The sequence below is a fragment of the Nipponia nippon genome, unplaced genomic scaffold, assembly GCF_047370975.1.
Source record: "Nipponia nippon isolate SJK-2023a ecotype South Korea unplaced genomic scaffold, ASM4737097v1 scaffold_2, whole genome shotgun sequence".
Taxonomy (NCBI): domain Eukaryota; kingdom Metazoa; phylum Chordata; class Aves; order Pelecaniformes; family Threskiornithidae; genus Nipponia; species Nipponia nippon.
The window spans coordinates 4,082,285-4,143,232 of NW_028262336.1; the positions used below are offsets into that span (position 1 = coordinate 4,082,285).

The 60,948-nt window shown below is 49.3% G+C and overlaps 1 protein-coding gene across 1 annotated transcript; it reads left to right on the top strand.

The window, feature by feature from the left end:
• The first annotated feature begins 24,258 nt into the window (after window positions 1-24,258).
• On the top strand, window positions 24,259-59,415 carry CASQ2 (calsequestrin 2). The gene is made up of 11 exons (XM_009460533.2): window positions 24,259-24,693; window positions 38,711-38,795; window positions 40,301-40,401; window positions 42,559-42,670; window positions 44,093-44,166; window positions 44,635-44,765; window positions 49,742-49,787; window positions 52,243-52,297; window positions 52,990-53,090; window positions 53,455-53,529; window positions 57,365-59,415. The coding sequence occupies exons 1-11, from the start codon at window positions 24,460-24,462 to the stop codon at window positions 57,563-57,565; spliced, it is 1,215 nt and encodes a 404-aa protein (XP_009458808.1). The 5' UTR covers window positions 24,259-24,459; the 3' UTR covers window positions 57,566-59,415.
• The last annotated feature ends 1,533 nt before the right edge of the window (window positions 59,416-60,948 follow it).

Sequence of the window (60,948 nt, forward strand, 5' to 3'; positions counted from 1 at the left end):
CACCATAAACCTTAGGCACGGTTGGCACCCAAGACCTCTGATGTCTTGTTTTGGGCATCTCATGGTTATTTGCCTGCCTTCCTTTTGGGATAACACGAAGATCAACGTCACATTCAGCGTGCTATAACCTTGCTGCCATCCTCCTGTTTATCAGAGCCCATATCTGTTGAGGCGATATCTGCGCTGGGACCCCATTGAAGTCCAGGCCTGACATAAACAGCATCTTCCTCAATGTCTACAAGTTTGATTGCTGTCAATCATACCCTTGATGCTCAATACAGATCAGCCTTTCCACCCTTGCTCTGTTTTTTCTCATTGTGGTTTCACACAGACCCATATTTCTCTTCATATTTCATTCGCGGTAATCTTACTATTTCACTCCTGGTAACCATATTATTTCTGTTACTTATTTCTGGATATTTGACAAGCTTCATCAGCTTCCTTGGTGCCACTGGCCTTCTGATGCCAGCATGAAACACCTTTGGCTCTTCTCTTTGATTTTTTTCAGTTCCTGAATACCTTTGATGTATCCCTTTGAACATATTTTTCTTGCCTACCTGCCTGTGTTAACTTCTCTTTCAGGCACATCATTTCCATCATAAGAAATATACAGCTTTGCTTGTGCAGTTGGAAACTCCAGCTTTGTCCAAAGTTGCTCCAAGCCACCTTGCTATTCATCTGTTCTTCCCCATATCCAAATATCACCTCTGCGGACCTAAGTATCTTTATACCACCAGCCTTTGCTGCTGTTTTCCTGGGAGAGGGGTAAGATGAGAAACACAGTCTGAATGACAGTCAAAGGAAGAGATGTTTCCTAGAAAGGGTGTTGAACACACACCAACGAGCACTCTGTTTTGCTAAAGCCTTGTGCCGGAAGCCTGCTGATATATCACGTTCAAGTAATGTATTTGGGGATCACAAAAAATGTCTCTGGTGGCCTGCAGTGAAAAATATTCCCTTTAATTTATTTGTTTCACATCAGGAACTAAAGGAAGATTTTTATCCATTTCACCTATGACAGCAAATATCTACTTAATTGACTTTTCTCCGTGCTCAGTGACTTCTGATGCTGTAAGTCTGTCCAGCTGTACTTTTGGCCATTGGTGAAATGCAAAAGAAACTTTCCTGTGTGCGCCTCTCAGCTGTATTCCCACAATCTGTGCTTCACACTCTCTCTTGTGGTACCCAGCACCAAAGCAGCCCCCCATGGTTAAGCACATTGCAAGGCAAACGCAGCTCAGGGCTGCCCACTCCTTCGCTCCGTAGGGATGGGTCATGCACTGTGGTCGTGCATGCCAAGGATGGACAGACAGTTTGGCTGTTAAACTCTGACAAAACTACTGGGCAAGTGAAAATGAGATTTACTCTAGTTTTCTTTGGAGGCTCACAATCTGGCCAAACTGGGACAGTTTTTCAGGATATGACAGAAATCATATCCCCCGCAGTGGAGGCCCTTTCAAGCCAAATTTCTAGTCTCTGCTCCACAGAAGCTTTAGATCTTCTCAAAGAAAGGCACTGCGAGTCAATTTTAAACTACAGATACATCTGTTTCTTTTTCTTTAGCCTCATTCCGAGAAACTGCTTTTGAACTGCTTCAGATTAAACTCAGCTCCCCCAATCCAAACCACCAGAGACATCCACCACGGTGGATCTCAGCCTCAAGGGCTAGGTTGTAAGACATTGGGAACAGATTCTTATAATGCAACCAGCCTTGTAGAAAGCGTTGTCAAAAGCTGTGTTTTCTTGATTTCTACAAATAGCTGCTGCAGAAAGCAAATAGAGGAGCTGAAACAACTCCCTATTCATCTGTACCTATCTGCAATGCTAAGAGCCTTATTTCTGCCACATTCATTTTTCTGTTTTTTCAGTAAACCAGCTACTACTGTGATCCCTTCTCCTTTCAACCTCTGCATACACCCACCAGCGCATTAAGCCCTCGAAATCACCTCTTGCGGTTGCCTGACGGATGAATCCAGCAGAGGCACGTCCCGCTAATATATCACTATTGCGCCGTCAGGCCAGGCTCAAGGGGTCTGCTTTCGAATGATAGACAAGAGAGTGGCCATAGCGTGCACTCTACGTGTGAGGTGGATCCCCTGTGAGAAGAGGTGTAGAGAGGAGAGGGGCTGTGCTGCTCATGCAAATTGTCTACGTTGGATTAGCCCCTGGCATTGAGGCACAAAAGCAGGTTGCTCCCGATTGCTAGGATTCAAAAGGAAAGGGACACAAGGGAACAGTGCTGACCAGTCCTACGATCCCCACACCTTGTTTAATTCTGCCCTGGAGAAGAATAACCGATGACCGCTGGAACAGAACACCTGCTGTCTGAAAGGAGCACGTACCTGCCTCTCTTGGAGCCGGAGATACCAACCACGGGAGGATTTCATCCATAAGGAAACAGCTCCACCTGTGTGATTGAACCAAGATGTGAGACACTTAGAAAGCTTTCTAAAGCTTACATGAGCATAACCACTGCTGGTACTCATTGTTTTTTAAATGTATTTATTTGCATTTCTATTGGCGTGAACAGGTCAGCTTCAGCTTGTTTGCTGTTTTTGATCTGTTTCATTTTTTCTGGCTCCCTCTCTTTGAGCCAGTGGGAGTCAGGCACCCCGCAGTTAGGCACCCGCACACACGTCAATAAACTTGCTGCATCGGTAGGGGATGATGGACACATTTGGTGGGATCTGTTGTGTGTCACTTCTGAAAACGAGGCAGAGCCACTAACACAGCACTTGAAATCTCACTTGAAATTACTGTTTCTGAAAATTTTGTCCAGGACCAGATTCTGTGTTTTGCAAAACTCTCTCTTCTCCTCCCCAAGACTGATTCTATTACTTTCCTGCATTTATTGCAACTTGGGCACAATCGGTTCTCATGGTGAATATCCCTTTAACAGTCCCACACCGATTACTCGTGCACTACCTGCTCAATGGAAAAGAATCAGTGCATCTCATTTCTTCACTCACCAAAGATTCCCCTGCCTCCCTTTCCATCGTTACATTTCTGGAAGCTCTTTTCCTCCTTTTTATTTTAGTCCTCGGTGTCCCCTGAGCTCCGTGATTGCATTTAAAACAGACACAACGACATTATGAAGCATTAAACTAATGGCATTTGAGACCATTTTTCTCCCGTAAACCATTACGACGTCCCTGGAACGGCTGGCAGAGGGCTGAGCACCAGCGCCGCCATCCAGGGCTGCATCCCTCTCTGCTGCTCGGTACCCGCTTTGGGATTTGAGGTGCCATCTCTCGTGCTGCTCTCGCTGTAACAGTCCCCGAGAAAGCTGTTTTGATCTTCAGATGAGTTGTTTGGCACGACCATAATGACAAATACGTGAATGGGGGGTTAACCATGAATTGCAAAGTACCCATGAAATCCCCAAGGTGGAGAGGAATATATCTTCCTTCACACCCTTTTGATGTATAGTTAATTACACGAATCTGGAACTGTTACCATGTGCAAACACAGTGAAAATTGACTTTCTAAGCCATCCCTGGCCCCTCTGCATATGTCGCTCGCTCCAGCCCAATACTGTTCTCTGTCTGTACACAGGCAAATATATAATCAGTGCTATTTTAGACTATTTTTTGATAATCCAGCTTTATAAAACGTTAGAGGGATAGAATGGAATGTAGCATCTTTCAGGCCTGATGCAGCTTTTTTAAAAAGAAGAAAAAAAACTTATTTTATATTGGTTGTTCTTTCTCTTGCCTGAATAAAAGCTTTAGCACAGCTTGAAAGGGTTGCATGTGCTGAAATGTAGCCCAAGGATATGTGTTATTATCCATCCCCTCTTGACCAGCAGGGTCTCGGCTCTCTCTCCCTTTCAGCCTTTTGTTTGAACAGATGGGATTGGGGAACGAAGGGAAAGAAAGGCAGTCTGTTCTCATTAACTCTCCCAGTACACAAACACAAACCTGAGCACAGGGGACCTACAGAACAGGACTGCTTCCACTCCATACACATCCACTGAGACCATATGTACCCGCACACAAAGGCAGACAGAAGACCCACATCGAGCCAGCTACTAGCCATTTACCAAGGATGACTCCTCACCAACTAATTAAAAAATTCTTTTTTCAAAAGCCCTCATAGGTCATTTCCTTTTTATGCAGCTGCACAATGTAAAAAATAACCTTCAACCAATGTGGCGTTGAGGCTGTTTTAAAAGAAGGATTGTCATCAAATCAACCTAAAACCTGAGCTGGGAGCATTTGTTGTGTCTTGGTCTGACGTGAGCTATGTGAAGAGGTTTCAGGCTGAACCTGCCAGACCAGGGACAAGGTTCATCCCACCCAACCTCCTGGCAAGGGCCAAAGCTGCTGCTTCTGGAAAAGGTGCTCAAAGACCTGTTGTTGGCCATGATGGACTACCTGTCCTTTGAGAACTTCTCCTCACAAACTCTACAGCCAGGGTAGGCTGCAACACTTCAAAGCTGAGTTGTTCTGTTTCCATCATGGCTCTTGCATATTTTTCCGTATTTACTGATGGAGCTCTTGGAAGCACCATTTAATCAAATATTTGATGCTTTTTTTGAATTGTGCATGGTCATTGGCCTCAGTGATCTCCTGTGGCCGTGAATGTCTGCATGGGCAGCATGTGGGGAAACATCTCCTTCCAGCAAAGCTTGACTCCTCACTTTGGAGACGGACAAGCAGCCCCAAGCTCTGCAGCCTGGTGGCTCACCACTCCGCAGCCCATGACAAATGCAAAGCCGCTTGAATTAGCTTGGCTTGCAAAGCCAAGGAGGTAAGGCAGGTTCCTCAACACCCCACTGCAAACCACACATCCATCACGGATGCAGGGCACACACAGATGGCTACCGTGGCGCGGCTGGCACATGGCAACTCATTAAGCCTCCGTACTGCAGCCACGCACTGGGCTCAGACAGCGTTCAGAGTCACGGCAGAGTGGGTCTCTGCCCGAGCACAGCAAGCTCCTCCAGATACAGAGCTTCTCCTTCTTCTCTTCCCAAGTGGCAACCCTCACTGCAGTGCTGGAAGGGTTTTTGGACAACTTGGGTTTTGCCGCCTCTTCCTTCCTCTCCAGGTCAGCTCCTAGCTCCGTTTGTGCTCACCTGCCCTCCTCAGCTCTAACAGGGTCAGGCCTGAAGGGAAGACGTGCCAGACGTGTGAAGCTGCCTAACAAGGATCCCCCAGGTCAGAAGCATGATGGGCACTTGGTGGCTCTGAAACAAGCACCGTCGAAAAAGAGTAAAGTCAGGAACCAATCCCCCAGAAAGGGTCCTTGGTTAAAGCCCCTGACTAATCTTTGTATTTGATCATATTTCCCCAGGAGCCTCGCTATACCCTAACGAATATCATGTCTTTATTGAGCTGTTGGGTAACAAGGTGAGTGAAGCTCGAGAGTGGCTGTCTTCCAGCCACAGTAGGCTGCTGTGAGCTGGAGACATGGCAGGCTCTTTCCTCAAGTGTATAAGGAAACACCCGCGTATTATGTCCAGCATCAGGTAGATCTATATTTCATTACAGCCCCAGGCATTTGACATGTAGTCTCAAGAAAAAAGAGCTGTCATTTTTTCCCCAGGTATTGCGAGCATAGGGAACACAGACCAGAAAATGAAATGGTTCTCCCCGCAGGGCTGTTTGCAGAAAGATCACAGGGGGGCCCAAGGTGGAGGAGCATTAGTGCCTCTGCTCGCAAGCTCTCATGTGCTCTGTGGGCATGCAGAGGCAGGTTTCCATAGCCGCATACATCCTTTGAACATCATCACACTGACACGTGTGCTTCAGGTTATTGCCAGCAGACGAGTGGCTGGCAAGGCACCCTCTGCCGACTTTTTTCCATGCATGCTTGCCCAGTTTCCACAAACAAGAGCAGCAGGGGCAGAGCCCAAATGCAGTCCCCCTGCTACCCAACTTGCACAGAGTGAGCTAAAGGCTTACAGGCAGCTCTGCGGGCAGTGGGTCCAGGTTGCACGTGAGCTACACCATGAAGGTGGAGGCCCCTGTGCTAGCTCCATGGCAAGCCACCTCAGGCCCACCTGCTCTTATTAGCTGAAGCACAGCTTGTGTCCTGAAGCAGCAGAGTCACTTCAGCGTGGTGCAGAGCACAGCTAATAAACCTTGATGGGCCCGAACTGGCAGCAAGCAGGCGTAGCACAGCACTCCTTCACAGTCAGTGAAGGCAGTGCAAGTAGCACCGCGAAAGGAGCCAGGGCCAGGACACATCCCTTGGTACAAAACAGTGTCCAGGAGAAACCCCTGTCTGACTCTGCAGCAAACCTCCCAGTGCTCCCAGCCCAGGACTGGGGCGGCAGTGCACCAATACCTGCAGTTAGCAACGTTGCCACTCAGGTCTGCCCGCACCTCACAAGCAATGAACATCAGTTTTAATCACACAGTGCTTTAGACAGGCAATGGTTAGCAGAAGAGAGCAAACCACCAACCACTGTTTTCAGGAGCCTGTAAGAACAACATCGCTATCACTAGGCTGGCGCTTTGCCTATTAGCACATCTGCATGGCACCAGGAAGAGAAAATAGATCCTGCTCTTAAAACCCCAACCAACCAACCAAGGAACACAGGCCCCCAAGCTTTCTGAAGAAAAACACTTGAAGTTTGGGCTCAGCAAACATGACATGGCTCAGCAGCTTTCACTCTTTCCAGCGAGGAATGGCAATACTTTCAGCCAGACCATTACAACCTGTTTACAAGGGAAGAAAATTTTAAAACCTGAACAATCCAGAAAATCAAACCTTAACAGTCAGAAGGTGACCAACAGTCAGTTGAAGTCTAGGAGTACTGAGGTTCCTTAGTTTTCCTCTGTCTTTTTGGCAGAGGCAGTTCTACCTGTTCAACCTTTGCTTTCACGCCATACCAGAAAAGCAGCCTGGAATTTGAAGTTTCACATCTAACAAAAACCCTTTGCAAAGAAATGAGTTTCAGATCAATGAAAATATTTTGCTTCACCTTAAAAAAAAAAACCCTAAGTGACAAGCTGCTTGAAGATGAAATATTGAATCAGAACATTTCAGTCACTTGGAGATGTTCCACCTTTAAATTACCTGTGAGGGGAACAGTGCCTGTGTAGGATCAAAAGGAGCTCACAGTGCAGCTGCAAAGATGGCAAACAGCTCGGGCTGTGAGTCGTCCTGCTTCAGTTATGCTGTGTCATAGGAAGATTGGTCAAACTCCTCTCTGTGGGTATTTCCAAGATGTCCCAAAGCTATGAAGGTGACCCCAATAAGTACAAAGCTATCCTACTCCTGGTACCTATACCATTTCCCTACGCAGCTGCTACTAGCCAAGCTTGGAAACAGGATGCTGAAGGACAGCTCTTCGGTCCAATAAAGTTGTCACAAAATTGCATATGATGTCTTGCTCCGTCATGTACAAGAGTCTCTTTCAGACCATCTGTGCCTCAGAGCAGAGGGTAGCACTGTGCTACCAGAGCTCGCAATGCCACGGGAGAGATCAGCCTGTGCCAGGCTGTGTCCTGGTGCCACCAGAAAACAACTGCTTGAGCTCCATCCTTTGACACTTGCTTGGGTTGGCAGCTGTCAATGGCTGGATGAGCCCTGCTGTACCCCAGCTCTCATATAATTTCAGATGCCTCGAACAGAAAATGAACAAACACCCAGGGTGCTGCCACCAGTGGGCTCAGGGGGCCAAACCCCAAATGCCAGCCAGCAGTGGCGGGCCCACCAATGCCACCAGGAGCGCTCCTTGGGCCTGTATGATCTGTCAGTGTAGATATACCTGTTTATACCCAGCTGAAAAGGACCAAGGGGTTACACGTGGAGGCCAAGCAGAGTGCCCTCATGGCAAATAATGCCATCCACATTCTGGACTACATTAGGAGGAAGGTGGCCAGCAGATCAAGAGAAGTTATTATCCCAATCTGCTCAGTGCTGGTGAGGCTACACCGAGATATTTTGTCCTGTTTGGAGCCCTCCAGTTCCAGAGTGATGTCGAAAAACTTGGCAGAGTCAACTGAGATGGTGAGGGGCTTGGAGCACATAATCTGTGAGAAAAAGTTATAGGAGATGGGCTTGTACTCTGGTGAAGAGACACTACTAGGCAATATAATAGTAGCCTACACTTATTTCAAAGGAAGCTCCAGAGATGACGGAGACAAACTCTCATACAGCCCTAGTCGCCCACAGGATGGGGAGACGATGCGGAGAGGCTGGAGGGAGAGTTCAATGCCACGGCTCCTAAGAACAGGTGGAGCCATTCAGGAGCCAGAGCTGCAGCAGGCAGAATGCGACTGCTCTCTCTCCTAAGTTTTCCTGGGATCAATAGCCAGAGGTCTCAGTTCAAGTCAAGGGTCAAGTGTTTTCATTGAGCTTCAGAAGTTGAGATAACTCCTCTGTGCAACAGAGGCTGCTCCAGAAATATCTCAGCTGTGCAGGGATGCTTTTAAAGCGGTCCTGGCTCTAGTTTTGTATTATTTCCCTCCATCTCCCTGCATAATTCCTCTCCAAATGAATGTGGCACCAGGACCATCCTAATCCATCTACAGTTTTTAAATTTGGATCACAGGTAATACAAAGGGGCTGGAGACAGCAAGTAAAACACCATATGTTAATTAGCTTTGAAAACTGCACAAGTCCAAAGCCAAAACTTCCCTTCATCTGAACTCTGCAGAACTGCTGATATGGATGGAGATCTGAATCTTGTGTCCGGCTGATCCAAGTGCTCTGAAGTGGCAATTCCCTATTGATGGGGAAGATGGGCTGGCTGCTGGACTGCAACTGCTAGCCGCTGCCAGTTCCCAGTACTTCAACTGTGCCCAGCCTGCCACTCGCTCTGTTGTCACTGAATTAGCTGAAGCTGGGATGTTCAACTTGAATGGACCTTCAGCTTTGCTGCTTGAACCAGTTTCTACCTGACAGCTCACTCTTGCTCCCAGTTACATGGAAAACCAAGGCATCCAGTGTAGCTCTGACACGGGCTGGCACAGATTGGGGCTTAGGTGCCAAGCTGTGAAACAAAGGGGAAACTGGGGTGGGTAAGGAAGACCAGATGAAGATGGGCTCCACCTCGCTCCTTGCTCCGGAGCCCAACCCCATGCCATCAGTAGTCACAAGAGCTCAGCTCCCCAGCAGCTGCCTCTACAGCTGTATGTTCAAGCCTTGCATGTGAATGTGATTTAGGGTCCTCAAGAAAAACTTGGTCCTTTGGTCTCAGGTGCACAGGGAGGACAGCAGAGAGAACAAGGAGCCCATCTTGCAAACCAAAATGAAATAAGAAGGCTCAGCAGTGGCAGCACTGGCAAGAGGAGCAGCAGCCCCTCCGTGCTGTCTGGACTATTTCCCAGAAGGGACAGCAAGGCCTGTGTAATCAGGCTCAGCTGGTAATCAGGCAAAGTCCAAACTAGCATAAAGACTAAATTATCCCTTAGTCCTTCCAGCTCAGGGGAAAGGATATTGATAGGGTAGGAGAGGATGGCTGCTGGACGGCAGCTGCCAGCAGCAGCCCAAGCAGACCGAGAAACATCTTTCCACCTAACCTGCCCCTCGCCCCATTGTCATTCAAATAGCTGGCGCTGGTGAGCAAAGGGCACATGCAAATCCCCAGCACCCTGCTCAGCTGCACACCAGCATAGCTGCAGGCACCCTGCGGCCCTTGGGGGGGAAATAACGCCATCTGCGCCTGCGAGCGCTCACGGAGAGCTGCCTGAAGGCCCTGACTTTCTCCTCTCTCTGGTTCTCTCTCTACAAAAAGGGGGAGTGATGCCAGGCTGCCTGAGTCAGCATGAAATGTCAGCCCAGCAGACTGGGCTAAACCTGAGTCCAACTGGCCGAGTAACCTTGTTTCCATCAGTGCCGGAAGAGTGTGCAATATCCCACCGTGGGAAAGGTAAGGGTCTGCCTCGCTGCTGGATTCAACCTTGGGGGAAGGCTTTAAACCCCACTAGACCCATCCCTACCTGTTCAAAAATCATAGCAATCGAAGTTACATGATCATCTTTAACGCGCAAGATTTAAATTAAAAGAACAGAATTTTGTGTGTGTGTTTGGCTGGGGGTGGGGGGGCGGCGAGCTTTTTTATACTCTGGTTTCTGAGCCTTTAAAGCCCTACCATGGATCTTGACTTCAAGCTGCCCTCTGCAACCGCTGGGGCTGGAGAAAACCCTAGGTTTTAACAACGGAAAGCAGAGATCCGAATTTCACACTGGCAGTCACCTCCAAGGTCCGCTGACTCTCAGCCACTTCTTACATCGCAGCCAATCTGTTGGCTGTGCAAACTCTGTTTGTGGCGACCATGCTGGAGCATGGTTCTGGTTAAAACACCCCCCAACGAACCAAAGAGATGGTCCTTCTTGAACTGGACCCGGTCTCTGATCCGGGCTGTGGTTTAGCCCCACGAAAAGTTGCTGGCACAGCTGAGGGAGCGTTTATGGGTCGGGAGGCTCCGAGCTGGCGAGGCGGGTGAGGAAGATAATGCAATGCCGCATCGCCGCTACCTCTTCCAGGCACGGGTTTACCTGTTGGCCCTCGACGCACCTCCACGGAGGGCGGTGGCGGAGCGGGCAGCGCGCGCGGGCAGCGGGCAGCGCCACGCGCGGGGCGGCAGCGCCACCTGGCGGCCGGCGGCGGCGGCGGCGCCGGTGGCCGGGATGGGGGTCCCGCAACCGCGGTATGGGGGTCCCGCAACCGCGGGCAGGGGCTGCCCCGCAGGCGGGGGGCGGCTGGGGGGACGCAGGGGGCACCGGGGCGGCGGGACAAAGCCCTCACGCTGCCGGAAAGGAGGGAGAAAAAAAATAATTGATGGCGTCGCTTTGTTTAGCAGCGATTTCCTCAGCGAAAGGGAGCTGGGCAGGCTGGAGAGGTGGTCCTGTGTGAACCGAATGAGGTTCAACAAGGACAAGTGCAAGGTCCTGCACCTGGGTCGGGGCAACCCCCAGTATCAGTACAGGCTGGGGGATGAAGGGATCGAGTGCAGCCCTGAGGAGAAGGACTTGGGGGTGCTGACAGACAAAAAGCTGGACATGAGCCGGCAATGTGCTCTCGCAGCCCAGAAGGCCACCCGTATCCTGGGCTGCATCAAAAGCAGCGTGGCCAGCAGGGCGAGGGAGGGGATTCTGCCCCTCTGCTCCGCTCTGGTGAGACCCCACGTGGAGCCCTGCATCCAGCTCTGGGGTCCTCAGCACAGGAAGGACATGGAGCTGTTGGAGAGGGTCCAGAGGAGGCCACAAAAATGATCAGAGGGCTGGAACACCTCTGCTATGAGGAAAGGATGAAAGAGCTGGGGTTGTTCAGCCTGGAGAAGAGAAGGCCGCGGGGAGACCTTATTGCAGCCTTTCAGTACTTAAAGGGCGCTTATAAGAAAGATGGGGACAGACTTTTTAGCAGGGCCAACAGCAATAGGACAGGGTATAATGGTTTTAAACTAAAAGAGGGTAGATTCAGACTAGATACAAGGAAGAAATTTTTCATGATGAGGGTGGTGAAACACTGGAAGGGGTTGCCCAGAGAGGTGGTAGATGCCCCATCCTTGGAAACATTCAAGGCCAGGCTGGATGGGGCTCTGAGCAACCTGATCTGGTTGTAGGTGTCCCTGCCTATGCAGGGGGGATGGACTAGATGGCCTTTAAAGGTCCCTTCCATCCCAAAGCATTCTATGATATGATCCTATGATTCTGTGATTTGTGTTGCTGTCGCTATGTGGATGTCCGAATAACTTTTGAATCATTGGACAATTTTATCTAAAATTGATGAAATGGGGAGGGTCTCAAAAATGTGAAATAATGCCTACAGGCTTTGTGAGGAAAGGTGGCTGGGCAGAGGTAGAAGCTGTGTTATTGCCCGTTACTGAGCCGCTCTGTGAGCTCAGCCCTTATTTGAGGTGATGTCGTCCTCTCCAAAACATGCACCTAGACAGACATCTTCACGAAGCAGGGTTTTGTCTACATTTCCCCGTGAGAAATCAATCTCTATGTCTATGGTGACCAGGAACACCACTTCTGCGTCCTCATGTGTGTCCCTCACCATCTACTGCGGCAACTGAGTAAGGCAGCAACTCTCTCTGTCCTGTGCTTGTGCAACACCCGGTGCCACGGCTGTCTGCTCTCCGACCCAGGCTCCTCTGTGCTCTGGGAATGCAAGTGAGGCTTGTTTGCTGTTTTCCTCTTTAAAGAAGAAAACCCTATGGGTGACTTTAGGAACAGGTCAAGGGCAGAGAAGTCAAGGACAGCAGGCTGCGGGGAGCAAGAGGGCAACCTCGCTTGGAGGAGGTGGTCACCCCATCACCTACTTTGCCTGTGTCGGAGGAGATGGAGAGATCAGTCTCTGTCTCCTGCAGTGGCAGGCATACCACCATGCAGGTGGCACAGGGGGCTTATATCCCACCACCTCGGAGACCGGAGAGCCACCAGCTTCTGACAACTGAAGCAGAGTCACTTTTGAGCTTCAGAGTTTGGGTCCTAATGCAGACCTCTGCGAGTGGGCACTGGCTCTGTGAGAAGGTACAGCCTTGATCAGCTGCAAAAAGGCACCCCAGAAGAGACTTCATTAATTAGAAATCGCCAGTGTGTATATACCTGATAGTTTGTGAAAAACTGTTGATGACTGGATGTATACTTCTGACCAGACCAGCCTACCCATCACAAATCAGCCACTAAAGGAAAACAGAGCAGAATCCCATTATATTAATTGCACTGTATCATTTGACAAGCTCTATCTAGCTAAATCTTGAAGGACCTTCAGGAGTTGGGCTCTGATCCAGGAAAACAGTGACCCACATGCTTAACTTCTAGCACAAGGGCAGACCTAATGGGATGCAAAATTAAGCACAGGCCTAAGTGTTTTCGCTGGGTTCGGGGCTATACAGGCTAACACCTCAGAGAAGGTCAACATCTTGCAGCATGTCAGCATCAGCATGGAGATGGATGGAGTGCTGCTTCCTAATTTTACTGGTGCTAATAAATTCCCCATCTGTGTCCAGTAATTTACAGGCAAAAAAAGCCAACCTACTGTCACTGGGTAGCTATAGATAGTAGCTGGTCATCTTGTTTGGTTCACTAGAGTTCAATAAGCGAAGTCTCTCAGGGCCTGAGGACCATGGGCAGGTTCGCATGCTCCTGCACCCTCTCCCTGGGTACCAGGCTCACCTGGTCTCCTTCACAATATTCCCAGCGGATGGGGGGAGTTTAGGGCCTGATACTCAAGCACTGGTCTCCCAGCTCTCATCTGAGACACAGATTAAGTACAGAAAGGAAATTTTGGATAAAAATAAAAATATTGCAATTAAAAATGTCAAAAGAAATATTTTCACTGTTTTACCTGAACAGTTCTGTCAAATGAAAGCATAATTGTAAAGTCCTTTGTGTTATAGGATCTGTGCTTTCTGCCACTGGAGAGTTTTAGCCGCATATTTTTCAATTGTCACTTCAGTTAATGTCATTGAGGGTCTGCCTGAGATGATTCTTAGGTAGTCTTCCCCTTTTTGGCTTGTGCGGTTCTATGGGTTCACGCTGTCAGCGTGATGCTCCTCAGCCACATACTTCTGTGTACGTTCACAACACATGGAAGTCAAGGGGCCTTACTTAAGTCTTAAGTACTTGGGGTCTTCAGGAGATTTGAAAAATATTAAATGAACCATTGAATCAGACCCTGTCCTGAGTCATTTAGCTGCCTAAATCTCTGCCTTGTGGGTGTAATCTGGACAAACAGTAATCGGAACAAACTGTAGGAGCAACAAAAACATAAAAGTTTCTCATCTTCACAGGACTAGCCTTAAATATCTAATTGTCTGTTTAAGCCCTGAAAGTCTGCTATTTGCAAATGAAATAGTGATCCAGAAATGACTGCAGCATGAAATTGCTCTTTAAAAGGGCACTGTGTTCATAAATCTGCAGGCTGTAACTCAGACAAAATAGTAATATGAGTAGTCCAGAAAATGTCACTTTATGGCAAGATGGGCATTTGTATCTTTGTCAAAAAGTCCCAGATAGCATAAGGAAAGCTCCGTAATCCTCCTGGGAAGGTTTCCCTCTGTACTAGGTTGAAATGGAAAGAAATAAAAAATAAAATAAAAAAAACACACAGAAAAAAAGGAAGAGGAAAAAAAAGACAAGAAAAAGGTCTTGACCAAGGAAGAATGGTTATATTTACTAATTTAAAGCTACCTTTGTTTCCTCCTACTGGCCGGTAAGAACTGAGCGCAAACTGCTGCGCTAGATCATTTCAGATCCTCTTTTCACATATGACATTTGCCTAACTGCGCTAACTACCAGCAGCTCCAGCTCAAATTACTCCATCCCTGCCCCGTATATCCACACCTGCTAATCTGGGGAGCTTTGTAGGAGCTTAGTTGCAGCCTTCAGCGTGCGGATGCTACACACAGCCCTGACGCGCAGCTCCCGAGAGGCGGAAGAGACGGGTTTGCAGTGCTGGTTCCCGACACGGCGCATGTGCTGTGAGACAGAAGAGGACGAAGAACACCATCAACATCCAACCTCGCTTCTTACCTAAAACCTGCCACATCCTCCGAGCTGACCGTCCACCAAAATACCTTCCATTCAGGGGGCTCCAGCCTTCACTAGGGCCACAGCACTCAGTAAGGGACCTGCTGAGAGCAATGTCCTAGTTTGCTCTCCCTGTCAAACCATGAGGAATATCTGAACGTTGGCCACAGGCTGGCATCTGATGGTCTAATCTTCTCTTTGGTACAACTCCGCTTGGAGTGTACCATGTGGTACAGCTGGCAGCTGAACAAGTAAGTCCAAAGGCATCTTTGATGAACTCAGAGGAGAAGGGTCCAAGCCATACCCAGTGCAGGAGCCATGCCCTAGTTTTTGAGATCCTCCTTACCAGCAGTGCCAACTAAAATGCACCTGCAGAAGAAAATTCTTCACCTGCCTGGAGACAGCCTGTCTCCCATGAGGATGTAAGTGGCTCACACTTCCCCTGCACCACTAGAGAAAGCCACACACCTCCCAGAACTTAGACTAGAAACCAGGCACCGTATCTCCTACGCACCCTCTTTGCCCTGTCCCCTTTCCCCCCCAGGACGGTTCTGCCGTGCCCCCACCCGGCCACCCCCGGCTCCCATCTGCCGGTGGGTGGGTGGCCCCTTGGCAGGCAGGGATGGAAACAGGAGCACACCCTGTGGAATGGCTCCCCGTGCCCAGGGGAGAGCTGACCTCTGCAAGCTGGCACGCCGCAGCAGAGGCAAGCGTTATAAATACGAGCGAACCCAGCAGCCCTTTATGGAAGACATGGCCCAGGCTGCAGCCCGGGGGTGCTGCCAGGTGGTGCTTAGCTAGAAATCTCATGTCGGAAAGGAAAGCAAAGCCATGCTCTGGCACAACACCCTGCTGGCCGCAGGCTTGGAGAGACGCAGCTACTGCCTTTTCTCCAGGAAAGTGCTGGCTGCAGGTTTTTGGGTGTGTTGGGTTTTTTTTTGTGAGTGTCCCAGGGCAGGGCTGGTGCAGGAGGCTGCCGCTGGGGTCTCTTCCTTCTAGCAGGGCTCCTCTGAGCATTCAGCCTCAGCAGGTTGAGCCTCAGCCTCCACTTCCCAGCCTCCCACCACGAGGCTCAGAAGTGCTCAGGGATGAGGAGACTCTTCAGCAACGCAGGCCAGTGTCTCTTCAAGCATGGGTGACAATTTCTAAGGAGAGGTGCAAAAAGATTCAAAAGGAGCTGTGAAATGTTTCCTCTGGCCAAAAAGCTGCCAGCCACCCTTAATTGCGGGTAGCAGCTCATTTTCAGTGAGGCAGAGACATGCTTCTTCCCACCACCAGCTGCAACAGCAGTTTTCAGCCATCCCTAAGGAGTGAGGAGAGGTTTCCATCTCTTTGCTAACTTCCACCATATCATCATAGAGTTTGTGGTTTTCAGGTCCTCCTGTGGCTTTTGACAGCAGGTTTCATGCTATTACTCAAGCATTTGAGCTTCCATTTTTAAACAGAGAAGCTTTAATAAAGAAGCTTTTTCCTCTTTTGCGGCTGCAGGTAAAAGCTTGAGCGCAGGCACCCAGAAGCTGCCATGCTGGGGAAAAATATCACAAGCAAGACACTTCTCAGATCTCCCGGTTTCTAGGCTGACCTAACGATCTGAGGGAAGGGGATACCTGAGTCATTACTTCTGAATACTTGGGAACGTTGTGTAACCGTACTCCAACTACATACCGATACCCATGGTGGGTTTGCTGCCAGTAGGGCTTGTTCACATAGAAGAATTTGAATTTAAAAATTACCTGACATTAAAAAAAAAAAAAAAAAAAAAGACATGCCCAAAGCATGCATAAAGGACTGCTTGTAAGGCATTGGTACTGCCTGGAAAGCTATTCACCCTGGAAATGTGTGTGCCTGATGGGTGCCAACAGATTTTTAGATATTCAAGGCCAGCCCAGACTGTACAAATTCCCATTAGAGAAGAGGGAGGTCAAAATGGAGCAGAAATTCAAGAGCAGCAAATCCTTTCTGTCCCTTTACAAAATTAAGGAGTGTGCTAAGCTTGTCCAGCTCATCATCCGAAAGGAATGATGTTCCCAGTGGCACAGTGAGCTCACCCCAGCCCTTCCCGGCCCTGCCAGCTGCACCCCGGCAGGCGTCACGGTCCGGGGCCGCTGCGGGCAGAGGGGGGAAGGTTTTGAGAGGCAGCGCAGGAGGACGGGAGCAAAGGAGAGCTGAGCTGCCACTCCAGTGCAACAGGTGTAAATCTGCTGGGCACAGCTCCGTCAGCAGCAGCCGGCGCCACGCCGCTAAATTAAACACCCCTCCAATCGTCAAGATGTTATTAAATACGCTGGTGCTTTCATGGCTAGGAGAAACCCGAGGTGCAAGGGGCACCCCAGACCTAGGCACCCCAACCCTGCCTGGTGCAGGATCCTTGTTTTAGACCCTGGCCCCGGAGGGCTGGGTGGAAGCAGCGATGGTGGTTAATGACTGCATGGGTGCATGCAGGCAGAGACATAGACATATGCTCGGACATACCGAGCATGGCCAAAGTTAGGGAGGAGTCCAGTGATCCCACCTCCTCCAAGAAAAAGGCAGGGGACCGATGGACATGGCCAGACTGTATATGCCCCAAGGGTTTCCAGAAGGGAATGCACTGTGTCAGACCATGTGGTTTATTTCTTTTACTTTATTATTAGTAATTATATTATTACTATATTATTAGTGATTGCTGGGGTGCCTGGACCAGAGCTCAATCTGCGCCCATTCACATCCTGGCTCTCAGGGGACCAGCACTGAGCCACACCAGCTCAGGGCTTGGCTCTGGATCACCAGGTTTTCATGGAGATTGCCCAGACCTCAGCTCTCAGCATCCCTCAGGGGAACATGCCTGGCCAGGTCTCTGAACCAGCTCTCCTGAAAATTCAGCCAGCAGCAGTGGTGTCCCCTTCTCCAGCTCTTCAGCATGCCAAAACCTTCAGGAGCCCAGACTTGGCCCATGCTCTCTGCCTGCCTAAAACACTAACCCCCGTCAGTCTAGTGTCTAAGCATCTTGCAATGTCATATGTTCCCTGGACCCCACTGTTACGGTTCAGATGGAGAACTGAGACATGGAGGGATTTTTCCGAAGCCCCATGAGAAGCCTGTGGCAGTGGAAAACTCCAATGTCCATCTCCTATCCCCAGCCACCTCCTGTCCCTCCTGAAGCACCTGTCCGCACCTTTCCCCCAGAGTGGAGATTATGACCCCATCTCAGGGGCAACTGTTTTAACGCATCAGTTGTGCCATCACAGCACAGGAAAGGTGACATAGAACGGGGCAAGATGGCAGTGACATGCCATGGGATTTGTCCTAGGGGAGAGTTTTTCAGCGTGTGGCACTGGAGTTTTTCTGAAGTAGGGTGTGTTAGAGGTAGCTGGGAAAAAAGGAACTCTCACCAGTCAGCTTAAAATTGTTATGCAGGGATCTGCACTGACACCAGAATGATTTTAGGAGTTTGTACGTCAAAAAAAGGTTGAAAGCCGCAGCGCCAAATGCATGTCACACCCCCTCCTTGCTCCCAGGTCCTGCAGAAGAGAAGGTGGGCAGCGTCTCCACTCGGGCTGCTTTGTGCAGTGTGATCAGCAGAGCTCTGGGGCACGTCTGTAGGACCCTCGCTCATTGTGATTACTGACAAGGAGAAGATTTTATTAACCAGGCTATGGCTAAGTCACACCTCCCTGTTTTCAGGTTAGATAGAGCCAGATACTTGCTCAAAAGTCTCTTCCAGACACTAATTATTTGCCCAAACAAGGCTGCCTTCCCATGGCTCCGAAAAGGCATTGCTTATCGGACCCAAACAGCCACAAGCAGAGCTCCCCTGTGCCCGGCCCCGCAGAGGCAACGTCCTGCAAACTGCGGGCATGGGCTCCCATTAGAGGCTCAGTGAATAAACCCGGGTCTGGGCTTCTGTAGACAGGGTGCCAGTTACTCCGTCCTAGGAGAGAGGAGTTTTTGCAGGCAAAAGCACAGGGAGCGATGGGACACCTAAGCGTAGCCCTGAATGCTTACCCAATGGGATCGGGGCCTGCAGCTTTGGCTTTTCTGGTCTTTCCTGGAATATTTTCAGGTCAGGGCTTTCTTTACCATCTCTCTGCCCACTCCTTAGTAGAATCCAGGCTTTTTCTAACATGTCTAACACAATGCCAGTATGGCCAGGTGCAAAGCTGTTGCCCCAGCTAGGCTTCATATAATGCCAATTTTAAGGTCGTCTTTCTTTGAAACTCTCTGGGTGTATTAGAGGTAGCATCTGTTTGCTGGCTCCTGTATAAGCAACAGAAATGATACAGAAAAATCCTCCCATCCCAGTGCTACCTGCAGGAATCCCCCCAGGGGAGCCCCTCCACGCTTTCCAGGGTGGGTTGTGTGTGGGTAAGTCATGCCCTGCTGGCAGAGCTCCCAGCCCAGCCGGGAGAGGTAGGCAGGTCGCTGCCTCTGTGTCCTGCTGCAGGCAAGCTGCAGCCTTTTCCAGCCCACCTGATGGGTCCTCCAGCCACCGCAGCAGGTTGCCTTCAGATGTCCCTTGTCAGACTTCTGCATGAAGAAGCAGCCTTGTCTGCTTCCAGCATTTCTCCTTATGCTTTTCATTTTCAGGAGGCTGTAGCGAGGTGGGGGTCGGTCTCTTCTCCCAAGTAACAAGTGACAGGACAAGAGGAAACGACCTCAGGCTGAACCAGGGGAAGTTTAGGTTGGATATTAGGAAAAACTTCTTCACTGAAAAGGTAGTCAGCCACTGGGACAGGCTGCCCAGGGAAGTGGTTGAGTCTCCATCCCTGGAGGTATTTAAAAGCCAGGTAGATGTGGTGCTTGAGGACATGGTTTAGTGGTGGACTTGGCAGTGCTGGGTTAATGGTTGGACTTGATGATCTTAAACGTCTTTTCCAACCTTAAAAATTCTATGATTCTATGATTCACTTTATGGCTCTCCTTCCCACCCATTTCCATCCATGCCAATGGGCCCATTTCCATTTGGCCCCAAGTGATGTCTGAGTTAAATCCTTCCTTGCTCTGTAGGGTTTATAAGCCCATTAGAAGGTAACTATCCCAGTCCTTCTGGGGCAGTCCTGGTTTTGACCTTCTAAAGTACTTTCTGACCTGTATAAGACACAGGTGCCAGACCAGCTCCCAAAGACAGAGATGCAATGATCCCCATAAGGTGGCATAGAGCAACTTTGCTCGGGGGAGGACATGATGTCCAAACCCAAGATTTTTTGAAATGTCCGTGTGGCTGAGAATGAGTCAGGACTCCCGAGTCATCTCATTGACCTTCCCTTTACAACTTCTGTAAAATTTCATGTAAGTGCTTTTGTCTGTGATGTGTTTTATTTTCCTCATGAAAAACAGTGTCTGCGTGTCAGAAAATGGGAGGGTATAAGCATCTTATCACACAGCAGGTCTCAAGACACCTCAGTCAAAATATACAAAGTGTCATCAGGTGCTGCAAAGATCTCGGGCGTTTTAAAATAGGAAAAAAAGGGAGGGAGTGCGAATGATAGAACTTCTCTGCCTCGTACTTGCCATCACTGTACAGGCAATGTAAAGCACCATGAAGGACTTGTCACCTTTCAGGGCTGAAGGGAAGGGAGAAAGGTTTTCTTGCACTGCAGAGCTTTCCTCGAGATGATAGGGATCCCCTCGGTCTCCTTCAGTGCATCTCTGAGGCTCCCATCCTAATGACAGCAGTAGGCTGCAAATTATTATGAGCTGTGACCTTGCTTGGCTAGCTGCTGGCAAAAGGCATATTTTCTGAATACTCCTATCTTGCAAAACATACAAGGTCTTAGAGGCTTGAAAAGAGATTAGCTAAAGCAGAACCTTAAATCCTGAAGCCCTGGAAAAAAGGCTCACTGAAGCATTTGGATCAGTGATGGCTGGGGACCTCTTTTACCACGTGAGATAGAAAGGACAAGGAAGGTGAGAACAGCAGCATGGAGTGAGGCTGCAGCGGCCATGAGGGAGGAGCAGCAAGTGTGTATCCCTAATTTCTAATACAAGTAGGAAGAAAAATCAATGAGAAGGAGATTTTTACTTATCCTACATCCCCACCCTGGGTTTCTGCAAGCCTGAAGTGAAAGGCTGAGATTGTACAGTTCTGAGCACTTGCATGACTGTCTCTGGCTACTTATCCTCACAAAAGTCAAAGAAACAAAGTAAAATCCTACTTCAATGCATGTCAGGGGTGGTTTTGCAACCTAATCCCCTGGAGCCAGGGTTTTGCTCAATGAATATACCCCAAAGGGCCTAGAATGGTGGATAAAACCACAGCAAGCTTTTTCCTTAATTGTCTCTTTCTTCACATGAAGTTTTGGGGCCAATTCTGAAGGTGGTTTGAACAACATGGGCACCTGACCAGGTGGGTTGGCATTGAGCCCTATCACCTCACTTCTCTGAGAGCTTTCAGCTGGACAGCTCTGGGATGATTAGCCAGGTTTCTTGAGGGAGGACTAAGAGATGCAGTAGCAGAATGGCTGAAGGAGTCAATGGTTAAGGAGTCAGAGTTGGAAGGTTGAGCCTTGCAGTCAACTTATATCAGAGACTAACAGATGCCAGCTTTGCCAAGGAATGAGCTATTTGAGCTTGGGGGCAAAAGTCCCAGGGCACAGTGCTGACCATACCATTCCCTTGCATGGCACTGGCCACAGAAAGAGATGTGTTGCAACCACGGGCAGCTAAATGGGACCAGGAAGACCTTGGACTAGGCAGAAAGATAGCACAAAGTATTTGTAGTGAACCTGTGAATGCAAAATCTAAGATTTCATAGAGAAGCTGTCCCCCTCATCCTCCCCTCCTATGGGGAACTGCTGTTGCTTCTACCCTATGGGGGAGGATCTGGCATACAGAGAAACCTTTTGTTGGTGTCCCATAGAAATGGGCCTTCAGCAAAACTCAGGTTCCACAAATCCATGAGGTCTACATGCCAGCTTTCTCTTGCCAGTGAGTCTGCTCCAAAATTCCCAATTTAAAACATCATCTGAGTGTGGATGGACAGCTTTGAACTCTCGAGGAGATTTGCTCCTGGGGCCGAGATGGGCATGGCATTCACACACTGAAACGTGTGCTGCTATAGGGACCCAGAGAGATGATGAAGAAAAAGACAAAATACTTAGGGCCTTTGTCAGGGTGTGGGAGAGTCTGTTTTAGTCCCAGCTCTGCTATTGGCACCCCACAGGCCCCCAGGGAAAAAAGCAACTCTATATCAGACTCAAGTACTTCTGAGCATCCCAAAACATGTGAATCCAGGATTTCAGATCTGTATCAGCAGGGTTACGAGGAGAACATCTGCTTTGACTAAAGTTCATTAGAATTAAGAAATTCAGCTGATTGAGGCAGTTGTTCAGATTTTGAGGAATTCATCCTGACTGTCTCCATGGGTTCATCCCTTTCTAAGTCAAACACACAAATTCTGCCTCCTGGGAAGCATACAGACATTTAAACCACTTCTGACTTAGTGCACAAGGTATCTTGAATTTCAGATAGATGCAACTAGATCTAAAAGACCACAGAAAATGTCTACTGGATTTAGCACTAACGGTCCCACTGAAGTTTTGAGTGGAGAGACAAAGAGATGGACTCCGGTGGCCATGACATCCAGTGTCAGTCTGCCAGAGGAATTCTCTTCAGAGCAGAAGAGAAGCCTAACAGTCACAGATCTTTGCTACGCACGCCACAAGCAGATAAAATAGATGTGTCTGGGGCTAACAAGGCAACACTTTTTGTGAATAAAAAGCCTTTTTACTCCTTTTTGATAGCAAAAAGAGGAGAAAATGAAAATTGGATTGTGTCTATTTTTAGGTGGATTAAAAAGTTATTCAGACTAGAGAGAATGCGCCTCAAAAATAGCTTGAGCGATATGAAAGTGGAGCAATTGCTGAAGATCTACAAGAATAAAAGGAGGGCAGGAGCCTGGGAAGCCAATTTTGAAGTATCTGTGACCATTTCATTTTTACAGCCCTATCTGATGTGTGCCTGCTTTAAAACATACTCTGAGGCCAGTGGAAGCCTGCTCTTGCACACCAAACCCATGGGGTCCTTCAAAGGCAGCCAACCAGACTGATGTATGCCTGGTCATCCTACAGCTCAGTTTGATGTTTTATAGCCTAACATTCAGCAAAGGCCTAGCCAGCCATTGCCACACCAAAGTCTTGCATCTCCCACTAAAAACAATGAGATGTATCCAGGTTTGTCACATCTCCCTCTAGAAATGACCACCCCTGAAGGGTGTCTCAGTAGGGAGTGTATTTCTGAGGCTGTCTTGCTCTGGCTTCTACCCACATTCCTCACACTTCATCATTAGGACTTCAAGTTCCAGGCAAATGTTGAACTTCTGAAAAGGCATGAGCAGAAACTAAGAGGAGGCTTTGGAAATAAGACAGACTTGGAAACTATTGCCCACAGGGTTTCAGTCAGTATGTCGTGGGCTGTTCAGGTTGAAAGTGAAAGCTGACGGGGACATGTGCTCCTAAGTCACCCAGGAGATGGGTATAACTGCTAAGTAATGCTTGCCTTTCGCCCCAAATATTGAAATATCCCAGCCATACAATGGGAACAGCTGGTTGGGGCGAAAGTTGCATGTACCAAGAAGGGACATCATCTCCTCCGCAGTGTGGATGGAGCAAGGCTGTGATGGAGCAGCATGCAAGGAGGAGGCCTGATAAGGCCACTTGTCTGCACATCTTGCCCCCTGTCAATCTCTTCTCTGCCAGCCCCTCAGTGTGCCTTCTCCAGTGGATCCGCATCAGCCCCAGTGCTGGCTTGCGGCCACCTGGCCTGCCTCCGCCTGCCTGTCGCTGCCAGTCATGGGGCAGCGGTGACACCCCGGTCAGAGGAGGGAAAGAGATGAAAGACTGTGCCACGAACTGTTCTCCCCCAGCAGCATGGTGCAGGCGATGCAGCAAAGTGGCAGCTGGCGCTGAGCTCCCGGGGAAGGGGGAACCGGTTGCCGTTCCTGGGAAATGAAGAGGAAGGACTGCTTGCTGGGAAATGCAACAGGGTTATGTGAAAAACCTGCTCTGGGCCAACAGGCAGGTCCCAGGAAGGGAGGCCAGCAGTGGTGGTGGCATCTGTCCATCATCTTGAGAAGAGCCCTGCCTCCTGCCCAAGACACCGGCCTGGGCACATGCCTCCTGCCCTTCATCCCCCTTAGTACGATAAGGTTTTAACCACTCGCCAGCAGTGTATGGGGCTCAGTAACTGCTGTGGACATGGAAGGCTGAGACGTGAGCTGCCCTCTGCTTTGAGATTACAGGTCCAAGGGCCAGCAATTCTCCTGGTACCCCACAAGAAGAGAAGGTGCTTCAGAAAAGTGCTTGAATGTCAGCCGGCAGCTCCAGCCGATGCCCCAGGCAGGAGGAGGAGGAGGAGGGAGTCCCACGAGCGCTCACCTCCTTTGCTGCTGAGGAAACGGGACTTTTCCTCTAGCGGTGCAGAGTCTGAAACTGTTTAATTCAAGATCTGTTATCCAAAGCCTAATCACTGTGAATCCCAAGGGGTTATAAAGAGAGACACCCTTATTAAAAAATGCAGTAAATACCTTCTATTTTTGTTAAGCCCTAGTAGGACAGGCTGTGCCTTGGTTCCCTGTACCAGTGAAGTCTGTCCCTTCACAAACCCTGCCTGCATATTCCCAGCATCGACATCTTCCACTCCCTCCCTCTTGCTCGCTGCCTCTCTCTCAGATGATGCAGAGTGCCAGCAAGTCCCTCAATGGTGTCATATCTGTCCTTTTTATTCATTGCAGGGTTTATTTTTAGCCTGAAACAACTGCTTCCTAAAAATGGAGTTCCTAATGACACGGGAGCTGGACACAGCTATGTAAGGTATCCAGGGCTTGGCCTGACAGCTTCTCCTGTCTGTCTCTGTGTTGTGAGCCCAGGACAGCAGAGTTTGCTGCTCCCCACCAGCCTTGCAGAGTTTGGACTGATCACTAGCAAGGCAGGAGAAAGAGAAACTCGGTTCAAACTTCACCTGGAGCCTTTGGTCTCCCCCTCTTCCCAAATTAAGAAGGAGAGGGACGTTTACTTGCCCTCTGCTGCACTCCAAGGGCTCCCCAATGAAGGTGACTTGCTGGATCCTGGCAGGTTTTTACCTGCTTTTCTGCTGCAAAGCAGAAGAGGGACTGAATTTCCCCACTTACGATGGGAAAGACCGAGTGATCGACCTGAATGAGAAGAACTACAAGCAGGCCCTGAAGAAGTACGACATGCTCTGCCTGCTCTTCCACGAGCCCGTGAGCTCTGACAAGGTCTCCCAGAAGCAGTTCCAGATGACAGAGATGGTCCTGGAGGTAAGCACCGCTGCTTGTCCCAGCAGGGGTCAATACCGCAGCGTTTGGAGCTGCTGAGAGAAGCCACGGGATGGGACAGTCAAAGGGTCTTGTGCAGGCGGGGTTGAGCACTCAAAAGTTTGGGTTTGTTTGCTTGGATTTGAGTAACCCCCCGAGTTCAGTGAAGCCCAGGAAAAAGCTTCTTGTGTGGTTTTCTGAGTTGTTTGCTGAGAAATAGAATTTCTGGATTGTGCGTCGGGAACCCAGGCAATAGCGAGTAACCTTGCAAACCTCAGCAACGTGAACTCAGCTCAGCCGAGCTTTCCCGAATCTCAGCACAGACCTGAGTCTGTAGCTTGAAATTTTTAGACCCTTTCTCATTCTGTGCAAGCCAGTATCCCCCTTGTATTCTGGATTCAGTCCCATTTTCTGTACCACTAGGACCAGTCAGCCAAGAAGCCTTACCAAACTGTGCTGCAAATGGGTGTCCTAGCTCCCCATTTCAAAAGCTCCCCATTGGTGCAGCATTAAATCCCTTTTTGCTTTTCTGACACTAGGTTGCCTGCTTGGAATCAGTCTGTAGCTGCTTGTTAATGCAACAATTCACTTTTGTGCTGGACAAAAGAGTGCTGTTAATTCTTTGGTGAAAGAATGATTAATTAATCCTCAGTAAAATAAATCATGGTAAAAATTACAAAATAGATTCATAGCATTCTTTCTTGTAGTGTAGCTGTAATCTAGGGAATCATACAGCCTGGATTGTTAGGTGCTTGTTTCCTACCAGGGGCTTACAAATATTCCCTCTTAACTAAAAGACACATTTGGAAAGAAAGTGAGAAGTGCACAAGAAACACATAAGCTTTATTTATCAGATCCAGAGAGAAAATGCATTGCACTCCTAGAAGTATAGCAAATGTGAATTAGAAAATATGATTGCTGACGGCTAGGACCTGCAAAAGTCCAATGTCAAATTCAAAGTCTACTGACCTCCTCAGCAAGCCTGACAACAAGAAATATTCAAAAACTAACCAGATTTTACTCACCTGTCAGGAAACAGTTACTTGCTCCAGGTGAGCAATCAAATAACATTTGGCAAAGAAAAGAAAAAATAACGCTGGAACTCCAGTTGAAATGTTTATTGTTAGTAGTATAATTGCATTGTTATTTAATAGGATAGCTATTTCGTGCTCGATAGATGGCAAGCCCTTACTAGATATATATTTATAGAAACCTGACAGAAGCAGGTATCTGTTGGGTACTATCAGTTTTAGTCCCCATGACATCTATACCCACGTTAACAATCAGCCATATCAAGGGTGCGACGGCTACAATACAATCTGGCTTAAAGCAGATTTTTTTGCAGGGTTTGATTCAGCAGTGAGTACATTAGCTTAGGACTTTGGTGATTTGGTTTCCAATTGCCTCTCTGCCATGGACTTCTTATGTGACCTTGGGCAAGAGATTGAGGATTAGATCCGCAGCAGACTTTACATAATTGTAGTGCTCCAGTCCGCTAATGCTACCTGCTAACTGTGTCGTGCAGCAACCGGCTCTTGTGGCTTTGACCTCAAAATTTCCCAAGCACTTGCAATGCTGATTCAGTGCATGTCTCGAAGTTTCACAGTCCCTCCCCTGGACTGGGAACTGCAGCAGCAGCAATCTGACAGCCCAAGCACAAGAGCAGTCTGCAGATTGAGCACTCCTTTGAGGGAGTTACATTCCTGAGGGAATTAAATGGGGAGAAGGTCTTAGAAGGCAAGAGACAGTATCCTGCATAGGACACAGCCCAGCAAGGTGCTGGTGCTCCCAATTTCTGTACTAAATCAACCATGGGAGCACTCGTGAAAGGAAAAAGCAGGTTTTAATCTGCTGCCTCTTGTGACAGCATGCACCTCCCTCACCTCAAGCCATAAGGTGTTGTGGGGGTCACTCTCAATCTCCCCTGCCAGAGCTCATCCAGCTGTGGGACTTCACCACATGTTCACCGGGCCAGGGAGGGGGAAACAAATGGCTGCAGTGCCTCCGTGGCTGAGATGTGGAGCCATTCACCTGGGAGATGAACGGCCTGGGATCGGTCTCCCTGGAGGCAGTCAGCAGCTGAACCCAGCTCTCCTGTAATTTGAGCAAATACTCGGAGGAGCGAGCTGCTGGGTAGGCACAGGAGCAGTAACAGAGCCTCTCCTTCCAGCCAAACCTGGGAAAAGTTCACTCAGGAAGGCTTTATGTATCTAATTTCAGTAGAGGGTTCAAGGCTCTGAGTACTGAAGGTCCTTCATGCCTGAAATAAGGTATATAAGAGGAAAACACTCCAGTACTCGGTTTTGCCTGCCTGCCAGCTTGAGGGGTTCCTGGTGTAGGGTGCTGCCTGTGGTAAGATACCTTCCTGGAGCACCTCATGTTTTTCCATCTTACTGTACTGAGAATTTACCTGCTGACTCACAACAAGACGTGCTGCTCCCACAGCCTGGAAAACATCATGACTTTAGGCCCCCTTCCATAAAATGGCTCTGGTCTCCATCATTAGGAATCATGGGGAGCCTTCATCCAAAACACAGGCAGGTGTGGAGCTAAGCAAAGATCTGAGCTGTGTGGTTATGTCCTATTGCCTGATGAACACGAGTGTGTGTGCACATGGGGGGGAATGGGCTTAATGGATGTTAAGTCTAGAAAACCCCCAAATAGGCCAACCTTTCTGTTTGTCCCACGTGCACCTTATATGAAATTTATCATTCCAAAGACCAAAGACCTGAAGAAATATCTTAGACACCAAGAAAAGAACAGGAGAGATCCAATGCCCAGGTTCCGACAAATTCGCTGGGAGAAAGTCCCAGATATGGCCAGGTAGTAGATGGCATGGCATGTTGCTGAAGCAAACAAAAATCACGGTTCCTTCTTGACTCTAGATCCAGACCCTGCTTTAGGCTTCAGCACGTGAAAAAAAGCCACAGTTACAAAGCGCTCAAGGGCAAGATGAGTGTAGACAAACTCTCCTCTGACCCAGGAATGAATTGTCCTTTGACCATGAGCATGATTTCCTTGAAATATGTAGCTCGTGGTCAGTAACAAGCTCTAACTGGGGCTTCTCCCATTAGTGAGGTGTCCATGAGGCTCCCTCTCACCTGGGTCCTTTGGTGTCTAACGGGGGTTGAGCTCGTGTGGTGACATTTCCTTCTTTCAGGGCACTTCAGTCTCTTTCCTTCCAAGTCCCTGCTCTTCAGGAAGCTTGCAATAGCTTTATTATATCTGAGATCCCTGTCTCTGGAAAATTTGGCTGGAAAGGGCCAATAGCTAGAAAAATTGTTAGGGGAGACAGCTGACAGACAGACCTGGTAGGAGAGAGAGGAGAATCTCAAGGGTCTCATATCCTTAGGAAATCAAGCTGATAACCTGACAGCACGTGAGTATATTTAAGCACGTATTTAAGGACTTTACCAAACATAACTGCAAACAGGAGACTGAGAAGAAAGTGATATGATGGGACAAATTTCCTTCCCAGGACAAGAACCCAGCATCCAGGACTGACTGACAGTGTCAAAAGCTCAGGGTGCACACCAGCCATCATCGTAACGATGCCATCGTTAAGCGGAAATTACAGTGGGACAGCCCACGGGGTCTTCAGCTGCCCGCACCCAGGCGTACTGGGAGCTGTGACCAGATTGCCATGCAGCCCAGGGTCCCTTTCCAGTTTAGAAAGAGAATGAAGGTGAAGACCATCATGAAGCGTTCCTGACAGCTCCTGCCACCTACACTGCTGGGTGCTACGTGGTGAGGACAGGGTCTGGGGACGACCGAGCCCATCTGGGAGCAACAGCAGCTTCTTCGGACCATCCTTTGTGCATGGCAACAGCTCCCAGGATGGCAGTGCCAGCTTCTCAGGTTGGGGTGGGAAAGCTGGGGGCTGTTGGGTTAGTCTGTCAGGAAAACAGTCAAAGCAGTGGTTGGCGATGCAGCTGCCTACTGCTTTCTGGTTAGGGTGGAAAAGGGTTGGGGAAGGATTGTAATAAGACCACCCGGGGCAGAGACAGAATGAGCACAGGCTGCTTCATAGCTCAGGTTAAAGGGCTCTTCTCCTTCGCTTGCCTTTCTCCTGTGACTCCACTCTGCACCACTGACTACTGAAAAGCACCTGCAGCTTGAATGGGGAAAAATCTCCATACAGGGCAATGCCAGAGGTTGAACCAGGCAGTCCGGGAGCTAACAGTAGCTATTCCTACTCAGTGGTGATGTTTACAAGAGCCCTGCATGCCCCGTGAGGTGAGCACAGTGAAGAAGCAGATAAAACAGCCGGACACAAGGCTTCACGATAACTATTTAACAGGCAAGTTAGGAAAAAAGCTACTTGTCTTAAAAGGTCTCAGCTTTAATGAAGAAGGGGCAAAAGAGGACAAGACCAAAGCACTGAAGCTGAGAAATATCTGTTCTGCTTTTCTTCTCCTCCACAGCTCCCCTGCCATATTTTGTCCTGTCTCATACCACCACTTCTCAGACCTTCTCCCCTCTCCCTCTCATCTCTGAATCTCCTAAATATTGGGATAGTTTCACCTTCCAGTGGGCCAGGCCCTGTCTCTAGGCATCACGTAACAAGAATAATGAGCAGTGTGGTTAGGGGCTTTCCTTTTGCACTTGAGCAGCTCTCTCCAGCAACTGGGACTGTCTCACTACCATGGCAGGCTGCCTGCAATGGCAGACCATCATCTCCCTTACCCTCTCCCCTGCTGAAACTCGCTCAGTCCTGGCTCCCCTGTCATTCTTCCCTTGTCATCTGTGTGCATGTGTGATATCCTTAAAAAAAAGGGGTTCGTCAAGCCCAAATATTTTAGGCCCTTCACTGCCGCCGTGTCCCTGGGCTGAAAATTCATGGAGAACTGCCCTAGCACAAACCAGTCTGATTAGGGGAAAGAGAAAGGGATGTGGTACTCCTTTTTCCAAATGAGGTCTAGGATCAGCCCGGCCTCTAGCAATAAATGGCAGAACAAAGTGCAACTCCTTAACATATTTGGCCAATTCTGTAACACAAGGGAAAATTTCTCCTACAAACCTGGGAATTAAGTCCATGAGACTACATTGCATGTGATCCTCCCAGTGCCCAGCCACAGCCAGTAGCTGCCTGTGGTGTGAGAGGAAAAGACAGATTTTGAATCCAGTAAAAGGCAAGGGTTAAACTGGATGTAAGGTCTACCTCCCAGTTCACTCAAGAGCAAGGATTTATTTTCAAGTGTTGAAACTATTGCAGCTTCCAGCTCAGGATGGAAAAACTGGTGCAAGATCAGCTGGTTTTGGGGCAGTTCCACCCACATGGTCTTCAAATCTCTTGAGAGCAGATGTTCCCATGAGAGTTCAGAGCCATGTCATATATAGCAAAAAGTACTTTTCTGCTTCTGATGAAACACAGAAAAAAGGTTTACATGTTTAGGTCTGTGTGGTTTATCCCAGAAATCCATAGGAACAAGGAGAAGAGATTCTAGTTTATTCCCATCTCTAGGTAGAGTATAAATATAAATAATATAAATAAATATAAATATAAACATAAATATAAATATATAAATATAAAAATATAAATATATAAATATAAATAAATATAAATATTATTATTATTATAAATATAAATTTAAAACCAAGCCCTTTCTTTAGGCACCCTTCTCTTTTTGTTTCACAGACTCAGATTTCAGTCTTTTCCTTTGAAAATGGGCATGTTCATGAGACAGTGCCTCAACACAATTTCCTGAGTTGGGTAGACACGTTATACAAGACGTTCCCTGAGTGTCACAGAAACTGTCAGGTCTTTGGGTCCCTACAGAACAAGTCCTCAGGGTGAGAGATGAAGCACACCTGGCTGGGTAGGTACGTGCAGAAGCCTACAGTGCAAGTGCCTTGTACATACCTGTGATAAAAGAGGTGTTCTGGTTTCCATGGCTACTAAAGCAGTGGCTTCCACTGCAGATAAGTTAATGGAAAAATAAGGAAGGAAGGGAAACAAAAAAGGAAAAAGTGTGCGCTGATTACTTTGCCCTGTGAGATCATGTAAGTAGGTCTCAATTCATCGACAGCCAGCGGAGCACTGATGTTTAGCAGTAGCACCTAGGAGGATTTCACTCACTGACATGCCAGTCACAAAAACGAGTTCCAGAGATGGGCACATTGACATCCAGGGACAAGTATGTGATTTGGCCTTTCTGTATAACAGTGGCAGAAACAATTTCCAAGGCTGCTTTACCCGTTATTGCCCTGTTTCTTTCTTTGAAGTCCCTCTGTCTGTTCCCAGCAGTGAGTTCGAACTGGCTGCATGAGCAGCATCTAGCATAAGACCCTGCTTTCAATGCCATAGCACCTTTCTTAGCTGCTAAAGTATGAGCGCAGAAAGGTGTACTGACCGCAGTTCTCAGAGCAGAGACCAGCTGTAATCCCAAGATCTAAACAGAATCAAACTGGTTTCATCCAGAGACCCAGCTTTTATGCAAATGTCACCTGCAGACACGGCAGACCCCTGTGAGCTTGCTGACACAGTGCAAGGCGAAGTCTGCTTAAGCTTTGCAGACTTTCTTGGCCCTGAAGCAAGGAGGTCTTCTCACCGTCCAGCTGTTGCAGACAGCCTCTGTAGGTTGCCTGCAAGACCTTAAGCCGCATGGAGACTCCTTCTGTGTCATTCCTCCTGTGTCACTCCTCCCTTCAGAAATGCAATTGAGCAAAAACGTTGAAAAGCTCATCCTCTTAGGTCTCGGCCATCCTGCCCCACTAGTCAGCTTCCCAAAAAAGTGCCAGCGAGGGTTCCCAGTGCCTTCCTGCTGGGCTGGTTCCCGGGAGGCTGGGTCTCACTCTCACTTAATGAGGTGCCTTTGCCCCATCCTGAGTGGGGGGACATCAAGAGGACTAGCTTGAGCTCACACTCGCCTACTCAGTGGACATGTGTGGTGTTTATCGTTACCATTGCATGTTCTCCACACCAGACCTTGACATTTCTCAGGAGCCTGCCTGCGGGCTGGGGCAGCTGTTGCTCTACGAGGCAGACCGGGTACGGTGGGCCATGCCATGCGCCCCCACTGTGACCTTATTCCAGAGCTTGGTCTGCCAGTGCCCTTCATCTAAAACCAAGCTAATCAAAGCCTGTGACTGCCCTCCCTTCATGCCTGAGCTTCATTTGCGGGGAGAATGGAAAGGGGATACAATAATTCTCTTTAAACACCCAAGAGGGAGAAGAGCTATTTAAGCACAAAGCCTAAGGACAAATGGGCTATGAATAAACCAAGTCTGGAAACTAGGAAGCCCCTAATCACCAGAGGAGGAAGACCTCAGAGGGAGAACAGCCCAGTGAGTTTTAAATGGACATTGACCAGGTTGTGACAAAGCTTGAATGACATGGTCCTGGGTTTGATGACCAAAGATGTCCTTTTGCAGCCTCTGTCCCTAAATAACAGGCACCCAGGCAAGAAATCCATGGCCTGGGAAACAAGTGACTTAACAAGGTCCAAGTTCTCCTTTTTTATTTTACTTTGCACATTGGGATTTACCTACATACATGAGACAAACCCTTGCCCGAGGAAATAGAACGAGCAGCACCAGCGAAGGACTCAGTTCCCGGGGGGCCGCAGAGCAGGCGTTCTCTCCTCCCCTCCTCGGTGCCCCGGGACGGCCAGCGCTCCCTCCTAAGCAGTGCTGATGGTGCTCATTCCTATGCACTTTCTGGCACAGCTTTGGCAAAGGCCAGCTGCTGTACATGATACGTCCTTTTTCTGGGAACCCTGTCTGGCCCTGGCAGGAGACAGACCGCTGTCAGCTCTGACAGCTCAAACCCTGCACAAAGGGGACTGCGTGTTTTTAAAGCTTTCCTCCGTTCTTATTTCTTTCCACTCACTCCTTGGCTAAAAGTCCTTTCTCTTCTCAAGGACCCTTCCATTCCCCCAGGGCCCCCCCTTGCTGATCCTTCCCGTGGACGCAGGGTGGGAGCTCCCGGCTCCCGCCTGCAGCATCCCGGGCTCTCCAGGGTTTCAGAGGCGCTGGCTCACACCCACTCGGTCAGAAACTCGAGGAATCTGGCTTGTTCCTGGGAGCTGGAGGCGTAGGAATGACATGGGCAATGGTCTGCGGAGGTGAAGGGGCTGAATAGCAAGCATGCTTCCCTCCTCCAGCACCTACTGAAAGGAGCCAGCTTGTGCCCTGCGTGCACTTCACGGTGGCATTCAGCCTTCTGCTTCAAAGCAGCCTCTCTGAGGCCAGAAAGACAAGGCAGCAATGGCCTCACTTTTGTTGAGGACCCAAATTGTGCCTCCGGTCTCCGTTTTGTCGAAGGAGAGCTTAGCGGGGTGGTTCCTGGGCACCATCCCAGACCCCACAGCCTGGGTCAGCACATGCATGCATGCACATACACATGCATGCCCCGGGATGTCCTTGGCGTGCAAGCTGCCCAGCTGAGTCAGCAAAACATCTGTGATGCAGAGCCAGCAAGGACTGGCCAGGAGCAGTGGCAGCTGGCCCCTGCACCCGTGGGTGCTCGGTGGCACGGGCATTGGCCCCAGTTAGCTCACGGCTGAGGAGGCTGCACTTTGGCTTACAGCTCGCTAAAATTAGGGATGCCCAGTGCAGATAAAAATACTAACTATGCGAAACCTATAGGGAGGCAGCCAAAGAGCACATCATATGTCTGACTGGGCTGAGTGGCTGCGCGGCAATTAAAGCCCCGGGGCGGCGTTCTTGGAGCATTACCTGTGAAAGCCACCTCCGCGGGAGTGACCTTTGGGTGTTCCATATTTGGGGACTTGCCTTTTAGTCCAAGCAGCAGCGACCCCCTGGGAGGGCAAGTTCAGCAATAAACAGCCTCTCTGGGCAGCTCAGGTGGTGGAAAAGGGCAGGAAGGTGGGACCAATGTGCTCTCCCCCGGTCCCGCTGCCAGAAGAGTGGCTCCGCTAGTGGCAGCTGCTCAGCAGGCTTCTGTCCCTTCCCGTTGACCACCTCTGTGCTTCAGGACCTGTAATTCACCAGCCTGAATTACTCAAGAACCCTGTCATCCCAGCTGAAACCAGGACAAACCCAAAACATTGCTGGTGGGGTATGCAAGGGGATGCTAGAGGAGACAGCACAGCATTAGGAAGGTGAACTATCCCCTCTGCTCCCAAACAAACTGCCCACCAGCTCGAACAACAGAGAAGCCAGATATAGAATGAAGGCAGGAGTCCTGCATAAGGATTCAAAGCTTTTGGGGAATACCTTAGACTTTTGCCATCTCCTCTTGCTGTTTCTGAAAATAAAAACCTAACATTTTGGGATGTAAGATCATCATCATTACATCAACCAGGTTCTGACCATCAACGTAAACTGCAACTTTAAAGAGAGTAGGAGAGAAACAGCAGAGAAGCGTAGATTGCTTGAGGGATGTTCCCTCATCATCTCTTGTTGCTCTCCTCCTTGCATTGCTTGAGTTTTGTTCTTCCACCACTGGCAGCTAGGGAAACAGAAAACTCCCCATGCTTAAGAGAAGTTTACTCATGACGTCTCTCATAGAGACCCAAATGTCCCCAGTCCCTGCCTCCCAGCCTGAGCGGCTGGGGAAGATGAGCCTTACTGTCTGTGGGAGCTCCAGGCAGGTGTTAGAGAAGGGCGAAGAAAATCCAGGCCACAAAGCCATAATGTCACCTCACAATGAAAAACTGACCATGCACCCCTCCCACCCCACATCTGTAACCCACTCTGCTGGATTTTGTCTGCCATTTAGCAGCAAAACTGACACCAAATGCAAGGTTCAGCACAATCACTGTTATTCGCAGCTGGAATAGGATCGTGGCTGGGCTATCGCCTTTATACTGGTGACACTTCTGCTGCTCTATAGCCTAGGATTGCAGAACGACCCTGTGGTACTTCTTAAATCTCCTGAAAGCCTCCCAGCATCACACCTAAGTTCAGATGGGTATGGTAGGTGTGAAACGGAGATGTTCTGGCAGGGAGTTGTTTCTTTCCATCCCCATTATTCAGATTGCTTGTGACTGTTGACACCATCCAAGATGAGGTGGTGCTTGCTTACTTGGTGGTACTCAAGCTTCACTTTGGGCTGGCACCTCTCACACATCCCAGAGAGCCATGCACTCCCTCACGCTTACCCAAATCCAAGCATGGCTATTAGCTGAGGGAAGTGGGAAAAAGGAGGAGTGCTCCCAAATTTGCACCTCGTTTTCCCAAGGTTGCACAGGACACAGCTTGTGATCCTGTGGCTAGAAAGTGTGCATTGCAAAGGCTTCAAGCACATGAGAGGAAGATGGCAAACTATGTGTGGGATTTGAGCTTATAAGCGACGGTGGTCTTTGCTCACAGTCTAAGCCAGCTCTGCCTGTCCAGAGCTCCTGCTGTACCTCAGGGACTGCATGACCAGCTAGGTCCAGTTCTTCCAGGGCAATTTCTCCCCTCCATCTCCCCGTGCAGCTGTTGAAGCTAAATTACTCGCTATAGAGGCTGACACGAAGACAAGGGCTCTGGCTGGCCAAGACTTCAAGCGATATGAATTTAAAAGGAGGAGGAGGAGGAGGAGGAGGGGGAGGAGGAGCGGCTGTGTTCTTCCATTACAGCTGCCTCTGTCCCAAGGTCCCGAGCCAAGAGGATTGTGAAGATTAGAAACATTATCTGCATTCAAATCCCACTAGCATTATGGAATCAGAAAATACTGTAAGGGGATATATAAATGCTTGATACTGTAATGAGCAGGGGGCAACTAGCCAAGCTGCTGTGCTGCTGGCATACTCTATATTTGCTGCCTTATGGGATTCAAATATAGGTGTGGGAATACGTCCTCACCTAAGCACTGGTCAGACTCAACTGCTTCAGTGAAAAGCAGGGAAAGCAAGGGCAGGAGCAATGTCCAACCCCTGCATAGCTGGCACTTGAAAAGGCCACCATAGGTACTGACAGCCTGCAAAGGTCTCCTGCCTCCGGGCACTGCCACAGTGGAAAGAGCTCCCAAGAGTCTCGTGTTGCATGAAGATTCCCCTGGTGCAGGACCCCAGTGCTCTGCAGATGGGCACAGGTTGCAACGCTCACCTCATTACCTCATTAGTGTGACAGTCCCAGTGAAGGAGGCAGGCTGCCCGCATAGGTCTCAGCTCCGTCCCCACAGACACACACACACACGCTGTACACACACGCTCTGCTATATACATGCACTGTTGCACATCTTCTCTTGGGACAAGCCTCTCCAGAGGAACATCTCCAAACACTTGTACCCACGGTACATGCTCCTACTAGAGACAGTCTTGCGAGACACAGCCACACAAGCCCTGCCACACCAACAGGCACACCTCCAGCATTACTGTGACCTTTTTTGCCTCCTGAGCCCTAACAAAGTGCACACTCCCACAACCTCACACAAAGAGGCTTTCATCCCATCACCCACATTTTCTAGGCATGTTTGCTCTTTCCCAGCAAGCTCCCATGCTCACAGCTACACGACTGCACCCACACTCCTCCAAAGAGCTACCTTGCATATGCTGCATGCTCACATACGTTACTCCTGATCAACGCCTCCTCTCTCGCAAACGTCCCCGCTCACACCCAGCTACTAGTCTGTAGCAGGTGTTGCAACCTCACAGGATGAAGGCACATTTCTGAGCTTCTTCAAACACCCCCAAGAAACCCTAACCATCTCCTGTGTGCAGGAGTTAAGAACTATTGGGCTTAAACTGCCTTGACTTCGTCTGGCACATGGCTAACATATCTGTAAGTAAGTAAGTAGCTAGATCAAGTATGGACTGGGTGTGACTGGACAGTCTTCTTCCCTTGGGCTTTCTGTGTTTTACCTCTGGTCACAGTGCAGCCAGAGCCTCAAGTGTTGACTCTGAGGAACCTCTTGCTGGTCTACACAACTGCCAACAAGTGGGGACTTGCTGACAACGTCCCCTAAAGCTGATGGCCCTACAGGCTCCATCCTTTGTCCAGTAAAGGCAGATCCCTGTAATGGGGAACAGAAAACAGCTTCTTCCACCACTGCCCGCTTGCAGATGTCTAGGGAGCCCACAAGAGGTGTCCATCTCTCCCTGTGTTATTGGGTATCAGCTGCTCTCAGGTGCTCTAACGTGGATGGCCGTGGCCTGAGCCGGGAGATGAGATGCCAGATGACTCAGACCACTGCTCAGATGCCTTTTCAATGGTTGTGCAAATACGGCCCAGTGCTCTTCCCCATTCAGGTGGTATCCCTTGTAAGCACTAGCCCTAAATCTGCAGCCTCATCTTTATTTCAAAGCACTGGCAGAGAGCAAGGAAAGAGCAGTGAGACTGTGTGTTTTCTGCATAACGCTGAGCACCCCTTTTGCCTCGCATGGCAGTATTTCTCCCTAAAGACAACAGGCCAGTAGCCGCAGGGGGATCAAGGTTGCAGTGATGCAGTGATGATTAGTGGAGAATACATCCTTCTGGAGGGCTTCAGGACAGGCCTGGGGACGTGTCTTTGGTGGAAGGGAGAAGACAATCATGTTCTCCAACACTCTCCTTTGCCCAAGCAAGGTCCCTGAACCCTGATCCCCAGGGTGGCTGCAGTCTCCCCCAGGATTTTGGGGAAGGGCTGGGCACTGCCAGCATGGGGAGCTGGCTGGCCCTGTGACACCCCGGGGCACAGGCGAGGGGGCTGCCCCACTGCTTTTGCTCCCTGATGCCTTTAATCACCACTTGCTCTTGCAGCAGCCGGGCACAGGCGGAGGTTATTTATAGCGGGGAGCCAAGGGGACGTGCGGCCGTGGGGGCAGTGCTGCTGGGTGACATTCAAACCGGCTTTGAGGCCGGGGGGGGGGGTGCCAAAATGGGTCCTGGGGGAGGACGTTCCTCATAAATCAGCCCGCCATCCCTCTGGCCGTGGCTTTTCTTCTGCCCCCCTCCAGCCTCCCACCGCCAAGTGCAAGCAACTGTGCCCTAATAGGGACATTCCTGTCCCAGAGGCCCCTGACCCGTTGTCCCCATCACCCCCCCTTCTGGCAGGGTTGGGAGGGGGGACAGCAAGAAGACCGTCAGCATCGGAGGCATTTGTGGAGCAGGGAGGGAGAGGGAGGAAGAGGGGGCTCTTACAGCTGCTTGGTGGTCTCAGCGCATCCTACCACCTCGTAGGGTCTCTGGTGTGCTTGTGGTGGGCTCACTCAGTCATCTGGTGAGTAAGCAGACTCATTTCCCAGGATCACTGCATCTCTACAGAGCCCATCTGGAATTCACAGGGTCTCACCCCGGGCAGCTTCCACCATGAGGCACTTGCAGAGCGTCTCTCCTTTCCTCACATATCTATTTTCACAAAACAGGCAGGAACTCGATATCTTCAAGAGGCCCCTTCATCAAAAATGGTGGGAACAGGGGGCAGTGGTTTCCAAAGCTGTGAGGACGCAAGCATGAGCGTGGCTGGGGTTAGACTCATTTCTGTAGGAAAAAGAGGGGACCAGGAACTGGGGCGTGACTGAAGCCTGGACAGGAGACATGACTTAAAGCATTTCATAGGAGAAGGGACCGCTATTGCAAAGCCAGGAGTTCCTCTACCTTATTTTGCTGGGAGCCTGCTTTGGCCATCCCATCACATGTACAAAGGAAACACGATGCTGCAGTGCCCTGCATCCCCTCCAGTTTGCAGCCACTGCTGCCTGGCACCAAGTACTTCCAGAGTTAAAATATCCGCGGTGTCCACACATCATGCTCGCCCCTAGGAGGCCACTGAGGCATGAGGAAGGATACAGCTTTTGCTTTGTGTCAGTGGCACAGGTCTTTCTCCCAGCCATGCCCATTTCTTTGGTGTCCCCAGTTCGGCCGGGAGCCCTCTCCTGATGCCCAAGTGTCAAACAGCAGGTAGCAGCACGTGGCATCACCAGCAAACTCGGTGCTGCGACACAGTGGGAAGAAATCCAACCCTTGTGACCTCCGGGCAGTGTTATCTCAGCGGGGAGGCAGCATGTGATGCATCCCACCCATTGGTGCTGCCTGAAAGTAGAATATGGGTCACTGGTGTCTGTCGTGCCGTGCTAGCAAGGCATGATGCCCTTTAGCTACCCTGTGGTGTTAATGCCGCTAATGTTGGGCTCTCTGGTTCCTCCCACAGCTGGCGGCTCAGGTCCTGGAGCCCAGGAGCATCGGCTTTGGGATGGTGGACTCCAAGAAGGATGCCAAACTTGCCAAAAAGCTAGGTGAGTCCCATGTCTGATATCTCTGGAACAGCCTGGAGAGAGTGTGGGACTGATGGTCAACAGGCAGCCCTGGAGAGAACAGCCAAATCCTTGTCACTAGGATGAGAAGGGTGATGGTGGCAATTGCATACTGACCAGCTGCCCACTCCAACATGGGCAGGATCAAGCTGGGAGGTGAGGATGAGAGGAGTGAGCTGATACCCTTCCAGCAAAAAGCTTCCTGGATGAGAGAGCAAAAATAAAATCAAACCAAGTGAAAAAGAAAGCCAATTCATGCCATAGTGATGACAGGGTGAAAGCTCACAGCTTGCTGAGCAGAAACTGTAAATAGGTGGCATGGAGTAACTCCGTGTTCTTCCTGCACAGAGACAGGTCTGACGCGGTGGTGCAGAACCAAAACCTACAGCAACATCACATAGGCCCCCCAAGGTCACCAGCCCCATGGCAGAGTGACCCTCAGCCACTAATGGGGGAGCCACAGCCTTGCAGTGGTTTGGCAGCCAGGTGCCAACCCTTCCTGACTTGATCCCCAGAGCAGAAGAGGAAACCTACTGTAAAGGTGAAAGGCTGCTGCATTGCCCACCCCTGGAAACAGCTGCCTTCCAGGGACTGGCGATTCCTTCATATTTTAGCCCACAAAGGAATATGGAAATACTATAGCCCATAAATACAACAGCACATAAATATACCACTAGACTTAAGGTCAGACTGTTTAAGCATGCTGGGCTACATGCTGGACTCTAATTTTCTTTCCTAAATTAAAGGCTAAGTGTGCTGGTGGAAGCTAAACTAAAGCTGAGAGCTTCTGCCTCTCCAAGAAGGAACAAACTACCAACCACCTTGACCTGTGGTACCCTGTCATCATGCATTTCAGGACCTTAGTGCTGCTGATTTTGGAGCCTCCACCGAGACGCTGTGGCACCGAGTCCTCGATCCAGTGATATACCATTCAAATATGCCAGCCTGCCATCTGTGGCATCCCTACCATAGGGATTCTAAGGGTTTCTAACCCTTTTGCCAAGGCTAGCTAAGCTGCAGAGAGTTTGAAGCTCGCTTTGGCTTCCAGCTGACTGTTTATGTTCACATAGTTCAGCCTTCTCCGGGCAGAGAGCACAGCCCACATCAAAATCCATTTTCCACCTAGTGTCAGGTTGTTCAAATTTGGGATGTCAGTTAGAGCCCAGAACTATTTACTGCAACACAGATAGCCAAGCTAAAACAAGTTCCTGGTACAGAATTTTTCCAAGTGAGGCCAAACTGTGACCTGAATGAAGAAGTTCAACATTTGGGAAGAAGCTAGCACAAGTTCTGGCTGAGGTCTGACCCTCGTGCCATGAAACATCAGTCAGGAGATTGCTCGGGTTGTTTCTAATTGGACCAACTCAGTGAATTGGCAATTGCGTTTTCCCAGGAGGTGTTGTTAGAATAACAAGCAAGATACTCTGTAGTAAAAATGCTTTTAGTGATTCGTTGACCACATTATGTTTCCTGTCTCCTTCTTTCAGGCTTGGTTGAAGAGGGAAGTCTCTATGTCTTTAAGGAGGAGCGGTTGATTGAATTTGACGGAGAACTGGCCACGGATGTCTTGGTGGAATTCCTCTTGGATGTAAGCACAGATAAGCTCAGAGCTAGATAAAGCCTCTCAGAGAAGACCTTACAAATACTCACTTTGCTAAAAAAAACCCCCACGTTTATCTTTACTTGAAATTCCATCCCTGTTTGCTACACACTGGTAGAGATGACATTTGCCAGCTTCCCAAATACTTGCCTGACCATGAGTTCCCAGGAAAACTGGTACCTTTATGTGCCACCAACCACTTATATCTTAAAGCTGTTCTGCTCTTTCCTGGTTATGGAGTATTTGATTGGAAGCAAGCAACAATCCCACATAACTAACTGCTAGTCACCCACCTCAGTTAGCAAGCTGGTGTGCAAACACTTTGCCATTTGTAAAATCTTTCACTCTTTTTTTTTAAAAAAAGAAGAGTTATTAAAAAAAAAAATCCTAGTAGCATTCCCATAGAGCAACTAAAAACAGCTCAATTCATTGAAAAAGGTATATGCTACAAACTATTTGCCCATTTCTAGACACAACCGCACAAACAACGTAGTGTACTACTGTCTCTTCAGTGGACTTACCAAATTGCACTGCCATGAATTAGAGAAGAGCCTAGGACTTCGTGCTCTCAGGTCATTTTGTGCACGGGCACACAAATATACTCACCCTTGCACCTAAATGCAAATGAGACACTGACTCCCTCATCAACGTGCTACACTTTTCTTTGCATTTTATTGCGATGGCCTAGAAACATGGTCTTTGCTTTGTAGTGAAAACATTTTGCAGTCGCTTGGCTTTCCTTTGAAATGAGGCTCCCTTTATGAGCAGCCATGCAATAATGCAGATAAGGGAGGTAAGGCGAACAGTGGAGCCGGCAGGGTTTATTTCCCAGGGTGGCAGGTTGCCTAAATGGTGACCTGTGGTGCAGGAGTGCCAGTAGCGAAAAGCACGTCTGGGGAAGAGCTCCTTAGGACCTCAGCTCTCCTACAGCAATGTGGCTGCATGCATCAGGTACTGTGGCCAAAACACATGTAAGTGGCTTCAGGGACAGAAGCGGGCGTCTTGCCCACCCAGGAGGGCCAGAGGCAGGGCAGGGCTTTGCTGTCACCCCAGCAGTGGTGGGATGCCCGGTTCTTGTGGCTCAGGACACTACGGCAGCAGGGAGCTGCCCACACTGCTCTGGACGCAGCAGAGGCACAGCCACACACCGGAGCATCACTCGTGAGGCACTTTGTGAGGTTTAGTTTGCTGTGGTACGCTGCTGAAAAAAATCACGTTCTGTGAACAAAGGAAGAGAGCAAGGATTTCTGTTTGTGTGTTTTCCACTCAAGAGGGAAAATACCCAGCAAAGCAGGGAAATAAAAACAAACACATCTGTGGTGCCTCGGCAGCCTGCTCTCAAAGGAAAACAAACCCAGAGGTCCTCTACTACTCTGTAGACTGTACAGTTGCCTGCCTGCATTTTTTTTTCTAGTGAAACCACAGCTGATTTACCCCAGTATTGCTGGGCAGAACGATCAGACCAAATCTTTTCACCAGCAGTGGCTAGTTAAGAAAGCAGAAACAAAGTTTAGGCTAATGACAGACTGAAGCGGCAGATAGGTCTTCCAACTTCCTCATCAACACTGATGTGTCTGGGGCCAAAGCATGGGTTTAACCCACTCTGCATAGGAGGATCAGCCAGGAAAAATCACATCCAGACTTTCCACTGCTCCGAAACATTGTTTGGCTTCACTTGAGCGTGCTGGTTTTAATGTTTTCCGAAAGCAAGTTCTTTGCAGTAACCTCTTCCAGCAAATTACAGTGAAAAACAAATATAGGCATCATTCACAGACGCTCACAGTCTCCATACCAGCCCCTTTCAACTGCTCTACCTTTTTCTCAGCCACTCCAAAGCCAGTTGCAATTGCTACCGCTTATATCACATCACAGCAGATCCCTCAGCATCTATTTGGGTTACTCAGACCTCTCTTAGCTTCCCTCTTGATGCTTCAACCTGTGCAGTGAACCTACTAATGGCTCCCTCTGAAGGTGACCTGCATCTCTTAGTTCCTCGCATTAAGGCAGAGAGCACGAAGTAAGGTTTCCAGCAGCAGAGAAATTGGGTGACCTCTTTCTCCCCACTCAGGCTACTAGTGACACACCCTGACAGGCACAGGTTGGTGCTGCAAATCGTTGTGTTATCAATTGCATTTGTCATGGCAGCTGCTAGAAGACCCTGTGGAGATCATAAACAGCAAGCTGGAGCTTCAGGCCTTTGACCAAATCGATGAGGAAATCAAACTCATTGGCTACTTCAAAGGAGAAGACTCTGAACGTAAGATGAATGTGTTCCTTGTGGGGCTTGGAGCCTGGCTGGGGGTGCTGAGGTCAGGCATTTGTTCTTCTGCATGAACATTAAGGGTGTTAGGTGTTAAGGCAGGCTGTGACAGTGCCAAAATTGCTGGAGGATGAGGTGGGGTTGCAGGCCAGTTTCTGCTGTTGCTATGCACGAGCTCATTCCTACACTAACAGCGGTGACCCTTCTGCAAGGTGTTGATAATCTGGGGACTCCTGAAGTGAAGTAAGTCTACCTCACCCAAAATCAGCTGAGGTTACAGTTACACTGGGTGAGCATCTAAAGGGAGCAAAGCTCCCCTTCTTATGAGCAGTGAGCCCAAAAGGTCAAACAAAGAGCGAGGGAGGCAAAGGGAAAGAGAGGGACACACATTAAGTACTAACTTGGCAAACATACAGCAGCAGTAAGCAGGACACAGTAGGGCAGCCTGGCAGAGGCACTGACCTGTTTCTCCTCGCTGGACCCCAGGACTGAGAAGAGGCTGGTCCCATGCCCTGAGGGATGTGCAACTCAGGGACCATTCTAGGCAAAACCATCAGCTTTCAGGAGTCTTGAGAAGCCCTCACCCAAGACTCGCCCCAGCAGTCTCCTCTGCCAGCCCCGAGTGCTCCCCCTGCTCTCCGTGCGGTGCTGGCAGCGCGCACCCCATGCTTGAAAGGCTTGCCTTTTGTAAAAAGACAGGTGTTCTGACCTGAACGAGCAATGTATCACCAGGTGTGCTGCACCACAACAGCCCATCCTCCTCTCCCTTCAGCTTTCTCACCTGCTCCAAATGGGCTGCAGGGCAGCTCGGACAGGGCTGTGCCCCTAATGCTGTTCAGTAATAAGTGTTTTGAAGAAAGGTGGGAAATACCTGCTATAAAGAGCTCCTGCCAGGCTGAGAGCATCCTTCCTGACCCCAGCTGAGGACCTGATACCAGTAACAGTAAAACCGTACCTTGTTCCTGCCCCCTCCTCCTGCAGCAGGAGGAGCGTGCCTAATCACGCTTGGTGACTGTTTAGGGATGGCAGCAATCATTAATGCTGGAGCAACTCCATGCATTTCCCAGGCTGAAGTACTGCTTGTGCAAGAGGGCAGCTGCAAACACCCTTATCAACAGGCTGGAATTGTAACTCCCGGACCTTCTTGACAGGGCTGCTGATTTCAGCCCCAGTTAAGCAAAGCATGGCATGCCAGGATCTGTAGTTTTCCTGAGCACTGTGGGGTTACACAACATGTCCTATTTGTTCCACATGAAGTGGTCCTTGTTTGTAAACCCTGGAAGGGTGGAAGAAACGGTGCCATCATCGGATGTATTTTGCAGTAATTTATATTTGTTCTTCCCTAGTGCCTTCTGTGCTGATCAGAGCGTGGACAGCTGCCTGTGAAATCTCTTCTTCATTCCCCTTTTCTCCTTCCAGATTACAAGGCATTTGAAGAAGCCGCCGAACACTTCCAGCCATACATCAAGTTCTTTGCCACCTTCGACAAAGGGGTAAGCATCCACGGACCTCACCGTGGGATCTCACAGCCTCCACCACCTGTTTTCCAGAAGCTCAGGATGCTCCCAGATTTAATATCTGGCTCCAGCTTCTCATTTTCAGCATTCCTGTAATTTGTGGTATTGGTGTCCGTGTTTGGATTTGGCCCTGTCACAAGATACAAGGCCGTTGCTGCAGCATGGAGGCAGGTCCTGGTCTGGGTTTGGAAACCATCCCATCAGGTTTGCGGGACCTTGACTCTGGCCTTGCTCTGCCCCGGTGCTTGAGACCAGTAGTGTAGAGAGCATCGGTGTTTTTTTTAACCAAGGAAAGATCCATTCATATTTTGTTGGCCACCGCTAAGAGTGCATGCTCTGAAAAAGAGCAAGCACCTTGACCTCAGCTCTGCCACCGGGAGAGACTCTGGGTAGGCAAAGAGGCACATCAGGCTCACTCACCTCTGACCATCTGCACTGCAACAGGTTGCCAAGAAGCTAGGTCTGAAGATGAACGAGGTGGACTTCTATGAACCGTTTATGGATGAGCCTGTTCACATCCCCGACAAGCCTTACACAGAAGAGGAGCTGGTTGAATTTGTGAAGGAGCACAAAAGGTATGTAGCGTACAGGACACTCCTGGCGATGGGAAGCGGGTAAAGGTATCTGCCATCACAGGCTTGCCCCTCTAAGGCATCCCTCTCAGTAAAAATTAGGATAACGGCCACTTTTTGGCAATTTTCTGATCCAGGTTTGAGATTTTGAATGGTCTTTTCCTTCTCCCAGAGGTGCAAGTATCTGTGCCACAATCAGAGCCCACCACCATGGGGCTGTAACAACACAGCTTCCCTCCTCCTCCTCCCTGGATAGTCCTCCCTCAAAGAACAGGGAGGCTTGCAAGCAGTGGAGAGCAGAAAGCTTGCCCTACTTGCCCGTGCTTTTAATTTAGGTCTGTACAGAAGATGATCTTCTCCAAGGCCTCTCAAGCTAAAACCAAATTCTGTCCAGTCCCCTCCTTCCTCAAAACACTTCACTAATAGGTATATCCCTCTTCTGATGTCAGATATGTCTGTAGGCAGATTGTGAGCTCAGACCAAGCTCGGACAAACTGTGATAGACTAAGAGGCTCCTGCTGACCACAGGCACAGAGGAAAAGCCACTGCTGTTATGGCTGTCTTTTAGTCCTCACCTGCAAAGGGGCTGAGCACCTACAACGTTTGATCAGGTCAGCGGGAGCTGTGGATGCTCCTTGCTTTCTGCGATCAGGTTTATTGCACAGTTGTTTAGGGACTTGGCCACCAACGGTCTGAAAGCAACTGGAAAGGCTGATCCCATGTAAAAACACAGGGTTAAATATAAGGGCACAACTACCTATGAGGTGCTGTATTTTTACACTCTTAAAAATACAGCGCAGGATAGTCACGCAGGCTATCTGCTGCTCCTGCAACTGCATTTCCCAGCAGACATTCAAGGGACCAGAAAAGAGTTCAAGAAAAGCAGGGCCATTGATATAGTTGGGAGAACCCAAATCGGGCTGAGCTGGAGGTTTGTGCTCACACACAGAGGGTTCAGAGACAGGAGATCATCTCCAGAGTCTGCAAGTCACCGGACACAGAAACAAATCTCTGCTTTTTCTGAAATATGAAGGGGTCCTCTATCTCACATGTACTCGCAGGTCACTTTGCTGACCTCCCAGACTTCCTGACCTCAGTCCTTCCCATTTTTCTTTCCAAGCTCTTTCTGACAGGCAGCTGCCTCAGGAGGCTGATTAAACACAGTCAGCTAAGTGCTAGCCTAATAAGGCAAGCTCTCCATCAGCAGAAAATTGCAGTTGGAACCCCTGAAGTCTTTCATATTTTAAGATGCTATGTTGTGCTTGGTAGGAACAAGAAGTTAGACCATATATTTTGCAAGTGCCAAGGCTTAGAAGGGAATTAGAAGGAATCTCATGAAATCAGATGCCTGAAATCCCAAACCTGCCAAGGTGCTGCCATGGCAGGGGAAAAACCCTGGGGTGGCAGTGATATGTTCCCAGCAGTTAATACTAAGTCGCTCGGAGCAGAAGTGCCTTGCCACCAGCGAAGGACCTAAAGCCAAAGGCTGGAAGTAGAATTCACCAGGCACACCGATGATCAGGCCTGTAGAGAAAAACAAAGCGACCTCAGCAGCTGCCACGTGCTGGTTCCCTGTAGACAACTTGGCAGGATCTTCTGCTCTTCAAGAAAGTGTAAAGGACCACTTGCCTCCTCCCCATCACATAGCAGACTCTCTCAGTTCACTGCAGCTGGCAGGCATGGGCTATCCCTCTGCTGAGGTGCAAAGCCTCGCTGCCACCTCTCCATCCTGCAGAAGGAGCCCCATCGTCACATCACTGGGGAAAGCTCCCAGTGCTCAGCAGTCTGCAGGCTCTTTAGCATGCTTTACACAGCTCTTCCAAAAAGGCCTCCCTGCTGCTGTGCCCAGGTGGGCTTCACCTCCTCTTCCTCCAACCCTGTGTGGAAACGGCCTCAAGCTGCTCCAGGGGAGGTTTATGTTGGATATTAGGAAAAACTACCCGAAAGGGTAGTCAGGCACTGGAACAGGCTGCCCAGGGAAGTGGTTGAGTCTCCATCCCTGGAGGTATTTAAAAGACGGGTAGACGTGGTGCTCAAGGACATGGTTTAGGGGTGGACTTGGCAGTGCTGGGTTAATGGTTGGACTCGATGATCTTAAGGGTCTTTTCCAACGTTAACGATTCTATGATTCTATGAAATCAGGATTTGCTGAGCTCTCACTGCAGCTTCAAGACAGGAGCTGAAGTGGGTGCCCAGGAGGAGCCCATACGCAGCCTCCCAGCCGATGCTTCCCTGGGCAGCTGTGGGCAGTAGTGGGAAAGTCCATCCTCTCCGGAGCAGGTCAGGAAATTGCTGTTCTGCATAGTGGGGTGACTCATCCAAGGTGTCCGGCTGGGGATGGTGGCTGGGCACCACAACTCCGAGGTCTCAGCCCAGATTTTGCTCTCAGTTGCACAAATACAAATTACGTGGTAGTTTCTCTGCCTGCAGCAAGAGGCCTCTGGGTTTATGCCTGTTTCGCATGCAAAATGCTGGGGGTGGACCTCCCCCCCGCCCTGTTCTCTGTAATTGTGGTGTGGGGGCTGAATTCTGCTCCCTCTTATTCACCTAAACCCCACTTACCTCGCTCCCTCCAACACTGGGGATTAACCAGAGAAAATCTTGAGTAACTCTGCAACAATCGGTACACGTGGGCGTGATCAAATCTTTCCCACCGAGTTTCCTTTCTCCAAGAGCTGCCCCCAGAAAACAGCTAGGTAAAGCATCTTGAAAGCCAGGTACAAGTACGTAATATGCATTCACCTGATACAGTCTCCATTTTCTGACAATCAGCAGTGAGGAGACTTGCTGGGTCAAAAAATCTATCCCTGATCTTGTGCTTAGTGGCTATTTCTTCAATTTCTATAGTCATTTTTTACCTCATTTCTATTTTGATGATGAAAGTATCCAATTGTAATGAGTTCAGTGGCTGAATGATGCATTCCATCAAAAGAACATTCGTATTTGTTCAGCTTGTACCTGCTACCTAATAATTTCACTGTGTGCCTACTAGTTCTTGTGTTATGAGGAAGAATGACTAGCCATTCCCTGTTTCACTTTTTTTTTTTAGACCCCCTGCCAATATCGTCTTTGTTCAACTCTTCTACAAGATAAAGAGTTCTTATATATTTAATGTCCCCCAAACAGAGGTCTTTCCATATCTTCATTCACCACAGCCATGTTTCCATGTCCTTTTTTCAGTTGTCCTGTACCATTTCTGTGATGAGATGACCAGAACCACAAATACATTCACTGTGGAGGTGCATAGTGTATTTGTCCATTGCTGTAATGGCATGATGTGTTTTCCCACCTGTTTGTAACCTTCTTTTTGCCTTTTGCCTTTGGAGCTGGTGCTTTCTCAATTTGTGACACCTGGGACCCTTTCCTGAGAGACAATAATTAATTGTGACTAATTTAGAACCCATTGTTGCACCTGTGTAATCAGGGCTGGTTTTCTGCAAGTGCATTACTTCCTATGTCTATCATGCAGACACTCAAGTCGCAGGAAATCCCTCTGTATCTCCTCATAGTGAGGCCTGTGTTGGGCATCTGAAGAACTGGATACGATAAGGAAATGCTGCCATATTCCTATTTGCCATCTTTTTCAGATTATGTGAGAATATGTTATGCATATGATCATGCTAAAGCATCTGCTATGAATCTTAATTGGTTAATTACCTCTGTCGTGAAAACTGACCATTCATCTTGACCCTTCGTCTTCCAATGTCATTAATCCACAGGAGGATGTCTCCTCTGATCTAACTCAGCTTAGTTTCTCTGAGACCCTTTAGTAAGAGCCCTTGTCCAATGGTCCTCTGAAGGAAGTTCACTGCATTGACCAGCATACCTTTGCCCACTCGTTGACTTGCTCTGGGAACTCCACCAGATCCATGGCCATCATTTTCTTCTTAAAGACCATACAGCTCTTGTCCTATCACATCATATTCCTTCAAATGTCTGTTAACTCTGCTTTTGCTGGTAGCATCATGCCCATAAGGGAGTCACTCTTCCAGATCTGTGGCTCCTCAGGTCCTGTAGGAACTTCTAAAAAATGCTCCTTGTTTCCACCGCTCTGGTAGCAATGCAAACCCGAAGCAACAGGTTACACATCTCATTGATGCCACCTGGTCCTGGCAACATGCTGCTACTCCCTTTGCCAATTTATTCTAGGACCTCATTGACCAACGCTTCTCTTCACAACAGCTCCTAGGGCTGGTCTTCCAGGGAGAACCTCTCTGCTGGGGGAACCTCCCTGAACACCTGATGCCAGAGCAAACGAAGGTGCATAGGATTACTTGTGCTTGTCTGCTACGGCCTTGTGTTCCTTGGGTGCCCTTTTAACACCCCAGTCACCTCTCAGCCTGCCAGGCTCTCTGACAGGCTTCCTGCTATGGATGTGTCTGAAAACATTTATTATTCTTTTTTTTTTTTTTTGTCCTTTATGAACTACTTCTCAAAAAAAATTTGTTTGGCCAGTCTTACGGTTTAAATTTTCTTGCCAGCAGTTATTATGATCTAAATTTTCTTGCCAGAGGTTATTCTGTCTTCTTTGCTTCAGCAGAGTTTGGAAGGATTTTTATGGTGGAATTATGCTGGGGTAAAACCAGGAGAAAAGGGGAACAAAGCCCAGTAGGAATGTCGCAGGGACTGCAATACATAAGTGAATGGGTCACCTCGTGCTCTCAGCACGGACAGAACAATCTGCCATGTGTGGGACTAATTCACCAGTATACCCCAGCACAGAGAGGCATCTCATCTTCCCATGTACAAATAGCGTCTGCAGTGACTCCAGCTGGGGCAAGGGCAGGGTTTTATCACCATAAATAAAAGCATAAGTTGACCTACTGTGCCCCCAAGCTTGCATTCAAAACGTGGTGGCCAACGGCGCTGACTCCAGCAACCAACCAAATGTGCCATGTTGACCTTTTCCGAGACACCAGCAGCGTCATGTGTGGTGGTGCTGGATGCATCCTCAAAGAGCGTTTCTGTCTTCCTTTCAGGGCCACCTTGAGGAAACTGCGCCCAGAGGACATGTTTGAGACGTGGGTAAGCACGTGCGGGTGGGAAGCCTTGCGTCCCCTGAGAGCTTCCAACAAGAAACCACAGCTCAAAAGCTTTAGCCTCTGGCTGAGCTAAACAATATCTTTCCTTCCTTGCAAAGCCACTTTCCCTCCTCTGGGAAGAAGGAAAAGCCTTGGCTATGATACCCAGTGCCTGAGTTCAAACGGTGTGCTCAAACGCTTTGCTCAACAGCGGTGGACAGCTGAGCTGGGTCCTGTTTGCTCCACAGAGAGAACAGGGAAAGCTAACCAAGTGTGCCAGGCAGGCGTTGAACCTCTGTAGTGGCCATGATATAGCTATGGAGAGCATCCTTCCCAAGGATGCTCTGTCTTATCTAACGGACATCGGTGCTGGTGGTGGGGTGACTTCAGTGGCCCGCTCGCTGGGTGAGCTACAGGGGTTGTACCAAATGGATGACTCATGGAAATTGTACCAGAGCAGTTGTACAATTCAAAATGCAAGCAAAGGCAGGCAGTTCAGTTAATTATATAGATTACGGAGCAAACCGTGCATTGATTGCCCTTCTCACGGTGTGAGCAAGCTCCAAGTCAGTGATTGTGAAGAACTAACCAGCGGTCTGCAAGTGTGGGGGAAAAGGGGAAGGGTGAAAATGAAAGAAAAATCGTGTCTAATAAATTATCCCTTTGCTGTGAATGAGTACCATGCTAATAGCCAGTCAGGGACCTTCAAGTGCCAGCTGAGTGCTGAAAAACAAAGCTGAACAGGTGCTTTACAGACACTAAGGAAGATGCAGTCATTCCTCCAGAAAGCTTGGCACATTTATAACAGCGTTCAGTTGCCTCCTTGCTTGGCTGTGTAACATGAAACGCTGCAGGACTCCAAAGCACCAAAAACCTTGGGAGTCTTTAATACAACAAGGCAAGAGGTAATAAAACTGAATCAGGAGTTATGAGTCGCTTAGGCATGATAGCTTTTCATTTTATTTTGAAATGCAGATTCTGTATAGAAGATAGCTTCCCAGAGCCACTGAAGTCCCTCCAAGTTTTTTCATGGGGCTTCAGTGGGACCCAAATTTCATATGCAGTGGTTTTGCTTTTATACTGACTATATTCTAAAATAGTCTCCGGAGAAGTGTGAATTGTCAGCGATGGGATGTTTGCTTTACCAGCAGCCTGGGAACATAGAGCTTGCCTCTGCTATGAGCAGGGGACTCGTACCTACAGGTGACAACGTGCCGGATTCTGATCTCGCTGCACGTTCAGAACATCCCCAATGCCTTCACTGGAGTTACTCCAGTTTTGTTTGCTGCCTTGGAGGTCAGAATATAGCTATATTATATAGCTACATATATAATTATATATTGCATATATGTATGGGTTTTTTCATTTGGCTGTCCGACAATGCTGTGGGAAAGTATGGAGAAAAAGCAACAGTGTAGATTTTGTCAGCTGTAAGTGGTCTGAATCCCAAGTAAATCTGCCTAGAATGCCTTGGTGAAAATGTATTCCCCAAAGATGCCAGCAAAGGCCCAGCGTCTGCTATTGTTTTTAAAGATAATGTTTTCCACTTAATCTTACAGGGGTTTTTTTCCTTTCAGTTTTTGATGGTGGCTTTGTCACCTCTGGGCTCAGAAGGGAAAAGAAATTAGCATTTAGATGGGAATTTTTTCTCACATTAAAACCAATTGAAATGGAAACCGGGACCGGCAGCGAGTGAGGAAGGCGAAGCTGATCCGCGGGATAATTCAGAGATGACATTCATAGCAGGCGGATGATGAACCGGCCGGCAGATCCATTGGCCTTTGCCAATATCATTACCCATTACTCATGTGTCTCATGGAGAAAAGCAGTCCACCACGTTGTAATTTCTGTCCTCTGCTCACTGGAGCCCCAAAATGAGCCTCCCACTCAATTCCCCTTGCTGCTCATGGAGACTCTCACCTAGAGCAGAGACCCTTCACCTCCTGAAAGGTGTCCAAGTGAGCCACCTCGCCTCTCGTCTTGTGAGGAAACCTCCTTTGCTGGCCCCAAAGGAGCATGTTTGGCATCTGAGCATGGTGGCAGATATTTGTTTCCCCGCAAACCATCCCCTGGCAGCTGCAAATGTATGAGAGTAGGTGGCCTCGGGCATGGAGGGTGAGCCCATATTCCCATGCTAGAGAGCCCTTGCCTTTCTCTGCAGGTAAGGTTTTGCCCCACACCATCAGAAGCTCCCTTGCCTTTGCCATCGTGATGCCCACCTCATTTTTAGCTGAAGGGTTTCAGCAACGCCACCCAAACTACCTGCTTCAGCACCTATTACCTCCATGACTCGGCCTCACCTCAGGTCCCATTTCTGGTGTCTCGGTGGGGCTCCAGTTAAGCCTCCCTTTGCAATCGTCCTGTTCCTTTGAAGGCATCCCACTGCTCCTCACCTCCAGCAACCGCCTGGGCTCTGTCTTCCCTCCCTGCCCCATCAGTAACAGTTTTGTTGTTTCCAGGAGGACGACATGGAGGGAATCCACATTGTGGCCTTCGCCGAAGAAGACGACCCAGGTAGGAGGCCGTTTTCCTCCTTGTGTGATTCTCCGCCGCTCAAGATGGTGTAGTTTCATGTGCTTTTGTTTGCATTGTGGAGCTCCACGCCCCAGCTGAGACGGGGACCCCCAGCCTGCCGGGATGGGGAACCGGGATGCTTCTGGGAGTTTATGCTAGCAGGTGTGCTAGCCGGGATTCAAATTCTGGGTATAAATGGATGGTCAGCTGGGAAAAAATAGTCATTGCCTCCACCCCAGCACCAGGATTTGCTCCCTAACTCTGCGTCCATCTTGCTGTGAGGCTCCGGGAAAGTGCTGAGGGCTGGGTGTGTGATGTGCATACAGGAAACCCGTGGGCATCAGCTCCCAAAAAGCCGTGGCATCGGCGCTTCTCAGCACCATCAGCATGCCAAAACCCTTCGGCCTCTCGGGGGCTCAGTTCCTCCCTCGCCACAAGAAAATAGCGACATTGTTCCACTCCATGGAAGGATTACGAGACTTAATTCATGTGTAACTAATTTCAATACCCGGGGAGGATGCTCGAAATTAAAAGCCTTATTATCAGCAGAAAGAGCTGGGAGACAGCATTTTAATGAGAACTATAAACAACTCCTGTGTGCACAGGGGGGTGAGGGAAGTTGAAAACCCCGCAAGCAAGAAGTGCCTGCGTGTTTGCAGGCGAGGGCTGCAGCGGTTTATGTATCATTTCAGATGGTTTTGAGTTCCTGGAAATCCTGAAGCAGGTTGCCAGGGACAACACCGATAATCCCGACCTGAGCATTGTCTGGATTGACCCCGACGACTTTCCTCTGGTGAGTGGCAGGGGCTCCTTGCCTTTCTTGGTTTAATTCATGGATGTGTGTGTGTGTGTGTATGCACGAGCACAGGAATTGCCCCAGGGCACGCACAGGTTATAAAGGATGGGAAATGGGAATGCGAGTGATCCCTGAGAGCTGCTCATTCGGGGCTGCCTCCCATGAAGGTGGTGTCTTGGGAACACCTCCAGAGCCCGCACTTTTCCTTTGCCGTGTGCGACGGCCCAAGCTTGCCTTCAGCCTCTCTTCCCTCCCGTCCACTCATCGATGCACGCTCCCTGCACCACAGCCCAGTTGGCTGAATTAATGCGATGGGGTATTGCAAATGCCCTTGTTTGAGCTTTGTTTCTCTCTCCTGCAGCTGATCACTTACTGGGAGAAGACCTTCAAGATTGACCTGTTCAGACCACAGATCGGGGTGGTGAACGTCACAGACGTGAGTAGCACGTGCCCAGAAAATCCAGCGATCCCAAGATTAGGGCGCTAGAAAGGATGGGATAAGAGGTCTGCTGGAATCAGTGGGATTTCTGCTGTTACGTGGAAGTAGACCAGGCTTTTTCTCCAGGAAAAATTGTAAAGACCTCACCATTCCTACACGCAGCTGGGTTCATAACACTGTCAGTGTAGGGCTTCAGGGCTTTGGTCTGAGCGAGTTTCTGCTGCTGAGTCACACACAAACTACGTCTGCTGAGGACAGGACCAGCCCCTGTGGTCTGAGCTTCAGGGCTTTGCTGGTTTTGTTTTCAAGGTCTCACATTTCCACCCCAACCCACAGCATGCACCGTTGCGCCCTGCTCCGACCGAACCTGGGTGGGTTTGTGGGGGAAAATATGTGTGTATGGAGGGGGAAAACAAGCCGTGCTTAGGGGAGGAGAAGAGGAGAAAAAGGAGGGTGTTTTTTCAGCAGAAGCAGAATGGCCCAGCTTGAGTGTAGGAGGGAAAGATGGTCCCCAGCAGATGACAGGGAGAAACTGCACAGCTTGAAAAAAAAACAAATAAATACACAGCCTTAATAAAAGTATGACATAAACTGGTAACGGAGGGATCCTGCTGGGGCAAAGAGGGTATACTGGGGTTCATCCAGGCCCTCCTCCTCCTCAGCCACTGCTGTGCGGGTGATGCTGGAGGGATTTGGGTGGGAAGAGGAGACATGTCCACCCCATGCCCGGTGGCAACGAAGGGTTTCCACACCGTCCCGCAGCCGGCAGTGCTGGAGAGGGAGAGCTGCACAGGCAGGCGCTGCTTTGGCACGGCTGCGGTGGTGGTGGCACCCACAGCACCCACAGCTGTGCTATCAGGCCAGCTTTCTAGCAGCTACTGTTTTCATCAAGGTTGCCTTCAAGCCAGCAAACCATGGGACTGATGTCAGGTTGCCCTCACACTGTGAGCTTTTAAGGCCGGTGGGAGAGGGACCCATCCGACCCCCACCAGCAGAGATCTGGGGAGAGCTGCTGAGTGCAATGTAGCGTGCGTCACGGCCCTGACGTGGCAACGGAGAGAAACCATTTTTCCTCTTTCTGACAATAACAGTCCAGACGATCAGAGAGCACGTAACGCGGCGCGCTCCAGCCTGGCTTGCTTATTACCTGACTTTATTTTTGATGGTTAAGTGATGGGTGTTTTAAGCTATTTAAAATGAACCTGTGTGGGTATGTAAGTGTCTCTGGAAGAAGAAATCTCTCCACTGCAGAAATGTTTGTAATTTGGTGCTTGACTTCGTGTTTGAAATTTCAGCTGTATGGGAGTCTGATATTTCATTAGAAGAGAGCAGAGAGGGACTTAGAGTTGGGAGAACAGTCCGCGACAACAGTCCGGGGCTGGGTGCTGGTCCTGGCTCCACCACCGACTTTGCTCCCAGCTCCCACGTCCTCTCTCCTGTACCTCCCCAGAAAAAGAGGGATGGCGAGGAAGTACTAGGTGATTGTGCCTCCTGTTATAACAAATCCTGCAAGACCATAAGATGGGAGACGTGGTAGGGGAGGCAAAGCAATGGTGTTATGAAGAAAGTGGAGGCCCTGGATCTTGCCCGTCCCATTGAGGGGAAGGAGAGGGAAGCTCACAGGCTGGCTTGGGAGTTACGGAGTAGATGCGGTGCTGGCTGGATGTGAGCAGTACTTTACCTGTAATAGAGCAGCATCCACTAGACCATGGGACAGACACCTAGAGAGTGGGGACCCAGTGGGTTAAGTCTTGTTATCAGAATTGTTAAGGGAGAGACAAAAGGGAGGAGGGCCAAGATAGCATCTGTCACCTAAAATCATGAGAGAAATGAACAGGCAAGCCACAAATAGAGCCCAAGTCTTCCAGGCTTTTGCCCTTATTATTACCCCGCAGTATCTTTCTTCATTATATTTACTGCAGCTGGCCATGTTTAAGTCATATCAAAGCTACATTAAACAGCTATCAATGAAAATTCATGGAAATAGGATTGTCAGTGGCAAGAGAATCATATAGAAAGCAGTATTAGGCAGGAACATATGCCTTATTATCCAACAGTCACTCAGAGACCTGTAGAAACTCATGCATTATCTAGCTTTGATAAAGTAAATGTTTCAGGTTGTTGATTACAGTATTTGAAGTTTTTATTTCATTACTCTTAAGTCTGTTTTCTGTTCCTCAAGAGAGAGATTTAAGAAAGTTCTAGGTTGGCGGGTGATATCTAAAACAAACACTGAGCTCATTTCGTTATTTCAGTGTTACATCACTGCTTTCAGCCAAGTTACACAAGTACAAAGTGGGGCTTACACAACAGAGTAAAAATAAACACTGCTGTTGGCTTTGGTGGACATAACCCCCGTGACCCCATCGCTTCTCTAAAAACCTGCCAATACAAACACCAGAGCGACCAGTGGCCCCCACTGGCCCGTCACATCGTAGTGGCTCAGGACTAGGGCCACGACGAGCTACAAAATATTGCTGCTTTATTTGCACAGTATCTTCTCTAGGTGCAAGGGGCCCACTCCTGTTTCCCTTATTTAAAGGTGTCACTTTTTGCTGCACGAACAGTCCTGAGGTTGGATGCAAGATCATTTGCATGAAGGAAGAGCTACATGCCTCTCTGTGGCTCTTTTTTATTACAGTTTTGGTGTTTTAGGAGGAAAATATCATAAGGGAGGAACAGCTTTCCCTGAGCAGAAATTGGTCTGGCTTTTTAGCAAGCCATACAACAAGGAGAATTAGGTACCATTAGGGGCGCATTCGCAAAAGCCGGTAGTTATCTTCTGACATATGAAAACCACTTGCTTCTGCAACATCAAACGCTGAAGAAGATAACCTCACAGCACCTCTGCAAAATAGGAGGCTGATCCTATTTTACGGAGGGGAGACAGTGAAGGGAAAGGGGCTTACCCAGGCATTTACCCAAGGAACCTATAGCAAAGCAGGGAGAAAACCTTTCATTTCCAGGTCTCAGAGATCGTCGAAGCTATGCGTCCTGTCCCTGGCTAATAGCTGCAATTTAGACAGCATCTTCTCACTGCAATTCAGACAGCATTTTCTTACTGAATCCCTCCATCCCCTCCAGTTTATGGAATTAATGCAGACAGCTGGAGAGAAAGAGCAGGGGGCACCTGTAGTCCAGGGCATTGGTGTTTTTCACCATTCTTCAGCTGGAGCATGGTTGAGATGATCTGAGAAAAGGCTCTCCCAAGAGCAGCAACCGCTATCACATGTGGAGAGTCCAGAGCAACATCCTGAGGCAAAGGTGATGGTAAAAGAGGCTGGGGAGAAGGGGTGCTGAGAGCAGGGTGTAAAGGGTCAAAGGAAGAGGTCCCAGAAGGGCTCTGGAAGGAAAGAGGGAAACGCCGTGATGTCCTGTGAACTGGGGCAATGCAGGTGGAGCTGGCATGGGTTTCTTTATGTTCTCTTTGGGTAGACTTGGAGTCTACAGAACTGGCCAGAGCGGGTGAGGACAATGCACCAGGTGGACAATGCTCTTGCTCACAAGTGTAGGCACTGCTGGAGAGGAACGGGCAGCAGGCACACATCTAACCCAAGGCAAACAGTACCACACACTCATGTAAACCCATTGGCCAGTCCCACTGCCCCCAGCCAGAAGCAACAGGACTTCAGGGGGAAGTGGTCATCCCAGCGTGTGGGCAGAGAGACACCGCGGTCCAGCCTGTCCACAGGCTGCGGCAGAGAGGGAGCCAATGCCACCACCACCCCTGCACCCCACCCGTGGTCCAGCCCTTACCCCCACAACAGCAGCGAAAGCGATCTTTTCCCTGTGTCTCTGAGGGTGGCTAATCCGCCATCACCTGTCCCTGCAGGCCGACAGCGTCTGGATGGAGATCAGAGATGACGATGACCTGCCCACAGCCGAGGAGCTGGAGGACTGGATAGAGGACGTGCTTTCTGGGAAGATAAATACCGAAGATGATGACGACGATGATGATGATGATGACAATGATGATGATGACGACGACGACGATGATGACGACGACGATGATGATGATGACGACGACGACTAACTGTGACTCTGTGCAGTTTGACTTGTGGGGGCTGAGAGGCCTCCCCCTGCGGCAGGTCCCTCCATCGGAAGACCTGCGTTTAAGCGTCAGCAAGCACCGCTGCTCCTCTTTCCCCCTTGCCCCACTCCCCCTGCCCCTGCCCTTGCTGGGACCCCCCGGCCTGATTCTCAGCGGTGCTGAGCCACCGGGACTGCCCCTGCGGCGGGCGGCGCCTGCAGGCACCCAGCACCGCTGTAAATCATGCCTCCTTAGTAAGGACAATAGGAATCTGCAGGGAATCTGCCTCCAGTCCCCCAAGGGCAGGAGGAAAGGGCCTGCCCGCTCGCTGCCAGAGGGACACAGGGAGCCAATTTGTATTTTCCATGCTCATCGGCCCAGCACTTAACATCCAAAGACCAAATCTCACTTCAAGACATAGGGAAGGTCACTATAAAGTTTAGTCCTTTTATAAAATACAATGCCCTTTGCAGCTACTCTGCCAAGACCACTCAATCCTGCAAGTTCTGCTGCGGGGGTCTGTAGCTACTTATTAACATGCTAGGAGAAGCAAAAAGCTTTGGGAGGGGAGGAAGGCTTTAGGGATGCTATTTAAGGTTTCAGTGATTCCATACAACAACAGGATATTCTTGTCTAGCAGCGCAGTGCAAAACCAAATACCACGGTCCCTGTCTGAACCTCTTTCTTCTTGAAAGCTCAGGCCAAAGATAGGGTAAGTGCAGGTGGTCTGATATGCGACATCAAAGCTTGCGAGTTCCTGAACTGCTGCAAAGGCTGATCCAGGTCTGAGCCCAGACTCCTGAGGCTGAAGATCATGGCACCAAACTGTTAGTCTTAACCCCAAAGAAACACCAGAGCAGACCGCAGGCCAGTTCCCAACATCTGCAGCCAGGGCCTACCTTGCCTTTCAGGGGAACCTCAGCGGGATTGAAGGTGGTGCACATGAGATAGCATACTCCTGCCAGTGGAAACATTCATAGGGGCCCACCCTGAAGCCCTCCTATTCCCCACAACCTTTCCAGCTTTAGCTGACTTTTAATCCAAAGCCTACATAGCATCTTTTCCCATGACCAAGATGTTGGGAGGGAACACATCCATCCAACCGTATTAGATGCTGGATAATGAGAGTTGGGCAATGAGCAGTGAAAGGATTCAGGCTGTTTGGCTTTTAGGCTTTTAAGTATTCAGTTGTTACTCCCTGCTTAGAGACTCAGATGTCCCATGGTAGCCCATGAGAAGCCTCTTTTGACTGCAGACCGAGAAGGAGCTCAGGGCTCCAGTTTGCAGCCAAGGGGGTCACTCGCAAAGCAAAGGGTCAGCAACTCTGTCCTGGCGAGTGCAGCACCATCCATGTGCAGGTCACTGCAACAGTGTTAGGTCTCCCTGCCTTCCCATGCCGGCAGATTTCAATTGTCTTAGCTTATTAGGTTTAACAATAGTGCAATGAATGGAGAGTTTGGAGACAGTTTTATCTTTATGAATACATTTATAAATATGTTCTCCAGTCGTTCAGACTTGTTAGCGTAGGTAGGGTACACACGTCCTCTCTTGCTACTGATGAAAAACATTGTTCTGACCTTTCTCGTACTGGCTTACGCCAGAGGTAAGTGATGTTAGGGGAAATAAGAGTGTGAGGGACAGGAGAATCAGAGCTCGTTATATGAATGCGAATCAGCCTGATGAGAAACAACGTTTACACACTATATATTTCCTTTATCAGATGAACTGCAAAGCAAGATTTTATAGATTTTTTTTTTTTCCTGCCTGTTGATCAGTCTCTTTGACTCTCTCTCTACGTTAGCAGAAATAGAAATTTGAAACTACTGGTATAAAAAAGCTGAAGTACTGATATATTCCTATGTGTGCCGTATCCCCTTGGTGGAACGTGCCAGCGTGAACAGCTGGATATCTGTATATCTCTGTGTATATGAATGAATACTGTGCTGGTATGGTATATGACTGTAGGCCACGTTAGCTCCTCATTGAACATCAAACACTCAACCCATGCTTTTCAGGCACAGCTTATTAGAAGAATAGACAGGACAGCAAAGCCCCTAGGTCAACTATTGTCTTTTATATACTTGCCCTTTCTTGCTTCTTTATGATGGACAAGCACTGCCTGGAAGACTTGAACCAAGTGAGTTTGGGGAGACCACCCGCCCGGTTATGAACAACTGGGGTTATGAACAACTCAGCCCCATCCCAGACGACCTGGTGGAGACTTTCAGAAGGCTCAAAATGCAGAGTGCTCTCAGCCTGGAACTCCCCTCCTCTCCTTCGCCCCCCTCTCTCCTGGCTGGAGGGGTGCCCAGCGCCCTCCTTCTGCTCTTCCCTTTCAGCTGTTTCCTCAAGAGGTTTGCTGGAGGACGCTGGCTCGGGGCGAGAGGGAGCAAGCGGGACTCACGGTCTCATTGATGCGCATTGGTAAGGAGCAAGAACAGGCAAAACTAGCAGTTTAGTAGTCTCCTAGTCTGTGATTAAGGGACAAACACTGCTTATGTTACTCACCTCAGCAAAGTACTCGTTTATCTTTACCCTGGGGCTATTCCCAGGAGTAAAACACGCACAGTTTCACCGTGCATGAGGTAACAGCCTGCACAGGCCCTGCAGCTCCTGATCAGTCACCGCAAAGTGCCACGACCTTCTATAAACATGAAGAACAAATGAAAAGTTGCCTTTCCCAACTGGCACTGTCTCCAGTCATCCCGATTGCCTGGGTACTCTCCATGAACCTCCCCTCCCGCTGTGGATGCCCATCTGTTCTGGTGTGCCCCTCTCTAGGTGCTCTGAGATGCACCGCTTACACAGGCAGAGCAGGCAGACCCTGCAAACGGCACTACGGACCTGTGCAAGCACACAGGTGTTTCACAGGCATGTACACATTTTAGTGCATCAAGCGACAGAGCTCCAAGGGAAAAAAAATAATTAATGTAGTGGTGCTTCGGCTTACGGAGAGGCCAGTGAGGCTGAGCTCGTACTGGGGCTGGTGTCAGTAGCTTATGGAAAGTTTCCCTTGAGTTATGAGAGAAAGGGCTACTCCTACGGCTGCCACTCCTTCACGGTGCCAGCGCAGTCCTTGATGGGGCCACCCTTTCCCTCTTCCCTCATCCTCCCATTACGGTTTTCATGTTTCTCTTTGCCCACGAATGGGAACTTCTTATCTTCAGCTTACAGGATAAACACATAAAAAGTTAAGAAAACGTTGCGGCAGAGGAAGGATTGCAGCAAGGAAGAAGAGCAGGCAGCAAAGCCTCTCCCATTCACCCATAACACCTTTTCTGCCCCGAGTTCATAGTGACTGAACCACTGAATGAGGTAATACCTCTTGTGAAGAAGGTGGTGGCTTGAATTTGAGTGTCTTCCTTGCAGGGACAGGTAAGATACTG

Excerpts from the sequence above, each read along its gene's own strand:
- CASQ2 (XM_009460533.2), top strand. The coding sequence starts at position 24,460 with ATGAAGGTGACTTGCTGGATCCTGGCAGGTTTTTACCTGCTTTTCTGC. Across the intron at positions 38,796-40,300 it reads CAAACTTGCCAAAAAGCTAG|GCTTGGTTGAAGAGGGAAGT; the intron begins GTGAGTCCCATG and ends TCCTTCTTTCAG. Across the intron at positions 52,298-52,989 it reads CGCCGAAGAAGACGACCCAG|ATGGTTTTGAGTTCCTGGAA; the intron begins GTAGGAGGCCGT and ends GTATCATTTCAG.